Source organism: Ixodes scapularis, unplaced genomic scaffold (assembly GCF_016920785.2).
Source record: "Ixodes scapularis isolate PalLabHiFi unplaced genomic scaffold, ASM1692078v2 PGA_scaffold1__304_contigs__length_218370807, whole genome shotgun sequence".
Lineage (NCBI taxonomy): Eukaryota > Metazoa > Arthropoda > Arachnida > Ixodida > Ixodidae > Ixodes > Ixodes scapularis.
The window spans coordinates 73,070,693-73,142,781 of NW_024609846.1; the positions used below are offsets into that span (position 1 = coordinate 73,070,693).

Consider the following 72,089-nt stretch of genomic DNA (forward strand, 5'->3'; position numbering starts at 1 on the left):
AGATGCTTTGCGATCTCGGCGTATGTACGTAGTAGCGGTAGTATCCGCACGGACCAAGTAAGTTCCGGAGGTCACGTTTTGTTTCTGGTATTTTAAGTCGCTCTATTGCCTTAATCTTGTAAGGATCCGGACCACGCTTTCCGGAGCCGACCAAGTGTCCTAGGTACCTGATCCCTCCTTTGGCCACCGGGCACTTCTTGAGGTACGTGGTGAAGCCCGCGACGCCCAGCACTCTGAACACTACGTCCAGATGCTTCGCGTGATTGTCCCATGTGTCCGAAAAAAACAGTGATGTCATCGAGATACAGGAGTAATCCTGCTACCATGTTAAGATCCCGTTCATGACGCGCTGAAAGGTAGCCGCGGCATTCTTCAAACCCCAAACGGCATTACTCTCCATGCTAATTATCCAAGGTGTGTCAGAAAGGCCGTCCTTCCTTGGCTCTCTTCGGCGACAGGGGTTTGCCAGCAGCCCCTTCTTAAGTAAATTAGCGCAACGAACGAAGCCGTCCCGACGCGGAAGATAAGCTATTGTTGTCGAGCCCTCGGCGAGGTGTCATCCATGGTTCCGAAATTCAGCTGGCGATAATTGACGCACAACCGAATAGTGCCATCCCTTTTTGAAACACATTCCACTTGGTGCGCGTACTCGCTAGCGCTAGGATAAATGAGCCCCGCTTCGAGAACTAAAGAACCTGTCGTCCCACCTCCTAGCGACTCGGGCACCCGATACGGGTACGATCTCCTCGGAACAAGCCCTTAGCGGTGGGAGACTATGTGCTCTTCCACATTTGCCTTTCCCGGTGTCTCGGAGAATAAGCCGTGGTAGCGGTCGGAAATCTCGCGCACTTCCCGGTTTTTACGGGAAGGGGGGGGGGGGGGGGGGGGCAAGGTGTTTAATCGAAGTTTCGGGCAGTTTGCGATAAGCTGCCTCGTCCACCAGCAGAGCACAATCTACCTCTCCGAAATCCATACCATCTTGGTATGGATTTCGAAATCCATACCAATGTAGCCCACGCGAGCGTTAAACGGCCGCATCTTATTTGCATGTTCGGTACTCCTTTTATAGCGCAGCTCTTAGGCGCCTGTTTCCGGCTTGAGCGGCGTCGGCGTTGGCGTCGGCGTAACCGTGAGGTCACGTGACCCCCCTGAGGTACGTGACCCCCTGATGTCACGTGACCCCCCTGAGGTCACGTGACCCTTGACGCCACGTGACCTCCCCCCCCCCCCCGAGGTCACGTGAGCCCCCTGACGTCACACGACCCTTCCCAACGTGAGATCACCGCACCACTTCGTGTGTATCATCCCTGGTCGGTCCGCGCGACAGAGAATCTCACTTGATCCCCTTTTTGGAAGATTTTCTGTCGTGCTCGTCGGTTGTATTGAGTCGCACAGTCGTCCTGCTTTTTGCCCGCAGTGAGCCCCGCGATCTGTGCGGCTTCCCTCAGCTTCGCCCATAACTCGTTAACATAGTGGGCCGGCATGCTCGCGCAAAGTGTTAGGGATATCCACTTCCCGTGTACATGTCTTCTGCAAGATTGACAGCGGTCCGACAGGGGCCCTCCCGTAGAGCATCTGAAAAGGCGACACGCCCGTCATTTCGTAGGGAACTTCTCCGTAAGCCTACACGAGGAAAGGGACGAATCTATCCAGATCCCGCCGTGCCTGTCGATAACATGGAACAACATGCTTTTGAACACGCGGTTCCAGCGCTCGACCGAGCCGTCGCTCACAAGGTGCTCGGGTGTCGAGAACCCGGGGAGCTCCCATCCTCTCGTGAAACAGTTTGGTCAACTGTGCAATGAAGTCTCCGCCTAGGTCGCTACAAATGATCTCCTGTACCACAATGAGCGCGAACATCTCAAGCAACTGTGCGTCACAAGTTTTCCGGACCGTGTACGCCATTAGGCAAACCACCTCGGGACATCGAATGTGGAGACCCGTGACGCACAGGACGTACTTGTGGCCTCATCCGGATGGAGTGTCCAGCGGGCCAATCACGTCCACGTTTACCACCTGGAAGGCATAGCTCGGGTGCGTTAGGGGCGTTATCAGCACCCTATTCGCGAAGCGTTGGTCCGCTCTTACCTGGCAACCGTGGCAGCTCTTACAATGCCCGCACATGTCTGACTCCATGCTGGGCCAATAAAAGCTCATTTTTACCCGAGATATGCTTTTCCTCGTGTCCAGGTGGCCTCCCCAGGGAGACTCATGCACCAACTTCAACACCGATTTTCTCTTCTCTTTCGGTAATAAAAGTTGCCGATAGCAAATGCCGGCTATCTTGTCCGCATAGAACAACAGGTCATTCGCGATACTGATGACGCGTGCGCCTTTCTTGGCCTCAGTCCCCTTCTCTTGAATCACTTCCAAGGCCGCCGAAAGGAAAGAATGGTAAAGCTACGGGACCAAACACCCGGTCTAAACGTGATGTGATTCCCCATCGGGACAGGGCTGCCGATGAGAGTTGTAGTGATATCGACGACCCGAATACTTGTGCGAAACCCTACTGTGACTAATATGTGAGCTCAACTACTCGCTTGTCAACAAAAACTGGCCCAGAAAATCGCTGAAATCAAACTATTTCATCTGGTAGTGAACAATCGAGTCGACGCTCTCGAGTCACGTGTTGCTGCACTTTAAGCGTCACCTACTAGGCCGATAAATCCTGGAGCATGTGATAAAACTATGTCCGCTGAGCTTATATTGCTTACTTTTGTGGTAGACAGACTTGCTTCACTTAGAAAGCGCTCTCGCAAAAATAACCTTTCTTGTATGGTCTTTCCGAAGAAGCTGACGAAGATACTGAGGCGTTATTATCCAACGTATCGCAGTTTTTCTCAGAAAATCTAAAAATGAATTGCCCGCAGACTGAAAGATTTCACAGACTTGTACACATCTTGACAAACGTTTTTGTCCAGTAATTATGAAATTGCAGGATTTTCGTTCTAATATTTAGATCCTGAAAAACGGCTTCAAACTTTAACACTCGGGTATGCGCATATCTGAATTTTTCTCGACTCACGTTGGTTCAGACCGTAAAAAAATGTGCAACGTCTCTGCTTCATCTCAGAAAAATGACTCTAGCATCCGCTTCCGTTGTTACCACGTATTCATCGATAACATACGGTATATTTCGGACGATGCCAGTAACGTCCTAGCATTAGCACACTAACTACGCTACTTCTAAGGTCGCCCCCTCTTCCGCTAGTACTCGTAGATTCCGAGGTAGTTTACGAAACATTTGCGTTTTAAACGTGAATGCGAAAACCTTAAGTAACAAATTTCGAAAACCTTAAGTAACAAATTTCTAAACTTTATTTCACTCATTTCGTCCCACTCGGCCCACGTTCATACTTGAGCTCGTTACTTGATAAAGTTAATGAATTACAATTACAAATTACCAAGCCTCAAATATAATGGATTACCGTTACAAATTACTTTCGCTGAACAGTAACGCATCACTTTACTCGTTACGTTACAAATTACCTTCACATTACTTTTTCCGTGCACTTATCCAGAAAACAATATTGATAATTTTTTCAAAACTTTTCTGTAACACTACATTTCATTTCTCATATGCCCGTATTATGGTAACCCTTGAAAAATAAAATATTGTATTTAAGGAAAAAGTGGAGGTGAACTTATGTCCACCTGTAAGCTGACAAAGCACCGAAGGCTGCAACCACATCCGCCATCCCGCTAGCTCACGGCCTCCGGAAATGATTCCTGGTATTGTGCAGACAAGGTTAGTTCTGCGCATGCTCAGTGGCAGCGTCTACCTCCGCTATGAGATTCGGAGCTAAAGAACCGATCTACGAAAGCTCCCTTGTGACTCGAGTGTTTCGCCTATTATTAACAAGAAAAGAAAAACTTGGTTTTAACGTTACAATGTATAGCCAATGCTGAATGCAGGTGCCCCAGCTCACCTTGATGTGTTTCCATAGATTAGAGTTTGTTGTTCTTGTTGATGACAATATGTGTTGTTTTTTTTGTGTTTTTTTTTGACAAGCAAGGTATGCACTGAAACTCTAGGTTTCCGTTCTCCTTAATGGCCCGTCTTTTGAACATCTCATTAAGGGATGGCCATGGAGATGACGGACACCCCTTGACCGAAAACTCGACCAGTCAGAGAAAAAGTGGCGGTTACGGGTTATCGGTCGTTAACCGGTTCTCAATTTCATACCAATATTCGTGGAGGACAGGGGAGGGGAGGGCATAGAGAGCGAAAGAGGCGGTGGCCAGGCACGTAGCCAGGATTTTGTTTCCGGGGGGGGGGGGGGGGGGGGGGGGGGGGCGGGCCACTTATGACAACATGCTGTATGAGGGGGAGGGGGAACAGGAGGCCCCAGCAAAATAGAATATTTCGGGTGGGGGGGGGGGGGCAGGCCCCATTGGCCCCCCCCCCCCCCCCAGGCTGCGTGCCTGGCGGTGGCCGTAGGTCTCACAAAACAATAGAGGATCACACCACTTTTGCGCGTTTACTCTCTCTCTCTCTCTGTCACCATTGCTTTGATGGCCTAACACGTCCAGACAAGTAAATCAAAAGAAGTATCGTCCATACTTTCGAAGACGACGTTCTTAGTTTCGCTCTGAACGCGTTTCAGCTGGGCCTTAATAGCGTGTTTGAATAAAGTAGCGCACATCAAAGACAAAGAGAATTTGACCCCCTCGCGCGCCGCTACATCATCTGATACGGGAGTTTTGAACCCGCGAACCGAGGGGGTACGGACCCGCGTTTGATGTCTGTGCAGGTGGCGGCAGGCGTTGAAGAGGTTGGAAAGGGTGAGAGGGTGTAAAAGACAAAAAGAAATAAACGCGAAGAGCTTTCTCCTGCCTGAGAGAAGAAAAAGTTAAAGCCATTTACAGCTCCCTGTAACGCCGAATTAGAGCGCAGCTCTTGAGGAGGAGTAGGGAACGGTACTGAGGGGGGGGGGGTCATGTGACCTGGGGGGAGGGGGGGCTCACGTGACCTGGGGGGTTACGTGACCCTCCAAAGAAATTTTCCCGCTAGATTTAGCGGGAAAATTTTTTCGCTAGATTTAACGAGGAAATTTTCCGCTAAATCTAGCGGGAAAAATTTTCCGCTAGATTTAGCGGAGAAACTTTTCCGCTAGATTTAGCGGGGAAAATTTCCCGCTTGATTTAGTGAGGAAATTTTTTCGCTAGATTTATCCGTAAATTTTTCCGCTAGATCTAGCAGGGAAAGTCTTCCGCTAGACCTAGCAGGAAAATTGTTCCGCTAGATTTAGCAGGGAAATTGTTCCGCTAGATTTAGCGGGGAAATTTTGCCGCTAGATTTAGCGGGGAAATTTTTACGCTAAATTTATCGGGGAAATTTGTCCGCTAAATTTAGCGAGGAAATTTTTCTGCTATATTTAGGGATAATGCACCACGCGGTTACGCCGACGGCGACGCCAACGCCGCTCATGCCCGAAACGTGAGCATAAGAGCTGCGCTCTAAAACACGATGGAAGGCCTACTCGGCGTTGTCTTACTCGATATTTGTCTTTCGTGTATTTGTACATGCCTTGCCCTTTTTTCTAGTGGTTCTAGTGACCGGTCATGCAAAAGATCGTCTTTTCTTTTCGGCGATTCTCCTCTTGTAAGAGCGGCTGACTGGTCGTTGGTTGAGGAGGTTAACACCAGCGTTTATCTACAGATATCTACATTAAAAATGAACGACATCATCCGCTCGTGGCCAGGCCTCCATCGTCCATCTCGTGCATTCTTTATCGCAGGATCCCGCTTCCACTTCTTCTTTGTCGGGACGCCCGCTTCGATAGTTCTATATAATAAGTTTCAACACACTTTCCCTACCCCCAACCCCGGCAAAAATACGAAATTGCTCATGTGCAGTTGCAGTATACGTAAAAGTTGAAAGAAATATAATACTGTCCTTCTCTTGACGTCTATGCTTCCCGGAGGGACGCGTCGGTAGCCTGGCGTTTATTATTTTTTTTTGTCGTTTAGGTTGTTGTGTTACACTTCATGTCTGTCATTTGCGAAGTATCAAGGGAAGATGTCTTTTCTTTTGTGATCTATCCATTTCGTCTTCTAATCTTCATTCCATTGAATCTGCAAGTGGATCGTGCAGACTCGTATATCAGAACCACGGGTTCGCGAAGAGGCGCAAAGTGTATGATGCCCTCCTTTCCTAATTTCCTTTATGGCTTGCGGTAGGCGCTGATGTATCTAGATTTTTTTTGTCTTGTGCTTTGTCCCTTGTATAGTCTGCCTTGTTTCTTAAATTGTTTGATTCATTGAGGAGGTCGTTTGACATTCCTGTTCGATATGGTTACATTTAATCAGCTAGTTCCTTTGGCACGGTTTCGTTTCTCCCTCACTTTTAGTGCTTTTCTGATACTATTTTTTTTCAGTTTGCCTCTGTTTTGGATGCGAGGGCCTCTGTGAATGCCCGCTTCATACTCTTTCTAAAAAACAGACGTGAATTCTTCGCCAGTTAGGATGTATTTGTGTTCTCCGCTGAGGTCGCCTGTACGGGGTTATCGTCTAGCAGCGTATCGGTCGCCTTTATCGTTTCAGTTGCTGCGCATCTGTCATTCGTCTGCCGGTCTGATCCATGTTCTGTGGCGAGACGATCGTCGGCGTAGTCTGTGGTCACACCGGTGACACCTCCGAGTTCATAATTGTTGTTACGTGAGGTCACGTAAGGCCGAGTTGGTCTAACGAGGTGGGGTCTGATGGAGCTTGTATCTGAAGTATTACGTTGTTTAGATAAGCGCATTTTTTTTCTCGAATTGTTCCAATATTGCCACCCGCTGATTGACTAGTTTTGCTTTAATCTTCAGCATTGATAGATGCACGCCGATGCGCTCGTCTAGTTCTTTGACGTAATTGTACTCTTCGTTAAGTTCTTCCGAGGGTATGAATGGCTCGATATCGTTGTCCAGGTACTTAAGTCTAGATTTATAGTTTCTTAGCTTCTCGATGATTTCGTTAAATTGTCTGGCTGTCGTTGTTTCTCGCATTGCTTTCTCCAGAAAATTAAAGAGATTCTTTACCTTTGTACGTTAACCAGATCTTAGTTGGATAAGGTGTTTGATGCAGGCATCGCTGAGTGTGATAACACCTTGTTCCGTTGCGTTGTTTGATGCCTCGTTCATGACGCCGGTTGATCGTTTGTACGTTGGCTGTTGGGACCTTTCGTTTAATTCAGTCAGGTTCTCACCGTTTCGTTATAGCTTCACCCAGGCAGGTGGCAGGTGGCAGGAGACGTCGAAGAAGTTGGAAAGGCTGAGAAGGTGTAAAAGACAAAAACAAATAAACGCGAAGAGCTTTCTCCTGCCTGAGAGAAGAAGAAAAACACGATGGAAGGCGACGGTGAGCCTATTCGGCGTTGTCTTACTTGATATTTGCCTTTCGTATATTTGTACATGCCTTGCCCGTTTTTCTAGTGTTTCTAGTGACCGGTCATACAAAAACAAAAATCGTGTTTTCATTCGGCAATTTTCCTCTTGTAAGAACGGCTGACTGGTCGTAGGTTAATGAATTTAACAACAGCATTTATATACACATATTTACACTGGTAATTACCGGCATCGTCCGCTCATGGCCAGGCCTCCATCATCTATTTCGTGCATTCGTTTTCTAGGGATTCCGCTTCCATATCCTCTTTTTTGGGATGCCCACTTCTGTATAATAAGTTTCAACATCTCCCCTTCCTGATGTTTTTTATATTGTTGAACTTTCTCGGCTTTATGCCGCTGAATGGTCTGGTCATAATTCTCCAGTTACTGTATTATGCTCATTATTTAAAAAAAGCAACGAGTAATTACAGTAAACCGTTGCCAATATTTTGTAATAAGATTACATTACAAATTACTTCCGAAATAAAGCAACGTGGAAATTACAAGATTACTTGAAAAAGTATGGATTAATTCTCAAGTCTGCCCACATTTTAGGAGTAACGGAATTATAGCTGCAAGGCAGTGCGTATGATACCGAAATGACACCCCCTGTTTTTGCGTAGTGAGAGCTGATAGAATGCACGGTAGAGGCGATGGCGTTGCCATACTTTTGCATTCTGATATCAATCTTTTTTTTGTCATTCAATGTCCCTCCGAGATTAAGTCTGTATGGTGCAAGCTTTACCTTTAAAATAAGTCAATAGTGATTGGCGTTGTATACCCCTACCCCCCCCCCCCCCCCCCACCCCCCTCTGGCTCCCATATTGACCAAATGCACACCCTATGTAACTTTATGCACTCTCACAATCTATGTTCTTCGGTCCTAATTTCTGTGGGAGATTTCAGTTTACCAGTCATCCAATGCTCTTTGCTATAGCTCTCTGGTCATGATGCTTTAACAAGTAAAGAATTGTCGTACTTTTTTGTTGTTTAGTGGTCGAAAGCAATTATAGGAGGAGGACACCCGAGAGACAGCAGTTTTCGATGTAGTTTTTCTTAACTCACGCATTCCAGAAATTGGATTGAATGTAAGATCTTAGACGGTATTCGGTCCATTAGGCAGCTCTTGTTTCAATCGCTTATTGGGCACCGAATGAAGATTTTGTTTTTTTTACAATCCTTGATTTTTATTACGCGGAAGATGTTTCTCTTATTGATATATTAGGTGACTCTTTTGAAAGCTTTGAACAACTTCGTGCAACCAGCAATGTAAATTGCTTGTTTACGTTTTGTGAAAAGTAGGTTAAAACGTGTGTCCCGCGATGTGTGTCCCATAGAACAAAGATAACGAATTTATCAATGCCTTGCCACACGAGAAATATTGCATCTCTCGCGTGGCGTAGGTAGTATTGGGCGTGCCAAACGTAGACGTGATCTTTTGCTATCCTCCCATCAAAAAGAAAAAGTATTTTCCCGCTTAAATAACTCAAACCCTATCCTTCGAATTTTGGCTAAGACCAATGCTTTTCATTAATCTTTTCTTCCCCTCGCCATTTCCGGATGGAACCAGCTACCATCCTCTATAGCTCTTGTCACGAACATCAACAGCCTTCCTAAATGTTCTTAAAATCAATCTTCTAGTGAACGCCATTTCAGTTGTATTTTAGTTTTTATAATTCCTACGTCGTATTATCCTACAGTATTGCGTTTGTGTATTGTTTCATGGTACCTCAACTGCCCCCTACCTTACGTAATGACCTAACCGTGCATTTAATGCAGAAATAAGTTATGTGAAATGCACTTGGGGGAACTGCAGGATGCAATTGTGTTAGGAAGCGAGGTCTCCTAAGGAACGTTTTCAGCTACGAGCCTGAAAAAACAAGTTTCAGGACGACATAAAATGCGTCAAGAGCGCCTGGTGAGAATTACATGTTTTTTTTTGTTTTTTTTTAGATCACAGCAAACCATTGTGAAAAATAAATGGGAATTTTTACTGGCAGTCCTGAGTCATCGTGGCGCCCCCAGTTTAGTACACAAGTACAGAGTGTTTTTAAGCTTTGCAATTTTTTTAAACAAAATTGAAAAAGCTTCTCAATTTCTGTTTGTGTCGTCTATAAGTGCAGCATTCGCCCAAAATTTTTCCATTTCTCATTTAGATATTAAAAGTTAACATTTGATTATGATTATAATCTAGCTGAGCGTCATTAGATGCTAGTACATAAACCAATATGAGAAATATTAAGAATTCAGGAAGTGCAGCGGTGAACTAAATTTACCACTAGTGCAACGGGTGGAATCGTGGCAGTGCGTAAACTCGAATGATAACAAACAAAAACATAAAAAAACACTAGTTTTTCTACTACCAGTCTTGCCCCCGTTGTACAGAGGATAATTTCAACGCCCCACCGCGCTTCCCACAAGCTCCAAGTATTTCTAAACTTTACTTATTTAGGAGTTTTTAATGACGCTTAGCCATTTTCTGACTGAAGATATATTTTTATATTCACTGATAAAATAGTAAATGAACAATCTTAGGTAATCATCTGATGTACTCGGAAACTCTGCTTCACAAACGCCATTAGCGCAGCTTTAACAGCTTTAGGGCAGTCTGTAAAGTCTGAACACACCATGTACGATAGTAAGGTTAAGTACTCAGAGCTTAACAGTTATCTAGCGTTATCTAGCGTTATCTAAAAAACGATTGTGACCTGTCAATAATTTTCGAAGGAGCGCTTCGAGTGGAACTAACTTACGATGGAGCCTATTCTAGGTAAACGTGGTGGCGCCGGTATAGTCGAGAAACGAACGTGCGATGCACAAGCACTCAAGTTGAACTAAGTGCAAGTTTTCTTGTCATCTACAGTATGCGTGTACGAAATAAATTCCTGATATAAAACACAATAGAAGTAAAAACATGCGTACTGTGCATTATATGTAATTTCTATCCGTGAGTATTTGGATTGAAGTGGATAGCTAGAAGTAAACCTCAACTGAGAATAATAATGAACAATCCTTGCGTAAAACATTCAAAATAATTTATTGAGGAGATATGAGAGAGAGGTTCCGTATACAGCAAAGAAAAGGCCCCGCAACTTCTCTCTGAAGCTAGGCCAGGTACGTTACTGGACGTTCCGATGAGGTTTCTGCAAGCGAAGGAAAAAAAAACAATATTTTAGCCGCTTAGTATGATGCACAGACAACGGGAATAAATAGTGCTCTGGTTTCTCGCCCGCAATACCAGGACGTTGCCTCAGAAAACAAGTCATCGAGCGGTTCCCCACCTCGACAGTAATATGTATATTCTGCTGACAACATTTAGGAGTTAACCCCAATATCATCTAAGCCTTAATTTATATAAAGTGCATTACAAGCAAATATTGAAGCCAGTAAATAAATATTATAACCAATTAAAGCATTACTTACACTTCCTCTTGCGGAGGAGAGCAGTGTAGTCGTTGAAGCCACCGAGGCCGTAACCGTAGTTCAGGCCGTAACTGCCAAGACCATGGCCAAAGCCGTAGTGACCGACGCCGTAGCCGAGGGTGCCGATTCCGTAGCCGTAAGCTGGAGCGTGGGCGACGGTGGTGACAGCTGGGGCAGCGTGGTAGGTCTGGTAGCTGGCGACGGCTGGAGCAGCGTGGTAGGCGGTGGCAACCCTGGTGACGGCTGGGGCAACAGCGTAGGAGGCGACGGCTGGAGCAGCGTGGTAGGTGGTGGCAACCTTGGCGACAGCTGGGGCAGCGTAGGTGGCCACGGCTGGAGCAGCGTAGGTGGCCACGGCTGGAGCAGCGTAGGTGGCAACAGCTGGAGCAGCGTGGTAGGCGGTGGCAACCCTGGTGACAGCTGGGGCAACAGCGTAGGAAGCGACAGCTGGAGCGGCGTGGTAGGTGGTAGCAACCTTGGCAACAGCTGGGGCAGCAGCGTAAGTGGCAACTGGGGCAACAGCGTAAGAGGCAACAGCGGGGGCAGCCTGGTAAGTGGTGGCAACCTTGGTGACGGCTGGGGCGGCAGCGTAAGTGGCAACTGGGGCGACAGCGTAGGAAGCAACAGCTGGAGCAGCCTGGTAGGTGGCGACCTTGGTCACAGCTGGGGCAGCGTGGTAGGTCTGGTAGCTGGCCACGGCAGGAGCGGCGTAAGTGGTGGCAACCTTGGCCACGGCTGGTGCCACAGCGTAGGAGGCGACGGCTGGGGCAGCAACGGAGTAGCCGGTGAGTCCAGAGTAGCCGAAGCCATGGCCAATACCAACAGCGTGACCATAGCCGAGGCCAGAGCCGTAGCCAAGGCCGGAGTAGCCGAGGCCGCCGTAACCAAGGCCGGAGTAGCCGAGGCCGCCGTAGCCAAGTCCGGCGTAGCCTAGGCCGCCGTAGCCAATGCCTCCGTGGGTGAAGCCAGCGAAAGCGCTCGTGGCCAAGGCCAGAAGAAGGCAAGCACGGAACTGCATGAAAAAAAAAGGCTTATCTGCACGCTCTCGATAGTTAATTTTTCGGTAACGCACAAGTTACACGCCAAACCAAAAAGGTATGCTCATCGGCTCTGCTTGATGCTGCATTATTATGTAAAATTTTTTTTTTTCTCATTTATATAAAAAAGTATGGTTATTAAAAAATTTTTATTAGGCGTGTTTATTTGAACTTGATTTTATGTAACACGTAGAAACCACTTTGTGTAATGTTACATTAAATTATGTTTTGGTCTTAATACTCTAAAATTCAAAATATTTACTCCCATGGTAAACCGCCAAGAACGTATTAACGTAGGGTACAGCAAACTATAGTCGGTTGCAAGCTAAGAAAAAACCGGAAATGCCTCTCAGAGGAAAATGTAATCCTACGCCGAGAAACGCCAGCCAATTGTTTTCATGACGTCACGATTCTGTGGACCATTCGCGATCTTTCTGAAAAAAAAAAGCTCAACATGGCTGCTGGCCTTAGCAACGCGATGTTATAGTTTCTCGTGACAATTATTCTGCTTTTTTGCACCGTGTTTTACGTGCCCGAGGTTACGCCACGAAATCTTGATGGTATCGGCTTGCGTCTGCAGCAGTTTTTGCGCGACAAGGTGAGAATCCAGCCACGCTATCGCCAACAAAAATTTCGAAGCGGGCGCGAGGCTTAGCACTGCTGAGAGGTATGTTAGACGGTATGTTAGACAGTATCTTGGACAGAAAATGAATTGTGAAGACGGTACATTGGACATGACTTTCTTTCTTTCTTTACTAAACAGCTATTTCGTTGACAAAAACGTATTCTAACTTATTTAAATGTCCTGAATGAATTAAATAAATATTGTAGTAGTTTAAGACAAGTTTCCTGGAGGAAGAAAAAGCAACGTTGCTAGCGAACTACTTTCTCGACCGGCGGAGGCACTTCAGATGGGCGCAATGCGCTTGTGGGTGGAGCTAAAAGATTGTTCTTAGGTTGAATCCGACTATAGTTACAATTTGACTAATATTTTTTTTCTGACGACTTTAATGAACGAAATTATGAGTAAGGTGCCTGGATTCAAGTCTAGAAAAGAGAACTTACTCCGACCATGGTCCTGATTGAGAGGTGAAGAACAGACTGCTGACTGGAATCGAATTCTGCTCCTTTTTATAGAAAATGTCTTCATATAGAGATGACTATTTGTCCAATGAGAGAGTGCAGAATCTTTTACGCACTGAAGGAAGCATCACCACCCAACGTACGCGTATGGAGGATCAATGAGAATTCACGCTAACCTTGAACGGCCATAGCACGTCTGACCCCGCATGCTTCCTTTGAGACACTCCTCTTCGAAAGTTGTAGAAACTGCCTTGAATTTAATCAATAGCAGCGCAAGAAAAAAACAGGTTTGCGTACTGATTGTATAAGGAATATATAGTAGAAGCTTGGTGGTGCTGTCAAAGATAGCTTGGGGCAAGAAAGCAAATTAAAGTGTTCAGGTTTCGAGGATAGGTATAACATTTTCTTCGACAACAAAATGAGATGAGTCTAAATCTAAGGAACTATTTTTTTCAAATGTGTTAATCCTTCTCAAAATCAAGGTGACAGTGGTCATTTCTTTCATCTAGTTACTGCCTAGGCTAGGCGAGGAGGCAAGTCATAGCCCCGGCTCCTCGTGCCACACCTAAGACCATCATCCATATTCTCACCACTCCGCGTAGCCTCTCGTTATATCAGTGATTTTCATTCTTTCTTAATACTTTGTCGTGTAGGACCTTTAACGTGTAGCCCAGTAATATCAAGAAATGCGAGCACCTCTTAAGTTGTGGGAAAACAAGGATACACCATCAGAAGTTCTCGGAGATTTAGCAAGTATTTCTTAATTGAATTTGCCATACTTAATGCTGACATTATATATAAATTCTACGATGTTCTTCATGCCAAAAGGAAGACTATGCACATGCGAAGCTTTATAGGATAGTATTTTTTTAAAGCAGCAAATCTTTCTTTAACGTTTGATCTTATTTTTGTTTTTTATGTTTGCCTGGATATTGTTAGTAATTAACACATCGGCATGATTATAATGCATACTGTTTGGTTTGTTGGGAATAAAACTTTCAAACATTTATACTTTTATAGTGATGAGCACTATATGTCCCACACGATGAGAGCTCGAGAATATGATGTGTACAAAATAAATATATAGATGAGGTTGGGTTTCGGTTCCAATGCAAATTATGTCGGGCCGAGGAACAAAAAATATTCGATAATTAAATAATAGCCATAATTATTTTAATTTTGCCGCCTTCTTTTCACTACTGAATGAATGAGTGACTCTACAGTTTTTTTAACTGAAAACATTTTTACAGCCTTTTGTTTAGGGTCGATTATATCAGAATCATCAAATGTTAAAAATGAAATCATTCTGAAATCTAATGTATGATATAGAACAAATTTTTCGATTCACATTTTTCATAGGATGCCAGTATGATATAATCAAAACTTTTGTCTTGGAAGAAACAAAAGAATTTCTTTTTATTGAAATACAAATATGGAGACCACTGGAGCCGCCGCTGGTCACATGGTAGACCTGTGCACTGTCGTGCCGCGCCGCCGGAACCGCACGCTAAGTGTGGTGCGCCGCCGGTTCAACGCATTTCTCCTGGTTTCTCAACACTGGCAAATATGCAAAGTAAGACCAAATATGCCGAGCGTATTTGTACTAAAAGGGGTGTTTTGGTCTGGGTGAATTTATTAGTTTTAATGACTGTGCCAACATCTACAAGCATAAATTTATCCTTTAATGGAAGAAGAAATGCTCGTACGATCTCTGGGCTGGTACTTAAATTTGTTGTATATACTTTTCGAAAAATCCTGGAACCGTGTTTATAATAATGTCTTAGGCCAAATAAAGCAGTCTTTTTGTGCGTTTTTATTTATTATATTTGGGGGATCGGTTTCAAATCATTGTTTCATTTGAATTTAAATAATTGTCTAATATAATAGGATAAGGAAACAAACATATTCACTTTTCGTTATAAATGCTTGCGAACAGAAGCACGCCTTGGAGGCCTAACGAAATTCTACTGACTTAACGTTGCATTTTTGTCAATGAAGTCATTCTCTCGAGCAAGGTGGGAACATTTTCTAAGCAGTTTCCATCGGCAATATCGTCCCATGATATGAACATATTTTATACTCTTTTTCTTATAACTGCACACACTATGAAAAAGCAAGTTATTTTATCTTCAAAGCTAGACAGGAACCCAGGAAGGAAATACAACCAAAACTCAGACAACAAGCGCTGTTGGAAGGGTCTGAAATAAAACTGCCATGAAATGGTGTATTCGTATAAACGTGTTTTTCTCCAAGCACGGTTAAACAGACTGTAAACGACTTAATTTTTGTGAAGACCTAGTTTTCGCAATTTTCGTGATTCGGTTATAATTCGCCAGAAGTAGGTCTTGTGAATAATTCCGGTAACATGTAAACACACCGGAATGTATATTGAGATCCCACTGCGTCGCGAAAATGAGAGTCCGCGAAATATTCCAAAACTTCAGCTTTAAAATAAATCACCAAATACTGAGCCCGCGAAAAATATGTCGTTAACAGTAATCTAAATTTTAAGTCATGTGCACTGCGTCATGAATATTTCCTGAATTCCCCGAGCACCCAGGGAGAAGCGGAGTATCTGCAACCGCCTCACAGAATATCAGTCGTCCAGACGGATCGATCTTTCCTACCTCAATTTCGGGAACAATTACGGTCAGCAGCATTGAGCTGTGTGGGGCCTTTATTTTTTATTTATTTTTTTCTGCATATTATTCGATGAACCCCAGAAGGTCGCAAACACGTTCACAAAAAGAAGGGCTTTGCCAACTCTACAATATATGACTTCGCATGCTCGCTCGGATCTTCACCGACAGCCCCTGCCCCTTTTTGTGACGGCCTTAACTCCTCGCAGATTTTTGATGTACTTGGATTTCTCTGGAGATAAATATCTGCCGTGCGAATACGCCACCAAATGCTTTTTGTAGAGGCTTGTTTTTGGTGACATTACTTTTGTTGGGCTTTAGTCAAAAAAAATTATCCGTTCTAGGTAAAAAGGCGTAAACGCACAGCAGTAGAAATACACGGGCACTATTTTTCCCCGTTTGGGGGACATCCTCGTTCCCCGCTCCCGTCATAAAATTTGAGCAATGAAAATAGTGGAGATTTCGAATGTTTTTTTTGTTGCTTTTTTAGGCACGTTGTGTATGATATTTTTACAAAAACGTCAACTCTTAGGGTCCAAGAGACGTAAAACACCCTTAATTGTTTGAAAACAAACAAACTATGTTATTTCCTCGCCTTGTTAGTTACGACAGAGTCATGTGCCCACACGGCGACGCGGCTCCTTCGTCGTCGTGGGAAGTGCCTTTCCAGGCTTGTTCGCACTTCATCTCACTGCGAGAACAAGAAGGAAAGGGGTTTCTTCTCGAGGCTCCCACCTCATCCCGTTCTCGAAGCAAGGTTTGAGAAGAAGCGAATGTTACGTTGCGCCGGGCAAGAAAGTGGCACCGCGGACCAGTTCTAGAGTCCTTGCTTCTGTTCTGACCACTTCGAGGCATATGGGTTCGCCACCGGCTCGTTAAAGTTTTTGGTATTTTTGTGAGTTTTATAAACGTCGCATTGTGCAGGAGCGTGTGTGACGTGCGGTGTTCGGAGCTGAGGGTGTTTGGCAGAAGGAAGAATCGTGTTCTGCGACCCGCGTAAATATACTACGCATCGTAGAAAGCTTAATGTTGCGGAGAACCAAAGTGTGGCAACTGAACGCAAAAGTATGAGGACATGACTCTACCTGAATCAAACATATAAAATCAAGACTAGATATGTCTGGAATCCAATGTACATCTAACCCTAATGACGTCGCAATCTTTTTTAAAGTTTCTTTTTTAATTAATTTTTTACCGAAAACCGGGTAACTTTCAACCTCATAAACGTCCACCACCTTGCCTGCACACTCACCGTCGCCATGTCCTGCGATGCCGCTTATTCGCTTGGTCCAAAATGTACGGCTCTATTTCCCCAAACGACCGCTACATCTGGCAAGCCACCAGCAGAGATTCTAATTCTTGTTCCGGCCTCCCTGCTCGAGCTTCATAACTTGTAACAGGCTTCGTTGTTTCGCGAGCTGGGAGTGTGTATGCACGACCAAAGCACGGCGCAATGAGCGAATTAGGAAACCAGTCTTCCAAATGAGACGCCCCGTACTATGCATGTACTTGTCGTGCCTGTTCCCACGAGGGGCTAGCGCACTCAACAACGTTCTTGCACTAAACTGAGAGTTTTGGGTAAGCACAATTTCGTGCCAGATGCGCTCAACATAGTGAGTTCAGAACCGATTTTTCTTAGTTCAAGACGCTTCAAGAACTTGGGAATACAAACAGGAAGAGCGTGTTTTTATTCATCAAGTTGATTTTCTTACCAAACGCCGTCCTTTCCACAAGTCTGCAAGGATAATATGTTCTTCAATATATGGGCTTTTTTTCTCTCAATGGCATCTAGGTATTTAAAACATTGAATTGTCCTGAAAGAATTTCATCTTCATTTTCGCACGCAATTGTGCGCTTGACATAACGACTTGAACAATCACACGCTGCATCACTTGCGAACTCAAAATACGAACTCACTTCCGAACGAACAATCAGTGCTGGCAAACCATGAATCGTGGCAATGTCAATAACCTGGGAAAAGAATCCTTGGAAATATATCTACTCGCAAAAATGCGAACCCCGCCAAAGTTTCTGAGCACTACAAATAACTTAGGGTAAAAATAACCAGAAAACTGCTTCGGAACCGGCATATATATGTCATAACTAATAAGGCCAGAGGAAAAGTGTATACAATAAACGCACATTAAAATTCGTGAATAGCGAAGCAAAAAAAAAAAGAGTGCTTACCAGTCACCCGTACGTTCTATACTGGGATAGACTCACGCAGTTTGGTTCCCGCACACAGCATGCGAGATTAATAAACTTGAACGCGCGCAAAAACTGGCTGGGAGATCTATATCAAATAACTTCAAATATACTGTGTCTGCGTCAAGTTCACTGCAACAAGCCAACCTCCAGCCGTTAAAAATGACCACATCTTCACGTGGTGAATGATGTTGATTGGGGCAAAGCTGTAGTGGTGCTTGACTGCTTAGACGCTGAGCCGCAGCATGCCGAGCCTTTCGTTCGATTCCATCCATGTCAGAAAGAGAATGTGTGGTATGGAACGTGGTTATATACGCATTTGAGCATACGACCGCAGCGCCCTCTTGTCTATAAACGTTGAGCCAATGCATTAAAAAGTTTAACGCGATAATACACGCATTAGAGTTCGTGTATAGAAGCTATACAGGAACTCTAATACGCATTTGACCACAGCGCCCTCTCCTGTATAAACGTTGAGTGGCTACATGCAACGTTTCATCCATGACATCCCCAGCTCTTGAGTTATTACCACATCTCAGAGCCCCCTACTCGTCCCAAAGTCGTGGCCGAGTGGTTAAGGCGATGGACTAGAAATTCATTGGGATCTCCCCGCACAGTTTCGAATCCTGTCGACTGCGCAAACATTTTTTTTTCATCATTTTTTCGCCCTACATGAGCACGTGAGCCCGTGAGCTCACGAGCACGATCACGAGCACGAGCACGAGCACCAGCAAGATCGATGTGAGCTCGGACGCCGGACCCCGGACGGACGAGGGTGGACCCTAAAGAGCTTCGCCCCTAAAAGGTTGCAACGAAAGTAAACCGATTGAAAAATCCATATTATTTTATCAATTCAATCTTTAATATCAATAGTGCTAGATCTACTGAATTTTAAACAAAAGGTGCAGCTAGACAAAATCATACAAGAACTTTTACACAATATAGAACTATGCTCGACGCATTCAAATACTTTTTTTCTTCCTCAGGCCATTAGCGAATGGAATTCTTTGTCTAACAAAATGGCAGCCCTTCCGTCCCTAGATATTTTTGTTGAGGCAGTCGCATCTGCCACTAAAAGTGCTCGTAAGCACATCACAAAGTGTTAATAAGTAACCACCCCTGAGATGGCTTACAGATGATAGCGTAGGTATTCATTATATAAAAAAGTAATCTGCAGTAGCCCAGTCTAGTAATGCGCAGAACAAAAGTGCTCTATGCAAAACATATACGCCATTTTTTTGTGACGTTGCAAAGAGGAACACTGAAACGTGCAGTCCCATAACCTCTTACAGTTGCTAATTGTACGGTCGATGATGTGAGCAACTGCCACTTATACCAAAATATTGCCACGGGCAGACCATATAAAGTTAGTCCAGGGATCACCAGGCCTTTTTTTGTGAAGGTGAAGGCTTGCTTGCCATCATGCTAAGCCTCTCCTGGAGATTTTATGTTGCAACAGACTGCACAAAACTGCAAGTATAGAGTCTCGATTTGTTGAACCATGCTTGTAACCACATGCATTGAGCACATGAAAGCTCCCTTAGCATGCACCCAATACCATGTGCTTACTTTGAACGAAGAAATATTGCTCGGTTAGTGGCAAATACCGAGCATCGGACCACTAGCGCCCACTTCTCAACTTTGCAGACTTAGGAAGTAATCTGTTACAAATAATGGATTACTTGTAATCCCGTTACTTTTTCGAGTAATTTTGTAATTTCGACGTAATTTTTTTCCGGAAGTAATTTGTAGTATAATTTTGTTGCAAAATATTGGTAACAAAATACTTGAATCACTTGCTACCTTTTAAAAATATAATAATAATACAGTAACTGCAGCAATACGAGCAGAACATACAGCAGCATAAAGAGATCAAGTTCAACAAAATATAAAACAGCAGGAAGGGTAGAATAGCTAAAAAGAAAACACAATTTTTGTATGACCGATCACTAGAGCCAATAAAAATGGGCAGGGCCTGTACAAATATACAAAAGACAAAGATCAAGTAAGACAACGCCGAGTAGGCTCCCCGTCACCTTCCATCGTGTTTTTCTTCTTGTCCCGGGCAGGAGAAAGCTCTTACTGTTTATTTGTTTTTGTATTCTACACCGTTTCACCCTTTCCAACTTCTTCGACGTCTCCCTCCACCTGCACAGATATCAAACGCGGGCCCGTACTTTCTAGATTCGTGAGTACACAACTCGCGTAACAGGCGATGCAGCCTCACGCCAAGGATCGAAATCTCTTTTCTTTGATGTCCATTGCATTATTGAGACACGGCTGAAAAACGCCCGGCGGGAGGCTAACAGCATCGTCTTCGGGGGTACGAACGATTTTTTTTTGTTTGTTTTTTTTGTTTACTTGTCTGGGCATGGTTATTGAATCCACTTCTTAATTACAATCAACTGTCAACATAAAAAGGGGGGGGGGGTTAGGACATCTAAGGAGTACTGACAGAGAGAGAGAGAGAGAGAACGCGTAAAAGTGGTGTGATCTTCTAATGTTTTGCGAGACCGATGGCCACCACTTCTCTCGCTCTCTAGTCCCTTACCTCCCCTGGCCACCAAGAATATTGGTATGAAAGTGAGAACCGATGAAGGATCGATAACTCGTAACTGCCACTTTTTTTTCTGACTGGTCGAGTTTGCAATCATGGAGTGTTGTTCGTCTTCATGGTCATCTCTTAATGACATGTTCAAAATTCAGGGCATTAAAGGAAAAACTAAACCTAGAGTTTCAGTGCAGACTTTGCTTGCCAAAAAAACACGCATTGTCATCAACAAAAACAAAAATCTTTAATCTGCTGAAACACAACATGGTAGGCTGGGACACCTGCATTCTGCATTGACAATATATAATGTAACGTTAGAACCAAGTTTCTCATTCCTTGTGAATAACAGGCGAAACACCCGAGCCAAAGGGAGCCTTCGTAGATCGCTTCTTTAGCTCCGAATCTCGTGGCGAAGGTAGACGCTGCTACTGATCATGCGCACCGCTAGCTTTGTCGGCACAATTCCAGGGTTCAATTCCGGAGGGCGTAAGCTGGCGCGATGGCGGGTGTGGTTGCAGATTTCGCTGTCTTGTCAGCCTACAGGTGAACGGAGTGCACCTACACACTTTCATTTCAATATAATATTTTATTTTTACAAGAACTACCATAATACGGGCGTAGGAGAACTGAAAAGTAGTGTTGCAGAACATTTTTGAAGAATGTCAAAATTGTTTGTATTGTTTTTAGGATAAGCGTACGGAAAGAATAACGTGAAAGCAATTTGTAACTTAACGAGCAAAGTAATCCATTAGTTTTCATCGAAAGTAATTTTTAACGGTAATCCATTACATTTGAGGCTCGCTTATTTGCAATTATAATCGATTACATTTTTCGAGTAACCAGCACAAGTCTGCAATTTTGTAACACTTGGAAATTATGCAAAGAATATATATCGCTATATAGTGTTAACCTAAGGAGCGCCCATCCACCAGTTTCACGTGATTATTTTCATGTTTCAAATGGGTGCATGCCCAAGGTTTTATGTAAGCAAGTAACAAAACGCAGAACATACACTAACACACCATATATAAATACAAGGACATTTCTATATACAGTGGCAGACTGTTTTTAATGCAGAATTTTTGAAGCGTACATATGTTATAAAATTGCAGGCATTCCTTGTGCCTTGAATGCTTGCTGTGCTCGTGGCCCTGTTACAATCTATCGATCGCCCAAATCAGATCATTCTAGCATTGTGAAAAACAAACAAAAAACATTGGAGTAAAAAAGTGCTATTTGCAGGCCCAAGTCTCAGCAGCTGGACTGCCGCATCCAGCGAGGCACAAAACTTAAGGATCCTGAGTGACTGCACTGCCGAGGTTAATCTCTCTGGAGAGGTGGAGGCTTCGCTGGTCACGGAGGAGCCAGTGCCGTTGGTTCCTTTTGACTCTGCCTGCCCCACTGCAGTAGCAAGGTGCCACACAACTGCATAATTCCGGCTCACAGCAGCAAGCCATGCTCTGATGCGACATACTCTCCATCCCGCTCTGCCGACGGGTTCAAGAGGTAAGCTACGCGTACTACAACTAGAACTCGTGAATAACAGTTTACATAACTCTATTTCAGTGAGGAGCAAACTTTGTAAAGTTCACCAGCACCAGCCAAAAAACTTCCTGGTCTTCGCGAGCTGCTTAGAGGACTCTTAAAAATCACCCACGAGGGCTTAAGGCCCTGCCAAAATGACATCACGAGTCACGGTGCGCTCATCACTGCGGTCAGCATCTGCCCTCTTGAGATGGTGAAAACGTTGAGCAGCCAGCCGCTCATCAATGGAAGAAACGCGGAAAGCTTCCTGCTGACCAGCGACCTGCTATACTCTGGAGGCAGTCACAAGCACACTGCGGATGCTGCGCCACATGAATGTCGAGGCCCTGAGGGATCAGATGTACAACGGGTATCAGAAACACATTTCCCTGCAGTGGACAAAGTGAGGAGCAGTCTTAGGGCACGTTATAGCACTTTGATGTACTCAAATCAAGCCTATTCGCAGGAATAATACATTTCCTGTGAATCATTAAAACAAGATTATTTATATATTCAGTGCCGATGAGTTAGAAGGGGCTTATCAATGCAATTTCGCCGCACCGAAAATACAAATATATGTAAGGATGATATCTACCAAAGTGCGATTGACAAACATGTTTGTAAAAACATTTATTTATAAGGGGGTGCTACTTATAGCCCTGAAAATGCTATAATATTTTATTAGAAACGCACTTAATTTTTAATGAAATATCACAATCCTGCTGGACCGGACTTGCAATCCGGCACTACAAGGAAACACTGACCACTGCCAAACAGTCAACAGGACAATCCCCGCTTTACGGTGAACACATCGAGGGCGCATAAGGGACGTGCCACAGCGCGTGAAAAGAAATCAGATCCAACTTATGGTAAGTGTTGTTCCAAATTCAGCCTGAAGGCTGAACGCCTTACTCGGTGAATTTTTGGGTGTTATCATGCAGGTGCTTAAACTCAGAGTACATTAGAAAGCTAATCTAAGAGGTGATGGCCAGCAACAAGCATTGCACATCCCTGGATGATGTAGCAATGACCAACATGCTCATCCTTCCGGTGCCCATGAACACCGCCTTCAGGAGGCCTTCCAGAAAGGAACTCGTGGAGGTTATGATGTCCCGGTTGCCCACTGTACCCCGTGAGGAACCCTCCTCAAAACTATCGTGTCACCCCTGTAATCAATGAAAAGTGTAGAAGGCCTACCACCTGCCAGATGAAGCGACGTTTCAGGCTGAAGCAACAGATTTTGTTTCGCAGGATATGTGCCTCGGCCAAGTGGAGACGGGTGGAAAGGAGAGAACCGCACCCTATCTTGTTAGGAGAGCACGACCTCCGGCAAGGGAACGTCAGTTTTAACTGCATTTATTGTTGAAACGAAATTAAATCCGTTGTGATCCTGAAGTTTTTATTTCAGATCATTGATTAGCCTATCAATGGGTGACACCAAAGCGCGGGTGCTGGGGGCTGCCTTTTGCAGCCACATACGTAATCTTTGGTACCACCAGTTGTAAAAGAGAAATGAAAAAATACAGCGCGCCAGCATTTCATATATAATCTACTATTTGCAAATCATCTACCTCAGTGCGGACCTTCCTTACCCTGATAGTTTTGCTCTACATGGCACTAACTACTGCGTTGTTTCCTCAATAGCACAAAGAAAGTGCTGTCCTGTAGACATCAAAGCACGAGATGTTACGCAGCACTTTACAAGTGATTCCAGTCCAAGTTCACAAGCTTTGAAAGCTTCCAATATTTCGCTAATACACCGCGAAACTGACAAAGAGAAGGGGACGACAGCGTGCGTGGACGTCAGAACGCCAAGTTATGGTTAGAATGATTGGTGAGTAGACCATTGGTGAGTATACCATTGCACGTACCAAACAGGTTTCAATGCGAAAGCCGGTAGCCGGTATTTTGCGTTCGAACGCGTTCGACAATTGCAGTGGAGAGAAAGGCAGCTAAGTCTGGGTCTGCACACTAATCATTCTAAGCAGAGATATGTGTTTCGTTGTCCTCGCGCGCTCTCGTCTCCTCCTTTCTCTCGGTTTCCCGGCGCACAGAAGTACTGATGCCCCAATCACAATAAGCAATACGGCTTGCAAGTTCGTCTATTTTTCGCGCGCTTCGCGTATTTGTTTACCCTTTCTCCGCGACGTCCACATGCTTGTCGCGCCCTTGATTGTGCTCCAGTGACATCGCTTGCCTGCTTCATCATCGCGCATTCATCGTGTTCTTTATGCGGTCCCTTGCTTGGTGTGACTCTCCCTGCGTTATGATGAGGTCTGCTGGAGGGTGTTGTGATCTCCAGACGATTATTAGAGTGTACTCAATAGAGAGCACAATGTTTTTTTCTTCTTTTTTTGAAAAACTGGACTATATATAATTTAAAGCTAAGAACGCCAGAGTAAATAAAAGCGTTGTAAGAGTATCAAAGTTCTGCATTTGTTGTGTCCTCTAACAAGTCGCTGGTTCCTGAATGTCGAGAGTCTGCTTCTAATGCATAACGATGATTGCAGTGATTGTGGATGTATTTTAACAAGTGGTCTAATAATGAGCAGAACGTAAGGGCGCAAGTGAGCTGGTGTATACTAAACATTTTAGTGAGAATTGGAGACTGGCGTAATGACAGACGACGACAAGGAAGGGAAGAAGAACGTCTTAAACACAGCTAAACCTTTATTGAGGAAAGAACGCTTTATATAGGGTTGAAAAAAGAAGGAAAGAAAAGAAACTCTTATTCACATCACCTATTTCCACAAAAGGTACGACAACAACTTATCTACCAAAGATACGACACCGGACCTCTAACAATGGGGTCAAACCAAGAAAAGAACTGACAGCACCAAAGATGACACATAAAAAAAAACACGCTGGGAAACTAAAATATTGCACTGGACCTTTCACTGAGAAAGTCAGCTATAAAACGACACCAAAAAAAAAGTGTTCAATATTATTAGAGATTTAGAAATCGCTTCCATTCCGTATCTAAAAACAAAGGAGGCTTGTTCACTGCACTCCCACGCTTCGTTATTGCGATTGACTCTTTCAACAGGCGCTTGTGGTCGTCTTTTTTTCTGTTACAATTGTGGTTGTAGATTTCCATAAAGGCAAGCAATTCCTACACTCCTGAATATGCTTGGACACCTCGGAATACGGATCCTTGTTTTTTACACAACGTTTATGTTCACCTAGTCTATAATAAATACAACACTTCGTTTGACATAAACCACAATCAAAAGGGATCTTGTAGACTATACCTGAAATACATGTAACACAATCTTCCCTGTGTTTTTTTTTTAACAACCAGTCTGGGCGGAAGCGAACGGAGTTAGCCGTTTCAAACTGCTATCTATGCTAAACGCCATGCGTAAACGAAACTTATCACCGACTGATTTTAAATTGTGTGAAATTTTATGAAAAAACGGTACGACTACAATTTTTTTGTGCTCGGGCATTTTCCTAATTTGTTGGCCTTTCGCAACAATGTACGAAAGCTGCTTGGAAATGAGTTCTTGAGGATACTTTGCAACATTTAGTCGGGAAAGCACAACTTGAATCGACGTCATAATGGAGTGCCAACAAGACTTTTCAACCGCGTTGTTAATCATGTTTCGAACCAATCCTGCCTTGATGCTTTGAATGGCAACTATCAAAGGGAAGTACTGGTTTAGCCTTTTCTTTGCCATACGACCAACATACACCGGGGACCAATCTGAACTGGAGGTCTATATACTGAAGTACGTTATTGGCTGGCTTTTCTATAGAAAACTGCAACTCCGGTGTCTCCCTGTACACTGTATTCTCAATGGAACCAGCAAGGGCTGAGTCACGGAGGCATACAAAATGTCCCCCACGCATCTTCTAATAAGTACTGAGTTCGGGTGATAATGTTTGGTCATCTCATGTAATTCTAGGTCTAAGCTCCGGAGGTATATTTCTGAAAGGGCCGGGGCGACACCCGAACCAATACAAACGCCTTGACGTTGAATGTATTTCCGCTCATCATAGTTTACCACTGTCGACTTTGGTTATAGTTCAACTATCCTTAGAAAATCATTCATCTCTATACCAGACTGGGACTGAAACCGAACTAAATTCTCCTTTAGAAACGAGCGGACCCTAGAAATAAAAATGGCTGGTTGGAGTGAATAATACAAATCCCTGATATCCAGGGAAAAAATCGTGCAACTTTACCATGAAACGGTTGAATATCTGATATCAAATTTATGGAAGAACCTAATGCTTACGGGCTTTGAAATCTAAGCACGAAAGACCATTCTGATGGAACGTGGAGGCAGTTTTTTGCCACGTGCCATCTTCGTTGATAACTGTACTTTCAGAAGAAGGTCAACCTTTTGGTCTTTCAAAAAGAAGTTAGTGGCAAATGTATCTTTAGAGTTACCTTTCAGTTTGGCAGCCAAGGACGTAAAGTCAGTGTCCTTAAAAGTCCATACTAGTTCTTTCTTGTGTCGGCCAAGATCGCCATCAAAAGAACGAAATAACCCGGAGACAGCGAGGTTACATTTCTCCTTAAACTTATTTGAAGGCAGAACAGCAAACAGCCCCGATTTGTCTGTTTCAAGAAGATTCACCTCTTTCCCTTCCGACTCTTTCTTAACCCGGGTTACCATCCTAAAGTTTCTAACATCTGTCCTGTACGAAGCATCTGCTAAGGACGAAATTCTCTTAAAAGCCGTTGACTCAAGAGCACTTTTATCAGCTGGTGGTAACACCGCGTTAGACATGACATTAATTGCAGGACAAATATCCAAACGAGAGTGCTTCACATTCACGCAAAACTTCGGACCGTTGGCTAGACAATTCTCAGTTGACTTGGTGATCTCTATGCCAAAGAGATTTACAAGGGCAGCTTTCATCGTGGCAACCGTTGACATGAACCCAGGTTTCAGTGACTTGCTTGTCCTTATCTTCTGCCTCAGGGACCGGAAAGTTGTATTACAGTCTTTCAAATTTACAGCGTGCCACTGAGTATATAAAGTCGAAGCTTGAAAATGTTCTCCAATGAAAGCGGTCCACAACTGATCCGCGAGTTGACTCACAGTTCGTAGATGATCTCTGTACAGTTTCGGTAGTCGTTGAGGATCTTCCTCTTCCGATGCCATCCAACTTCCAGGGTCTTCGGGTGGCGAAAGCGCTCAGGGTCCACAAAATTTCACCTCAGACAGATGCCGATGTAGGAAAGTTCCGCTTCCATCTGAGACATCCGGTAGCCGATCTTGCAGAGAACCCACAGCGAGTGGGCGTAGATCCTTGGGAAGATGAGTGAATGAAGGAAGGAAGGAGAAAGAAAGCTTGCATCTTGAAGTATTAATGAGCAGAACATAAAGGCGCAAGTGAGCTCGTGTATATTAAACATTTTAGTGAAAAATCCGAGACTGAGGTAATGACAGACGACGACAAGGAAGAGAAGGAGAACGTTTTAAACACCGCTAAACCTTTATTGAGGACAGAATCCTTTACATAGGGTTGAAAAAAGAAGGAAGGAAAGGAAACCCTTCTTCACATCACCTCTTTCCACAAACAAGATTTATGTTGGTCCTTTGTCCCTCTTGTTCCCCTTCTCCAGGGATTATCTTCATCATTCTTGTCCAGCTCGCTTGCACCTTTGCATTTAATTGCATTATAATTACAACCTTACCTTGCAAGCTTCACCCTTGTTGGTGTTAGACTGGTGGCAACTGACAAAACCCGTTTGCTCTAGTGAGGTCTAACCCCTGGTTAGCTCAGTTGGTAGAGCGCTCCACCTGTAATGGAGAGGTCCCGGGTTCGATACCCGCACCAGGCGGATTTTTTGGGTCGCTCACCAGTCACCTAGCTGTGTTTGGAGATTTATGTTTGTCCTTTGTCCCTCTTTTTCCCCTTCTCCGGGGATTATTTTCATCATTCTTGTCCAGTTCGCTTGCACCTTTGCATTTAATTGCATTATAATAACAACTCTCACCACCAAAGACACGACACCGGACCCCTAACAATGGGGTCAAACCAACAAAAGACCTTCGCTGCTCCTTCTCTTCTTTGTCGTCGTCTGTCATTACCTCGGTCTCGAGTTTCTCACTAAAGTGTTTGGTATAATAAGCTATTTTTGCAGTGTAATAGTATTGCACTGGGCACTATCAGTCGTTTCTAATGACGCAGATACTAGCAAGTGATCATCAAATCAGTGCATTGCTGAATTTTCGCAGGGTTCTGGAGGGTGTCAGCCTGGTAAAGTAGACTAGTGCGTCTGCAGTGAGCTGCAGGGGAGATCGGTGGCCGAGTGTGTTAGAGCACCGCAGCCCAGAGCGCGTGGAGCGAAAGCTCACCCAGCAGAACCTAGAGATCCTGGGTTCATTCCACAACCCTGCACGTTTTGATCTGCATGACCATCGCACCAGTGTGAGGTACTGCACCACTACAGCGTGATGGATGTTAAAGACCTCAGACTAGTTATGTTACTGCACTGACTAACTGTTTTATCTGGAGAGTAAACAGCGTTGCCATACATGAAAGGAAGACTGACCTAACGCTGTCGCGACACGACTGCCTTAAGTTTTGTGGGTGTCCTATTGCCTCTGCCCGATCGGACCGTGCTCCGCTCACTCACTGAGAAACCAGACGACACCCGCTGCCATGAGAAGGGGTTTTATAAATACAGTTCTCTGCTCTGCCGCTGGCTTGGCCTCCCCGGTTGTGGCAACCGTCGCTGCTCTGCCGGTCTGCCTCGATGGTGCAGGCCCTGGTATGCCATGAAGGTCTGGGTCCGCGACTCCGCGAGGAAAAGAGCGTCTGTTCTTGAGCTCTGCCGGATTCGACTGCCCCGCCCGTGCTGTCCCATTCCACCTCCTCTTTTTCTAATTTTCTTCTCGTCCCTCGCGCCTCGCCCTATGCCTCTCTACTTCCTCGTCCCCTACAGTTTTATTGAGATGTTGTATATTTGGATATGTTCGAGCCGGTCTTATATCAGATTAGGTCCGCAATAGTTGGTATGAAACGTTTATTTTTTTAAGCTAATGCTTCACAGGAACAGTTCTTAGTGACCCGAGATCTGTGCTCTAAATCAACTATGGTAGTGCTTGGGTGAACTAAAATTAGTGGTTGTTCCGAAATCTACCGTCTGTCATGTAAAAATACATTAGCATCAGATTGACCTCTTAGCTTTCTTCAAAGACATATATTGAAACTATTTCGGCAGATGCATCTAAGACTCTCGGATTCACCAAACCAACCCTACGAGATGTCCCTCCATGTGTTCCGAAAATGTAATGTGAAACTTATATTAGACCTAAGCTAGAGTACCCCGCCGCAATTTAGAACCCTCATCAATCATACATTCTCAACACAATGGACTAGCGCATAACCGAGCTAATCGTTCAATCTGATCATTATTCGATCATTTTACTAGTGTTTTTGCCTAAAAAATAGTCGGACTAACGCCGTGGCACTACCGAAGGGAAATCTCCCAACTCTGCGTCTTTCAAAAAATGTATTTCTACTGCTCAGACTTTAATGGCTCTTTTCTATCCCCCCCCCCCCCCTCCACCTCTTAAGGAACTAATATATTCCCGATTAAATAATTCATGAGCTATCATTCGATTTTTCGGTACACCAATGCTTTTCATTAACCCTTCCTTCCCCGCCCATTTTCGAATGGAACCAGCTACCATCATCTATAGTCCCAATTAACAACATCAACAGCGTTCCTTAATGCATTCGAAATACATCTTTTGTGAATTGTTCTTTTAGTTGTATTTTACTTTAAGTAACTCCTACGTTGTATTATCCTACATTATTGCGTTTATGTTTTTTCATGGTACTTTAACTCACCCCAACATTATGTATCTCCCAGTTCCGAACCGTGCATATAATGCAAAAATGAATCTATGAAATGAAATGGGAGCTGCTGGATGTTATCCTGTTAGGAAAATATGTCTCCTGAGGGATTGTTTGAACTACAAGCTGAAAGAACAAAGGTTTGAGGACGAGGTAATATGCGAAAAGGGCGTCCAGTGCGGATTATATCCTTTTTCAGATCACAAAAATAATCAACCATTGTGAAAACTCAATGGGAATCTTTGTTGGCAGTCCTGAGTCATCATGGCGCCCCCAGTTTAACAGACTAGTACAAGTTGTTTTTGGCTTTTTCAAGTTTCTTATCAACGAATTCGAAAAAGCTTCCCAATTTCTGTCTGCGTCGTCGAAAAGTCCAACATGGCATGACTAAAGCTCTTTGCCTAATGGTGTTGTTATACACGCCGAATATGCCTTATTTGTACACGAGCTTATCGACATTTTTCTGCTTTGTACACGGTGGACTCTACTGTGCAAATCTGATATGTATTCAGAAGGTAAATTTCCTTCTCCATATAGACCTGTACGTGTTGAAGGTTTTGAATCTCGTTATATGTGTAGTGCTGGCCCTATTAATTTTAAGTTGATTTTTCTCTCAGTGTATTGTCACTGATTATTGTTGCCCACCTCTACAAAATGTCCAATCGGAGATGTATTATCAATAAAAAAATCGATAACATTCGCCCACAATTTTTAAATCATCCTTTTAGATATTGAAAATTAACGTTTGATTATAATTATTATCTTTCTGAGCGTCATTAAAGGTCAGTAAATAAACTGATTTGAAAGATTTTCAGGCATTGAGGAAGCGCTGCGGGGAACAAAAGTTACCACTAGAGCAACGGGTGGAAAGGTGGCAGTGCGTAAGTTCGGATGATCAGAAACAAAAATAAAAACATCCGGACGTGCATTTCCACCGCCAGTCTTGCCCTCGTTGGAAGCACTCTCATTTTAGCGCCCCACCGCGCCTCCCAGAAGCTCCAAGTATCTCTAAACTTTACTTATTTAGGAGTTTTCAATGAAGCTTAAGCATTTTTTTATTGAAACAATATTTTTATATTCACTAATTAAATAGTAACTAAACAATTCTTAGGTAAGGATTTGATGTACCTCGGGAACTCTACTGCACAAACCGCATTAATGATGCTTTCACGGCTAAAGAACAGTCTGTAAACCCTGAACACACCACGTACGATCCTAAGGTTAAATACCAAAAGCTTAACAGCTCCGAAAATTTAGAGCATGATACTATACAAAGAAAGTTTTGTTACCTGTGAAGCATTTTGGAAGGAGTGCTTCGAGTGAAACTACCTTACGAGGGAGCTTTTTCTAGGTAAACGTGCTGGCTACACGATCGTCAAAAAAAGAACGTGCCTTGTACAAGCACTCAAGTTGAACTTAGCGCAAGTATCCTTGTCCTCTACAATATGAACAAACAAAATAAATTCCTATTAAAAAAGTTAAAATCAAAATTATGTTGTGGAGTTCATTATATGTAATTTCTCCCCGTCTGTCTTTGGTTCTGAGCGGTTGGCTAGAACCAACCCTAAGGTGAGAATAATATTTATCTAGTCTCACATACAACTTCCAAAATAATTTATTGAGAAGACATAGTACAGAGTTTCCGTATACAGCAAGGGCCACGCAACTATTCTCTCAAGCTTGGCTAAGTAGGTTACTGGACGTTCCGATGTGGTTTCTGCAAGAGAAAAAAAAAACATTATTTAACGGCTTAGATTAATACACAGATGACGAAAAAAATTGTGCTCTGGTTTCTCGCCCGAAATACTAGGACGTTGCCTGAGAATACAAGTCATCGAACGGTTCCCCACCTCGACAGTAACATGTTTATTCTGCTGACAACATATATGAGTTAACCCCAATATTATCTAGGCCTTAATTTATATAAGGTGCATTACAACCAAATATTGAAGCCAGTAAATAAATATTATAACAAATTATAGCATTACTTACACTTCCTCTTGCGGAGGAGAGCAGTGTAGTCGTTGAAGCCACCGAGGCCGTAACCGTAGTTCAGGCCGTAGCTGCCAAGACCATGACCAAAGCCGTAGTGACCGACGCCGTAGCCGAGGGTGCCGATTCCGTAGCCGTAAGCTGGAGCGTGGGCGACGGTGGTGACAGCTGGGGCAGCGTGGTAGGTCTGGTAGCTGGCAACGGCTGGAGCAGCGTGGTAGGTGGTCGCAACCTTTGCGACAGCTGGGGCAGCGTAGGTGGCCACAGCTGGAGCAGCGTAGGTGGCCACGGCTGGAGCAGCGTAGGTGGCAACAGCTGGAGCAGCGTGGTAGGCGGTGGCAACCCTGGTTACAGCTGGGGCGACAGCGTAGGAAGCGACAGCTGGAGCAGCGTGGTAGGTGGTGGCAACCTTGGCAACAGCTGGGGCAGCAGCGTAAGTGGCAACTGGGGCAACAGCGTAAGAGGCAACAGCGGGAGCAGCCTGGTAGGTGGTGGCAACCTTGGTGACGGCTGGGGCAGCAGCGTAGGTGGCAACTGGGGCGACAGCGTAGGAAGCAACAGCTGGAGCAGCCTGGTAGGTGGCGACCTTGGTCACAGCTGGGGCAGCGTGGTAGGTCTGGTAGCTAGCCACAGCTGGCGCGGCATAAGTGGTGGCAACCTTGGCCACGGCTGGTGCCACCGCGTAGGAGGCGACGGCTGGGGCAGCGTGGTAGGAAGTGGACACGGTGCGGCTCACAGCTGGAGCAGCAACAGCGTAGCTAGCGACTGGGGCAGCAACGGAGTAGCCGGTAAGTCCAGAGTAGCCGAAGCCATGGCCAATACCAACAGCGTGACCATAGCCGAGGCCAGACCCGTAGCCGAGGCCGGAGTAGCCGAGGCCGCCGTAACCAAGGCCGGAGTAGCCGAGGCCGCCGTAGCCAAGTCCGGCGTAGCCTAGGCCGCCGTAGCCAATGCCTCCGTGGGTGAAGCCAGCGAAAGCGCTGGAGGCCAAGGCCAGAAGAAGGCAAGCACGGAACTGCATGAAAAAAGAAAAAAGGTTATCTCATCTGCACGCTTTTGAGGTTTCATTTTTCGGTAACCCACAAGTTACACGCCGAACTAAATAGGTATGTCCATCGGCTCTGCTTGATGATGCCTTATTTATGTAGAATATATGTTTCTGATATGATTAGAAAACTAGAGTTGTTATTAAATTTTTATTTTTACTAACACTGTTTACTTAACTGGATTTTATATAACATGTAGAAGTCGGTAAACCACTCAAAAGCTATGAACTTCAGGTACAGCAAACTATTTACAACTTGTAAAATATGCTTTGCTGTCGCATTTAATCAACGAAAGTATGTGCAAGGTGCTTGGAGCAAAAACTAGAAAAGAAAACTTACACCGGCCATGGTCCTGATTGAGAGCTGAGGAACAGACTGCTGGATGGAATCGGATTCTGCTCCTTTTTATAGAAAAATTGCTTCATATAAATGGACCTTCTGTCCAATGAGAGAGTGCAGAATTTTTCACGGAGTGATGAAAGCGGTTGCGCCCAACCTACGCGTATGGAGGATCAATGAGAATTCACGTTAACCTTGAACGGCCAGGGCACGTATGATCCCAGATGCTTCCTTTGATACACCGTTCTTAGAAAGTTGCAGAAACTGTCTTAAATTGAAAAAAAAAACATCATGCAAGAAAATAAAGAGGCTTACGTATTGATTGTAATAAGATTATATAGTATGAGCTTGGTGGAGCTGTCAGAGATTGCTTGGGTCAAGAGATCAAATTAAAATGTTCATGTTTCTAGGGTAGATGTAACATTTTCTTCGACAAGGAATTGAGATTAGTCTAAATCTAAGGAACTATTTTGATTAAAACTGGTAATCCTGCTCAAAATCAGTGATAGTTTTCATTTTAGCCATCTAGTCGCCGCGTAGGCTAGACGTGGCCGCGAGTCATAGCCCCGGCTCCGGGTTTCGCACCTGAGACCATACTCCATATTCGCGACACTCCAGATAGGCTATCGTTGTATCAGTGCTTTGTTATTATGCGTTTCATGTCACTTTGCCCTGTAGGACTGTTTAAAGTATAGCCTTGCGATATTAATGAATACGGGATCACTTAAGTTCTGTGAAAACAAGGATACACTATCAGAAGTTGTCTCTGAAATTTACCGAGTGCTAGAATATTGTATTATTTTATTGTTTATTTTGACAATGAAAAGAAATTCTGCGATGTACGTCTTGCAGAAAGGAATGCTACAGAAATACCACGCTTTTTATGATAGCTTTCATTTCTTTTTTGTTTATTAGCAAAAGCGTTTGTGGCGTTTGATATTGAGTTTTTTTTTTAATATTTGCAGTTTTATTGCAAGTAACGCATCGGCAAGATTACAGGACATTTTTTGTTTATTTTTTATGAAAAGTAAAACAAGCTTTAGGGAAACAATTATACTTTGATTCTGATAAGCACTATGGTTTCCATACGATTTTCAATCCTCAAAAATATGGGAATTCCTTATTATGATGTGTACAAATTGAATATGTTCTTAAGAATGACTGCATGGTCCATTGCAAAATTATATCGGGCCGAGGAATAAAAATTATACTTGTTAAGAAATAAATTAGCAGTCGTACGTACTATATTAACATATTTACAGCCTTTTACATAGGATCAATTATATAAAATTTATTAAACGTTCGAGATGAAATAACCGTAAAATTTAATCTCATATAAAGCCAATGCTCTGGTTAACATTTGTCTGACCGTGCAGGTATAAGAATATGAAAATAGTTTTTCGAAAAAAAAAAAACATTTTTTTATTAAAATACAATTATGAGTGCCATAATCCACACATCCCGTGACAGACCATTATGTTCTAGAGTTTCCATGTCTGTGAAACAAAAGTGGTGTTCTACGAAACCCCAAAAGGACATTGATATGCCACATTATACTTTCTGCACGGATATATATGTATGTACACATGATTCGTAAATAATTACTTTGTATATGCAATGTTAAACTTTGAAGCGTAAGTCAACATATCTGTTCATCGGCACATGAAATGAAAAAAAAATAGACGAGTGTTAGAATGAAATAATTTAATAAATAATTGAGTAGCTTAGAGCAACATAGACTCCTAACTCGACCTTGTTAAGTTAACCTAGTACCACAGTCCAACACATTTTAGGTCCGCCACGAAGGGTTGCTGCGGCTTTGCATGGTCTCATTTTGGGTTAGAAACACTGTCTCTAAGCAAAGTTATATTTTTAAAATACCATCCTGTGTAAGAAAACTTAAGAAATTGAACTGCAAATCATATTGTGTTCTTCTCGGAAAAAGATAAAGAAAGTACTCCCGCAAGTCTGGGAATAGCTGGCCGCGTTCCGCAGAGGCTTAGCAAAGATTCCGAAAGAGACGTCCTTTTGGTATATTCATTTAAGATCTTTCTTTTACTCTAAGCCTTTTCTGGTTTTAAAGCCGCATGGTATTTTTCGGGGAAATAATGTAATTTAGAGCACAAAATATGGCTGGAGAGCGTTCTTTGGGCGCAAGAATGAACCGAAAAACGAATGGGAACAAAACGTTAACTATCTCAGTAGCTAAAGATGTAAAACATGTCACATATTTTTTTTCTTTTTTATTCTCAATTTCACGTACGCCTCAATAATCCTCAAATATTTCACAAATTTGCTTTACGCACTCCATTAAACAATTATTGACAAAATATGACTATCACAATTACATTTTCAAGGGGCCCCTTTTTTCATAGACATTTTTTCTCATACAACGGCAGTGTAAAGCAGGCTTTTGTCTTTCATCTGAATGACCGTTGTCTGCCATGTGCATTTATCTCAACATGATCACTTCTCAGTTTGTTTTATGTGAAAGGAACATGAAACTATAGCTGTACATACCAAGATGATATGTGAAAGCGACGAGACCTAATAAGTGCAACCTTTGCACTGATCATGTCATTTTGTCGACGTTCAAAAATCCCGCATTGCATAACGGACACCTTTCGCGACCCTACTCGTGTTGAAGGATTCTGTCATAATTAAAACCACCCGAGACGAAGGTGAGCAGAAAATTGCAAAAAAAAAAAACGTTTAGACAGATCGTTAAACATTGAACCACTGCCGCATTTAATGAATGCATCTTTTTCAGTAGCTATTCTCTTGGCTCCGAGCGTTTCAAGATAACCAAAATTCGCCCCGATGCATATTTAATGGAGCATACTGCTGATTTTTCGTTTGTTTTCTCACTAGACACGCTCACTGGGACGTTCTTGTTTAAGCAAAACTTTCTACAACATAGACATTAAGAACAAAACGAGCGTGTTGGTAACGGTAATTAGACATGAGGAAGATACATAGAAAGGGGGGACGGACAACGAAGACTTCCAACTAGCAACAACATTTATTGACCCGAAGTTTGCATATATAGGTGAAGGAGGGGAGGGTGAAAGACGCTACACTGGAAAGTGGGACAGCGATGGGAGAGGGTGTAGAGCCAGGGAAATGAGGGACGATCCCGTGGGGTAGACATCTAATCGCTTGGAACCGCGGAAACGAGGGACGTCAGCTCTGTCCTGTCCTCGTTTCCGCGGTTCCAAGCGATTAGATGTCTACCCCACGGGATCGTCCCTCATTTCCCTGGCTCTACACCCTCTCCCATCGCTGTCCCACTTTCCAGTGTAGCGTCTTTCACCCTCCCCTCCTTCACCTATATATGCAAACTTCTGGTCAATAAATGTTGTTGCTAGTTGGAAGTCTTCGTTGTCCGTCCCCCCTTTCTATGTATCTTCCTCATGTCTAAAAACACAGACATCATCGCTAAAGATTGGGAAGCCCTTTAATAGAAACGTAAAATGCGATTAGACCCTCTCAAAACAAACAAACACATTTCCGGTTTGCATTAAATGATGCATAGATCATCGATACTCCTTAAACGACTGGGCTAATCTTCTAAAATCATGACGCAAACAAAGAACTGAAGATGTACTGACTGATAGGTTAACACTTTATGTCTCCGTTTGCAGCGAAATTGCCTCAAGGACCATTCTATAATTCCGTCATTATATAATAAGGTCAATTTATATCAACTCCTACGCGCATGAAATATCGATTAGATCCTTTCCCAGCCTTGCGAACCGTGCATGATCAGGCTGCGTCGCGCGCTAATGCCATTTTCAAAGATTGCAGAGAGGCCGCTGAACAAATTGAATTAATTATCTCAGTGTTCTACACGCATTTCGATTGGGGCCGATGATGCTACCAAAGTCTTTTCTCTTAACAACAAAACACGTTATACTGTTTTTTTTTTGTCTTTTTTACTGCAATAGCAGTTAATGGGGCACTTCGCGGATTTCTTGCCGTCGACCGCGCTCCGCATCGACATTAGCCACTTTCGGCAGTCCGCCAAAATATCTCAAATTCACGCCACGCCGCTGACGTAACGCCGGGCAAGACGTCTGTTAACTGGCATGACACCATGACGTGACATGTCATGTAAAATCACGTTGCACAATGACGTCACGTGACTTAATGTCAGGTGATACCTTGAGCCACGTCATGTCATGACGTCACGTTACACTGTGACGCCTCGTGACACCCCCCCCCCCCCCGCCCCCCATACCGACACGCACAAACATAAACATGAGACTGCTGATAACAGAGTGTTACCCGGTTCAATGCGAAACGCCTATGTCGAGTGTATGTGGGGGACAAGTCGTCTGCTTCTTGTGCAGGCGTGACGGTGACATCAGAACGATGCTGAGCTCTGATTGGCTTTGGTTGAAAGGATAGTGGGTAGATCTCAATGCCAGATGCCTTCAGGTCTACCGACTATTTTATTTTTAATCAGCCAATAAGACCTCGGCGTTTTGACATCACTGAATTCCCTGTGCAAAGAGCAGATGAACTTGCGCTTCACATAGTGCGCGCTCAGACCTTTACCGTTGATTCAGTCCACCTGCGCAGAAATGATACTTTAACGCCTTCGAGGTCACACCTCAGCTGTCGCAGTGTTTCACTTTATGGGTTGCGGAAGTGCGCTAAATGTTTATTTCACTCCGCATTCATATTACAATCATATAATTTAGCTAATATCATTACGCGGAAACGAGTATAATACAACCTGTAAAAATATAAATTACCGATATATCCTAGGATAATTATGCCGTATAATCGTCGCTGGGAACTGCGAAATTCTCATGAACTTGTTCACGTTTTTCCAACCCAGAAGAAAAAACAGAACAGATTTGGTGTTAAATTCTAGCATATTTTTTATTCATCTCTCTTAACAATCTTAATTTGCTGAGACATACATCACATCAATCTATGTAGTGTTACACTATATAGATTATATACACATCGCGACACTGTTAATGCAAACACGACATCGGCGCATTTTCGCATTTCACTTCTAAATAGTATTAGCGAGCACGAAATTTTATCGCCCACATTATAGGACTAAATGAGCTATTTCTGTAGCAATATTAACTTGGATGACATCCCTTCGTTTCAAAAAAGAAAAACTGGAGAAACAGGCGATCACTTGTTCGCGCTAACAGTCTACTGTACTAAGGACCATGCCAGGCGCACGTGCCCCGTAGAAACCAAGATGGCCGCGAGGGGACACGGACGGGATGGGAAGGAAGACGACGAAGGACCAGGGGAACGTGCAGTTAGGTGCTTGGATTGGAAACGGATAGTAAAGGTTCATCCTAACAAGTGGGTGCCCGTCCTGGATTGAAGATGGACAACCTGGAGGTGCCCGATGAATTGATAGCCCGCCTTTTGAGACAAACCGACGGATCCGCGTAGCAGCGAGAGCAAGTTTGTGCTCAAGTGCACCAACTGCTACTGTATGCTGCAATGTCCCCAGCCAACGGACCCGGGGTGATTGCGGCTGAAGTCCACCCACCTGGCGGCCCTCTGCTAAGAATTGCGGCGCAGTTGCCGATGTTTACAGGTTTCAGTGATCGACAGTCGCCCGAAGACTTTATCGAGAGGCTAGAAAACTTTTGCTTGATTGCGGGAGTCACCACTGAACACCGTCTCAGTCAGGTCGTTCCCGCATACACTGGAAGGGAGCGCCAAATTATGGTGGCGTTTTATCGGGGACGTCGGCATTTGGGATTATTTCACGGCTGCGTTTTTGGCCGAGTTGGCCTCAATCGACGCCAAGCGACGTCTAAAAGACGAGTTGAGACACCGCACTCAACACCCCGACGAGAACCTCACGGAATTCATTTACATCATAGCCGAGTTTTGCTAGAAAATCGGTTAAGAAATGCCCGACTGCGAAAACGTCGACCGCGTGCTACACCAAATGCATCCCCAGCTCCAGGATTTGGCAAAAATGACGCAGCACGCCATGCTTTTTTTTATAACACTTTTAAAATTATGACATGTTTTATTTATATTATTTAATCAGCATTACTCGTTCTGGGGATCATAATTTATGCATGAACATTTTGTCAGCAATGCCATCATGTCATTCAACAATCTGGTTACAACTAAACATGTTGATTTATTTCAGCAAAATTCTTTATACAGAAGCTTCATGGAGGGCAAGGATTAATGTACCAATTAACTGGAAAATCTATATCTCTGCTTCTGTTCCATGACCAGGTTTTTTAATTATGTTTTGTTTCACTCGTAGAGTCACTACATTTAAACGAAGTCTCTTTTAATCCACTTGATTGCTACTCTGGCCGCGTACTGTTTTGCCACGTCACTTTTGTATTACTTTGTATTCAATAGGTGTTTCAGCCAAGAATGCGACACCTCCAGGTTAACAGGATCAACGCCTCATTAAAATGGCATTGCAGTACTTCTTATACTGCGTACTTACATATTTATTTATTTTCACTGTACGGCGTTATCGGGGCCGGAAGAGCTACCGGGCTGAACACAGCGTTGATGCTTTTCTGCACAATTTTCTCAGATTTAGAATTCACCAACTGTATTGTTTAACAATTGACTATACTTTCAACAATTATACTTTCTACTGCAATACCAGCTTAACCTGATTACGGGTTTATCTAATTGTGTATAGACCCCTTTCGAAATTCACGGGCCCATCAATAAAAGGTAGGAACCACTGCACAATGGCAGAACAGCTGCATCGAGGAACGTGCAAGTCATTCCATAAGATAGCGAACGGCGGAGCGCGGCCAACACTACGAGCCGACGAGCCAATCAAACAGCGTCGAAAGTGCAACGTCACTGCGCTCATCCCCTTTTTCGTTAGGTGTATTCTCCAGTGTGCCGTGACGTTGAGGTTTTAGACCGCCATTGTGCAGGGATTCCACAGCCGCCAGCTGAGGGCAGTATTTCGAAAGGCGCCTATTACTGTGTACACCCGACGGCAATATGAAGGTGAACGCCGGACCGTCGACCGCTTCGTGCTATCAGCGTGATGACGCGGCTGCCGTGGCGCCTCGCTTTCTAATCGCGATATGAAGTTGAACGCCGGACCGTCCACCGCTCCGTGCTATCAGCGCCATGACGGTAGCCGCGTCATGGTGTTGCTAGCACGGAGCGGTCGACGGCCCGGCGTTCACCTTCATATCGCACATGACTGTACATAAAGATGCGTAGTACGCAGACTATCAATTACGCCATTCTGGCATTGCTTCATAAAAATAGCAGTTGGGGGATTATTTTACTTTTTTTGCGTTCTAACAGCTTAAGGATTAGAAAAAAAAATCAGAAGTAGAATGAAATACAGCAAAGGGTGGTATACGCCAGTTTGTTAATCGTGTTTCACACATGGTTCTTAATCCTGATTTATCAGTAAAAAATGCACACAAACAAATACTTCTAGGAATGGTGTCCAACCCGAATAGTTCTTGTTCCGGTGTTTATTACAGTTCAGAAAAAAAAGAATTAGGCCTGGTTCACTTCCGGAGTAAACATATGGCGGTTCATACCAATTCGAACCGGTTGGTATGTCGCATGGTGAAAGAAAGGAAAAAAAGTAGGAAAGAACGTACATTTTAATCAGACTGTTAAATATTATATAGCCGGAGCTGAAAATTGTTCATAAATTGTGTACCACAAAAACAATAGGCGTAATTTAACTCACTTCTTAGCTGACCAAAAAAATTTGTTAAAGAGAGAATTCGTGGCACACTGACGAGGGTCGCAGAAGTAGCTGTGGTTACTTGTGCCAATGCGCAGAGTTGGAGATGAGCTGTATGCGCGAAATTTAACTACGATATGGTTTGATAAAATAATGACCTTTTTTTTCTTTTTGTTCTAAGAGGTATTTTAAGATTATGTGACCCTGAACATTACAATATCTCTAATTATGAGTGGGGCCAATAAATGCTGGTTGCAAAAAGAGAAAGGTTTGTACGTGCTAGAGCGTGCTGCGTGTGTACAATGTTTTAAAGACAGTTCAAACTTTTATCATTCGAAAGTTTCAAAGGGCTAAAAACGTTACCTCAAAACACGAAAAAATAAAATAATATATAATTCTTACACTGCTTTTTTGCAACTAACATTCCACATGCAAAATTTCCTTATTAAACCAAGAACCGTGAAGATGGTTTTTCCGTTCCGCTTACCGTTTAATTCCGGTTTACTAGTACATAAAGTTTTCGTTGCAATGTTTCTGGCTCCAGTTCGGTTCGATTCTCTGCGCTAAGGTCGACTGAAAAAGTGGCTATAATTCGTTTCACGTCAAGTTCTGACGCAGCCGGCCCTACGAGCTGATGGGACCCATTAAATAGTGTGAAAAGCGCCAGCCACTGCGCCTTTACTCTACGTGATCGCTTTAGCGATATTAAAACTCGTACAGGAACATAACGAAGACTATGCTGGTGCACACCGATGCTGCATGATTGATCCTATCAGCTCGCAGCGTCGGCTGCATTTGGTATGAAGATGAAACAAAGTATACGATCATCTCGGCACGAGCCTCTCTATCAACGCGGAATGTGGTTATATGCTGGCTTTCGAGGAAACCCAGTCATACTCGGCTGTGACAATGAAACGTTACACGTAGGTTAAAGTTATATCAAGCATATTGGCGACAAGATGTTTTGATTTCGTGCTCTTAGGTCCGCTTCAGACGGGGCGATTTCGCCCAGCAACTTGACGTCGCAACACCAGCAACACGGGCCGCCCGCGTTCACATGCAGCAACCAAATTGCTACGACTTGCCATCTTCATCATTCAATTTAATTTTTCGTGCACGTTTTAGACGCACAGCTACGCGCTAGAAACGTGTTTTTATATCTTTGAATGGCGCTGAGAATACTAACTCATCTTTCTGAATGGGTTTATTTCCGAAAACGAACCATTTCAAACCAGAACCAAGTTTTTAGCTGTCACCATCACCACCACAGGGGTGTCAACTGAAAATATCTCGTCCCTGATTGGCTGTTGCCATTTCAAACGTCTCCGAGTTGTTCCCGATTTCAGCAATTCGTGTCGATCTAGGGAACGATATAAGAAACAACCCTCCAGCAACCCCGAAATTGCTGCAAACGTTGCGCCGTCTGAAACAGCCTGATGGTTTCTATCCCTGACATGACGACCAAGATTATTAGTAGCAAACGACAAGTCCGATGGTGTGTAAAAAGTGCGGTCAGCCCTAAGCTGAGACTGCGATAGAAGCTTCGTACTCGTTGAACCAGTCATAGGTTTCTCTTTCCCCACGTCATCACGCTCTTGCCTATACCCACGCGCAGAGAGCCGGGTCAGGTGAGGAAAGATAGGTGGCTGATTGATTTTGTAGACACGTAACTCCAACCGCATTCTCAGCTCAGGGGTGAACAGATTATAGCTGATTGCACCTGACGTCACTCCTGGTTAGACTCGAAATCGAAACCAACATTGACGTCTGCTATCCGTGCTTTGGCGCCATGCTGCAGGCATTCGCCGTCTTATTGCGGCAGCACTAGTGCCGTAGTGTCATAGAACCGTCTTTGTACCACAAAATGTCAGAATATGTTATTTTCCTAGTCAATCGCAAAAAGGTTCCTCACGTGACACGAAGGGTGATCCACAAACCCTATGTTTGGGTACTGAGCTTTTCTGTCGAGATCATAGAGTTCATATAATATTCTTGAGCGAAAGGTCCGATTCATTTGGCCGCTTGGGAATGGCGGGGAATGTAAGCGGACGTCGGCGGTCGCGGTTGGCGGGCCTCATGAACCCATATCGCTGACGACGTTTTAATATGCACAAAGAAGCAGCATAACATCACCTGTAAGGCCTCTACCTTGTTATTTTCTCTCGTATTTTGCCGAAAACACCCGAATCGCTCATTGACAGAATTAAATAAAGTTTACAAGCGCTCGAGCAACTTCAACTTGTCTCGGCAAAATGAACACGCCTAACCCGACGATTATATATCCTGGAGAAGAGAACATGGTGGATAAAGGACAAGCACAAATCTCCAAACACAGCTTAGTGACTGGTGCGCGGCCGAAAAAATCCGCCTGGTCCTCGTATCGATTCGGGGACCTCTCCATTTCTAGGGGAGTGCTCGAGCGACTGTGCTAACCAGGAGTTAGACATCGGTAGAGAAAACGGGTTTTATAAGCTGCCACCACTCTAACACCAACAAGAGTGAACGACCTGCATTTTACGGTGGTGATAATAATGTTATTTATGCAAAGGTGCAAGCGAGCTGGACAATAATGGCGACGACAATTCCTGGAGAAGGGGAACAAGGGGTCAAAGGACAAACACAAATCTCCAAACACAACTATAGGTGACTGGTGCGCGGCCGAAAAAAATCCGCCTGGTCCTCGTATGGAACCAAGGATCGGCTCACGAGTCGCGCCACTGTTGTATGACATATTGTCAGCTGAATGCGACAGAAGAGTATCCGAGGGCGTAGACATGGGAGTGAACCTTAAGGTTTTCCGCCACACGGATGCCTTTTTGTGCTTGTGCCACATCCCCATGTCGGAAATGACGAAATTATCAGTAGAACGATAGATGTTTGTTTTTTTCCTCTAAATAACATGGCCTCACCTTCACCCACCAGACTATGGTGTAGAAACGGCTGTAGGTTTTGGATTTAAACTTGCACTTTGACAAGAACCATATATGCTGCAAGTACCAGCCACGCCCGAAGAAAAGATTTTTGCCTTTTTCGCCTGCCCACTCCAAATTAGTGAAACGAGGGATTGTGTCGTCGTTGATGAGAGCCTCCCTAGACAAGTCGTGTAGGCATAACATGGGCGAAAGCTTTCTTGATCAGGTGCGACGCCATAAAATGGCGGGATATCCACAGCGTTTTTGAAAGTAGTTGCGGAAACCCTGGTTTCAAGATTAAAAAAAAAAAAGAAACGGGGGGCAAGCGACCGACCCAAGAAAAACGACAACACCGGTGGTAATCTCCTACGTCCACGGGCTGTCCCACAGCCTAAAAACAGTCGCCGCAAACTTTGAGGTGCCCGTGGTGTTCTCTGCGCCGTCAAAATTGTCCAGTATGTGCTCAATAGTTAACTATAAAAAATTTTAAAAAAAATGAGTTTTGCGACGAGAAACACGCCGCGTAGAACATTGAATGCGCACACATCAGTTGTCTGCGAAGTACCAATGATTTGCGGCAAATGCTATATACGGCAACGACAGGGCACGCGGGCACGCCCTATCTATTAGAAATTCCCCATTGGGTAATTTAGCTATTCACTGTGATAGGTGTCCGTGTTCGCCTAACCTTGACGAAACTAAAATAGTAGGAAAACTAAAAAAAAAAAAACGGTGAGAAAATTGTTTGAGGCCTACTGCATTCGAGTAAAGGGCGAGGATAGCTGCGTAAATGAACCGTAGTGCAATAAACTAAGAGTTTGCCTTTTTATGTTGGGAGCCTGAATTTGTATGCAAGTCGTAAGTGTGTTTCAATAAACGTTCAGTTGTCAGCGCCTTCCTTCCTTCCTCATTTTAGGCGCATTACAAGTCGATCACGTTTATTCTTGTCAGCTCAGTAGAAGGCAAGAACACATACAACCAGGAACCCACTCAATAAAAGTGCCAGTCACTGGTCTTCAATGAACGTGATTTGTTTTGCGATAATAGGACATGTGCAGAAACATGACGAACACCATGAGGTTTCATTATTTTATGCTGTATGATTGGCACCAATAGGCTTGTAGCTTCCGCCGCGCACGGGGTGAAACAAAGTAGAAAGCAATTCATCCGTAAAGAGATGCTGAACCAAACATTTCAGTGTCTATAATAACTGGCGCACTAACTTTCCACGAGTCAGCAGCCGCCGGTGTGCGAGCACACGCAACGAAATTGAGGTCATAATATTCAACATTCACGCTTAATAAGCTTGAATGGAGGATATGATGACGTCAATTTCGTTGTGTGTGCTCGCGCACACCGGCGGCTGCTGACTCGTGGAAAGAGAGTGCGGAACTTATTGTAGACGCTGAAATGTTTGGTTCAGCACCCCTTAAAGAATTCGAGCTTAGACAACGATAGGTCCAGGACGGCTTCGCTAACGCATTCATCCCCCTTTGTGTTCTCATTACGAAAGTATTAAGTATTTTCCTTGTGCTCATTTTGTTGCATCTTATCCAAATCTGGATCTCTCGAAATGAAGGAAAACAAGTGCAGCTATTGCAATGCATGGCAAGGTATCTTGGTGGCCTTCCTGTCGATCTTGCGGCTCGTTCACGCGTATCTTTTATTCGCTCGCCAGTCTGGCCACGGTAAACTCGCCAATATATCAGCGGAATTTCGTAAACAACCCCCTTGGTGCAATCGGTCAACATATGGCTCCAGGACAGTGGACAGCAGGCGCCTCGGTCGGCTGCAAGTCAGTGTGGCAAAAAGGCAGATTTCGAAAGGCGATGCTACCTAACTGGGCACGAGCGCTGTGTCATAGTTAGACTAGGTTCGAGTTCGGGTACGATTATTGCGGCTGCGGTCCAATTCAGAGTTTCGAAGAGTAGGCATAAGATCTGTCGAAAGATTCGCTCTTGCGCAGTCGGTATTGCGGTGATTCCTGGTACACAGGTAAATTTTTTGCTTTTTGACAGTTTACAAAGCTACAAAGTAACGCCATATATTGAAGCACTGAAAAAAGATCACAGGCACGCCAAACAATAAACCGATTTTTTCGTGTTGTGTGCAACTGAGTTTTTGTGCATGAAAGATGATGGCGGGTCTCATTTTCCCCATATTTTTGAAGACTTACGTGCACTTACAGCACATATACACAGTTCATGTTTCTGGTAACTAAGTATGTGATGAAGATCCAATTTAAATTAAAAAAAACGTTCCGCTCTTTTTTTAATTTGGTGAAGAAAGTAGAGCACGGAGCTACAGCTTCTGTTCTCGGCGGTGGCTTTCCTGGCGAGCGATCTGCTCTTCTTTCGCAAGGGAATCTGAAGCGCTCGACGCAGTGGAAGTTTAGGCGATAGCGGCTTTGCCGCGGTTGCAGAGCCATTCGCGCCGCCGCCGCTGCTCACATCGCCCCTCGTTCCGCTCGCGTTCTTCTTCATCCGGACAGAGTTCCTGAATAGGATCCCTACGGGAGCCAGAGCTGCGCGTCTGTTTTTCACGTGCCACCGCGCCACTATTCGCCGAGATCCGATCATGTGAGGAGCCGGATCAAAGGCGCGCAGGAAAGCAGGCGTTGCACGCGCGCCGGCGTACGTTCCTCTGCTTTTAAGCGCGCCGCGCAAATCGAACATGAGGCGCCGCTTTTCGCCGAATTCAGTCACGCTAGGAGCAGGATCAGCATGGTGTGCAAGAAAGAGGACGCTACGGGGATGAACGCGCAATCCTGGCTCCCGCAGGGAGCGTACAGGAGCTCTAGCTCCGAAGAAGCGTTGCCTCCATCGATGAGTGACGGAGCTCATAGATGGCGGTAGCTGTCCAGAGTTTGGTGTCATCATTTCTTTGCTGGTGGACACAATCCTGGAGAAACTAGCCCTTAACAACTCCGCTGTAAAAAAATGCTTCAATGCTTCACGATATCCGCTGACATTCTGAGTTCTGGTCGGCAGCAAGTCAAGAACCTCCTTATGCTAGCCCTTGTTTTTACATGTCACAGATTGATATTAGACACGGTATAGATTCTAAACCAGTTACCAAAAATATATTCTCTATTTTCGCTGCTTCATAATTGGAGCGGTGTCTGTCCCTCTGAACTGCCGCTCATTTCGACTGTATCTCCAATCTCTGTGGCTTTTGCACACAGACTGGGGCATATCTCTTTCTGTGGGAGGAGGGGGGGAGGAGAGGGGGAGAAAATTGTCGGCCATTTCTACCCCCCCCCCCCCCCCCGCACAGGACGAGTATTGTTTTCGTCTTTGAGTTCGCTTCATTTTACATCCTTTCTAGCGGTACAATAAAGATACAACATCAACTATAGAAAGGCTGACAAAGAACTAAGTAACAAATTTTAGTTAATGGCACGGCTTATTGGCTCAATTACAGAGAGCAGGATAAAAGTGAAAATCATCGACGTAATTTTCATGGGTGTTTTTTTTTAATTGTCTTGAATAAAAAGTCGCATGTTTAACATATTTCACCAAGAAGTAGGCTTGTTCAAAGGCAATTTCAAACGCGCTACAACTAAGCGCAAGAAAAAACAGCCATGAGTAATACGTGTAAAATAAAAATGTATCTGAATACGCTAGCTTGATCAAATTCCACGAAAATATGCCCAGTAGACTTTAGCGCAAAAAATCTATGACCGAGCTTCGTGTTCGCTTTTTTTTTCCTTCTAAATATAGACACACAGAAAGAATGCGCGCCGTACAGCAAATAAAGTAACTGATAAAGTTAGCAGCTAATCGGAAGGTTGCAAACTAAACAATTAACCAATTGGATTTGGATCAATAAACGTGGAGCCACTGAAGTTTAAGCAGCCGTAAAATAGTGAAACATCAAAGTTGTGCTAACAACTCACTGCAATATGCCCACTCATCAGTAGAGGTTATTGAAAGTTGGAATTAATTTACATTGATAAAAGATGGGTAAATTGTCGCGGATCCTTTTTTCGACGATATCCTGCACAGATTCAGAAAAAACACTCCACTGTTATTCAGTGTCACGTAGGCCAATCCCATTATCTTTGACAAACTTTATGTCGATGAGGGGGCGCTTTCTCGGTTACCCGCCGGGAAAATGTATTTTATACTTTAGCTTTCTTTTAATGTAAAAAATATCGTTGTTTTTTTCTTTCAGTAATGTTGTTATTAAGAATATGGCCAACAAGGATGAATTCAGATGGCATCAATAGTCTTGTAAAATCTATATGTTTTTTTGGCATTTGATGCTAATTTAAAAAAAAACTAATTGTATGTATGATGCTGTAATATGCGCATATATTATGCTCACTCCGCGTAACTGCTGATTGTTTTCTTTATTCTTCAATGAAAATATTTAATTTGGTGAATGTCGTAATTTGAGTAGACATACGCAGCAAACGAAATATAAAATGAGAAAGTCAATTTTAATTAACCTCAAGACGCAGCGCATCATGACATATCTTAACAAAAAATAAGGCTTCTTGAATCAAAAAGTAACACCCTCCCCCTTTCTCTAGACAAAGAAATTAAATCAAGGTAAATTATGGCAGTAAATAATTCCGTTTGCGAAAGCTGGTTAACTACACACAAAATTCGAGCGCTCGGTTGACTTCAGTCTGAACAAGCTACCTGCTTTTCTAAGGCACACTTATTTGAAATTTTGTTTTAGCTTTCTCTGGAACACTTCGGTGAAGCATCCAATTCGTTCCTCAGGGGCAATTTTTAATTTCAAATAGTCAATGTTTTTTTTTTTAAACAGCCATTTCTGGTATCATACAACAATCACAATACCTATGACTAAATAACCGGGTTCAACGAAGTTTTCAGGCCCTTATTGAATGTAGGCTTAGCTCTGATGTTAATCTCAAAGCCAATGCCCGAAGAGATTCTGGCAGCACTTGTCTTGAAGCAAACGTATTATTGCTGTGATGACGCACAGTCATCATTTCATGAGAGCCCCCCCCCCCCTCCAGCATGATGCGTTAATATTCCAATATTATGCATTACTAAATTTTAAAAATTGAAGTACAGTTATTATATATGGTAACTTGCTAGTTCTATTTTTTTCTGGCACCTGCACACCTTTGAAGGCTTGTCAGCTAATTGGGAGCACAATAAAAATGTATAGATTGATTGACTAATTGATTGCTTCATCGATTTATGTTAGTGCAATTATAGCTTGGTAATCCGTCATTTTCGCTTTAAAACAATAATTTAATTTTAGTCACCTTCCATCCTCCCAAGTCATGCAAGATAGTATAACTTTTGAATAGATTTTTTTTTTTTTTTTTTTGTTTGTTAGGTGGTACAAAATACAGGTTGAAACACAAATAGTCTAGCAAGTTTCTGGGCACGTGAAACATTCCGGTATCGGTCCAGAACGTTTCCGAGTCCGGTGCATACGCTCACGACGCTCTTCATCAGATAACTTAACACGTAGCATATAAACTTGATAGCAGTTCCTGGAGTAAAGATACTGGTGATGGTCGTGTTTTAAAGTTTGGCGGTTTTTCAGAACCTCCTATAAACAACGGAATCAGTCAATCAGCGTTGATCACGTGACCTTTCCTCCCGCCAATCAGCGTGGAGCTTTGCAGTCGATTTTTTCAGAGTTCACTAAATACGACAATTGAAAGAACGCTTCACATTAATATAAATATTTATAATCAAAATTGCGTATAATATTTCTTCTTATTTTGCTTTAGGTCAATCTAGCTAACAAGATAAAATGAGAAGACCAACTTCAAGGTATAGAAATAATTTATTGTTTCACTAAAATAATTAAAGGAACAAAAAGAAGATGGATGGTCGTCAGGTCTTGCATAACCCTGGTTTGGGAGGATGATGAATGTTGTCTTCGAATTTCTGCAAAGGAAATAGTAAAAAAAATAAAATTAAATCACACATTTCACATCAGTATATCTTTCCGCTTTTCGTTTGTCACATTTGATTAGAAATTCAGTATATGACTGAAAATTCATGAAAAAGGTGAAACTTACACTTCCTCTTGCGAAGAAGAGCGGTGTAGTCGTCGAAGGCGCCAAGGCCATAGCCGTAGTTCAGACCGTAGCTGCCGAGACCATAACCGTAGCCGAAGTCGCCAGTGCCATAGCCGAGAGAGCTGACTCCATAGCCGTAGGCTGGTCCGCTGGCCACAGTGGTGACTGCTGGAGCAGCGTGGTAGCTCTCGTAGCTAGCGACCGCTGGAGCAGCCTCGTAGGTCTGGTAGCTGGTCACAGCTGGAGCAGCGTGCACAGTAGTCACGGATGGAGCAGCCTGGTAGGTAGTGGCTACCTTGGTGACCGCCGGAGCAGCAGAGTAAGTGGCAATTGGGGCAACAGAGTAGGAGGCAACAGCTGGAGCTGCCTGGTAAGTGGTGGCAACCTTGGCGACAGCTGGCGCTTCGTGGTAAGTGGAGATGGCTGGAGCGGCCTGGTAGGTCTCGTAGCTGGCCACAGATGGAGCGGAGTGAACTGTAGTCACAGCTGGGGCAGACTGGTAGGTTGTAGCGACCTTGGTCACAGCTGGAGCAGCGGAGTAAGTGGCGATAGCTGGAGCAGCCTGGTAGGTCTGGTAGCTGGCCACCGATGGAGCGGCCTGGTAGGTGGTGGCGACCTTGGTCACAGCTGGGGCAGCGGAGTAAGTGGCGACAGCTGGAGCGGCCTGGTAGGTTTGGTAGCTAGTCACTGCTGGAGCGGTCTGGTAGGCGGTAGCAACCTTGGTAACAGCTGGTGCAGTGGAGTAAGTAGTAATAGCTGGAGCGGCCTGGTAGGTTTGGTAGCTAGCCACTGCTGGAGCGGAGTGAACGGTAGTCACAGCTGGGGCAGCCTGGTAGGTGGTAGCTACCTTGGTCACAGCTGGGGCAGCGGAGTAAGTGGCGATAGCTGGAGCAGCCTGGTAGGTCTGGTAGCTGGCCACGGCTGGAGCGGAGTGAACAGTAGTCACAGCTGGGGCAGACTGGTAGGTGGTAGCGACCTTGGTCACAGCTGGGGCTGCGGAGTAAGTGGCGACAGCTGGAGCAGCCTGGTAGGTCTGGTAGCTAGCCACCGCTGGAGCGGCCTGGTAGGTGGTAGCGACCTTGGTCAAAGCTGGAGCAGCAGCGTAAGTAGGGACCGGAGCAGCCGCAAAAGTAGCGACGGCTGGGGCTGCGGAGTAGGTAGCAACAGCTGGAGCAGCAGCGTAGCCAGTCAGAGATGGAGCGGCGGCATAGGTGGCCACGGATGGGGCAGCGTGGTAGGACGTAGACACAGTGCGGCTCACGGCTGGAGCAGCAACAGCGTAGCTAGAGACTGGGGCAGCGACGGAGTATCCGGTCAGACCAGAATAGCCAAAGCCGTTGCTCAGGCCGACAGTGTGGCCCAGGCCAAGACCATAACCGTAGCCATAGCCAAAACCTCCGTGGTTGAATCCAGCGAAGGCATTGGTGGCCAAAGCAAGGAGCAGACACGCACGAAACTGGAAGAGTGTGCAACAATGAAGTTATAGCGAACCTGTAAATACAGATATATCTTATAATATCAACTAAATTCTCTAGTTTAGGAAATTGTGTTTTGTCTAATGGATGTTTATGTTCATTGTTTCGAAATACAAATGGCGACTGATATACGTTTAATGCATATTTCGCAAAGAGCACCTAGTAACTTGATATACATGCTGAATATATGGTTATTAAAAGTCGCACCTTGGCATGATATAGGCACATTATTTATAATATATTTTTATTAGGGAGTGAATAATTTATAATTTATATAGGGTGATACATGAACTTAGTGTAATTGGGATGGCGCTGGCAGTGGTAAATATAATATTTTTTTTGGTGGTATTTGACTTCGTTCAGTTCGGAATATAGTAATCTAGTTCAGTTCGGAATATAGTTCGGAATATAGTAGTAGTCAAAGCCACTAATCGATACACTTTCAAAGTGCCGGCACCCCATTCTCCGATCTTCTTGCAGAACCGCCTTTTTGGTACATACTGAAGCGCGGGTGCAATTGGCGATCGGTACTTTACGAAATGGTGAACCCTTGAGCTGCAGACACGTTTTGAGGAAACTTAGACAACGTTGGTTTGCTCTGTCGCGGGCTGTTTTGACATCCCTAAAAAAAAATCCCCTTTTTTGCAACTTCAAATAACATGTTGGATAACTGACTGGACGTTTTGTTATTCTGAAGCGAAGCTGATTTAGTGGCTCTATAGCCATTGTAACTAATTTTAAACGTAATTTAGGTTCACGGTAGAATGCGGGTGAAAGAAATTCTCAGTTGCAATGTTACGTAACTGGCATGTAGTCAGTAGATGGTTGGAGAGAAGTGAACCGATGCTCCTTTTCTTATTTTAGCGTATTTTCCGAAGTTAAGTTTGAGAGACCTAGTTGTTTTAATGATACGATAAAAAATAACGGCATACTCACACCAGCCATGGTGAACTGAGTGCTAGAAGAGAGAGATTGTGACTTGAGAGAGGTTTAGGGCTCCTTTTATAGCAAAACTGGAAAAGTGGAAAGTGGTGTCCATGTCTAATGAGGCTCCTCAGAACAGGTCCAAGTTTACAAGAAAATACGAAAAACAAATAATAAATTTGACTAGCGGCCTTGGTGGCCATTACTACCACGTGCAACACCACGAAAGCGGATGTGCGAGTTACCTTAATGTGAACTGGTTTTGAATGTGACTTCAATCTCTCTCGGAGTCCTACGCTTTGCTAGCATTTCTTTTACTAGACAGAGGGATTACTGAGACAATACGACTGCATGTAGAAGGCTGCGCGACATTCCCATCACGTTCTGAGGGCCCATTTTGCTCCAGGTAGTGCCGCAAGGGCGGCTTCGATACTATCGCAGTGCGCCTTTTGCCAAGAGCAGCAGTTGGCGACCGCGATAAAACAATTGTTGCGACATAGAAGCTTGGGACATCCCTACTACGAATACATGGAGCATACAAGCAGAAACGACGAATAGGCTCAATAATATTTTGCAACGACGCAAACATTATATGCAAGTGCGAATGCGAATGCCCACTCCTGTGACGTCCTCTGCCCGTGTATTTAGGTAAATATAGTTTAACTGTAAGGTGATTTACTTTATAAGGTATTTGATTTGACGCTGCATTAACTTAAAATTTAAGCTAGTTTATCTTTAATACTTAAAAAAAAAACGAGACAGGAGAAAATTAAGAGACAATCACAACGAAGTCTCAAAACACAACTGCAAAATTTATTCAAGGTAACAGCCTCTTATAAAGACGGAACTGGCCGCTGCCTTAATAACAACCGTCAGCCCCACAAACAGTAAAAGTGGGACGACCCAACACCTCAGAAGGGTGACCCAGACCAACAAAAAATGTCTTGGACTATACAGATATATTCTCATCCTACCTTTGAAAACGACAACCGTCAGCCAAATGGTTGTCGTTTTCAAAGCGAGGATAAGTACCTATCTGTATAATGTAAGACTTTTTTGTTAATGAGTCACATTAACAAAAACACTTTTAATATATATATATATATATATATATATATATATATATATATATATATATATATATAACTTCTGAAAAAAAAACACAATGAATCTTTGAAAATGTGGAATTGTAGCTATGGGCTTTCCCGAAGTGTCCTTCTACAAAGAGAACGCACGTGGAAGTTGTGTTGTGGATATTGGTATCGCTTTATTTTTCATAACTGCATTTAGTTATACGCGGAGAGCATAACCCAAATTATTAAAGCTTCTCCGTTGAATATGCCAGATATTCTGATCAAAAAGATCCGCCGACATTGTCATGCTTCTTAAGTTTTGTCAATAGTGCATCCATGCAGTGAGTAACTTCTCATTGGTATGTAGGTAAAATGTTGAAAAGAAATAAAATTATATGCAAAAACTTAATGGTGTAGTTTAAATTTGTCTCAACTTTTGTATTACGGTTTTGCATATACATGTATTGTCACTGTTTGAATTCCTTTTTTTTATTTGTTCCTCCCGGTTATATTTTTTGTATATGTCTTGCCAATTTTAGCGCCTACGATTTTGTATGTAATTTCTTAATTCTCTCAAATAGTCTGCGTTAGGCTCTTGTTGGCTATGCCTGGTCAAATCGCACGTTCCTTATTTTTCTACGTGAGTCTGTTCAGGTCAATAGAGTGTGTGTCATTCTTCATTAATTATGTAAATAACAGGTGAACACACATATTTTTTCCGTGTTGATCTACTTCTGCTGGGACTCCCTCGGTGTTTGCAGTATTTCAAGATAAAAGCTGTATTACTGAAAACCAAGTCCCGAGTAGCGGCGCTGTATATTTCAAAAAAACATTTTCGATTTAAAACATAAGAAACGGTTCTTAGATAAACTTGATAAAATACCATTTCGAGGAAAACTAATTTTTTGGACAGTTGGGGGCTCGTGAAAAACTTGTGTGAAAAACCAGACGTCTGTAGTGAGTGAGCTAGTGTTGGAGGAAATAAAAGCAGCAGACTGGGGGAAGGGGCGGGGGGGTGGGGGGCAAGCGTTTTACCCGTTTTGTGATTAATCTTTATAGGTTTGGGACGCGGAGGTGCTCGCTGATGGCATCGTGTACACATGATCGCCCCTACTGATAGAATTTCCAATTTAAAACAAGACATGCGAACACCCTCCAAGCATCAAACGTAATATATCCATTGTTAGACAAAACAAGTGCTTGGTGCTAAAACAATTTTCATACTGTGCAGTACAGCACTGAAAGGCCTACTTTTTGAGGCCCAGTCCGGCCCGGGCCACCTGACTCTCAGTGTTACCCGACCCAAACTCACCTAGCTCATCGGGCTCGGTCAGGGCCCTGCCCGGCTGGAGGCGCTTCGACTTGGGGCTATGGAACACGTATTAGCCAGGCGAGGCCCTGACGCGTGCTTCATATCTTAAATCCGAAGAAGTGTTGGGAAAGGGTTGGTGTGCTTGATCCGCTCGAAATGCAAATGTCAGCGGCCTTTATATTCAAAATCATATAATCCATGAAATGCAGTACTCACTGAGCAATCATTTACCTTTTTTGAGAAGACATCAAACAGTCGTTTCCGAAGTGGAGAAAATTTATCTTCTAACAATCACTTGTTATATTTCGTATGAAAACTGAATTCGTGAATACGTTAATATACGCCCATTTCCCTGCTAACTTTAGCGGGAAAAACGGAATTAATGTATAGGTTACATGACTTCCATTTTCTTGCTAAATTTAACGGGGAAGTTTAAGTGGTGACTAGGTGACGTGTCGTCAATTTCCCCATCTAAATCGGATGGGGAAACCGAATTGGTGTGTAGGTTCAATTAAGTCAGGTCACATGGCGTCAATTCCACGCGACATTTAGAAGGAAAGTTGAATTGGTGTAAATGTCAGGTAATGCTAGGTCACGTGAAGTCAAATATTACTGTTAAATTTAGCGGGGGATTGCATGGACGGATAGGTGAAAGGGTTCCGTTAGAAGGCATTTCATGCTTCAAGACCTGGCGCATATGAGTTCACTTTTCTTTAATTTAAACAAGAGGTTTAAATTAAAGACAAATGTTCAGCTTAAAAAATATCTTATAGAGCTACTTGCTAAGGCACGTGGGTTTTGTTTCACTCAGTTAGGGTGTAATTAGACTATAGAGATGAATACGTGGTTAGTAGTCTATGTAGTCTTCGCATGCTATCTACGCATGAAAGCCCGGCTCGCGCACGGCTAGGGCCCAAGGACTATGTGTGTGACCCCGTCCGGCCCAGCCAGCAGGCCGGGCAGGGCACGGGCTTTCGGGTTTGCCTGGTTTTATTCAGGGCTCTACTGTGCATATTCAAATAAGCGGTTTCTCAATTTGGCATATGAATTCCAAGCGGAATTCGAGCCTTGGTCGCGTTCGCTACTTTACACTACTTTGCTCGGGATCCTACGCAAAAGAAAAAAAATAAGATCCCGCGACATTTCCTTAAACTGAACGACGACCGAGCACGCCCACACTGGAATTCAGAGACTGTATTTGATACTGCCCCATGATAGCGTTGTGAGTGCAATGGCTATAGTTTGTGTCTGACGTTGCGTGTATTCTCTCCGTTTACAGTACTTTCTGTAGGTGATGCAAATTAGTGCTGCTCTGCGCGAATTGGAAATAAGTACACCGCAGAAAGCAAGGAACAGTGATATTTCACACTGTTTGAATGACAGCAAGGTTCTTCTAAGATATATAGCGATGAACTCTGGCTACAAGAAGATAGCTAGCTGACTCTGTTCCGGGCACGTTTCAGCGGAATGCTGAACTGTGGCCGCTCCGCAGCCAATGTGATTTTGACATCAGCCGATAAACAAATTCAAGACCAAATCACGAGGTAATAAGCCTGAACATAATAAACTACACCCTGGGTTCCTTACGATGTCAGTGGCTCTAATGTACTGTCGGAAATCATGGAATGAGATAAGATATTCTTCCTGTTCTGTGGGACGCGCATACACCACGAACACGTTTCGCAAGTGGTCATGCTCAATATGTGCGTAAACACCTTATACACTACGGGATACGAGTAAAGGTTCAATATGGCGGTTTCACCAGCGGACGACAGAGTTGTCCCCAACCCGAGGGGGACGCAGCCAAGAAACATTGCGACACTCTTCCCACCAAGGGTTAAAGTCGCCCTAAAGAAGAAACGCATTGGCACGTTGGGCCTCTTCAGATTTATGAATTAAGTAAAACACCTGCATGCCCCAGCATTAAGTAGAATATGTTGTAAACACTCGACGGTCCTCCGCAATATTGAGCGGCAAAGTTAGCCATGGTAGCGCAAGAAAGTGGTTTTCCAGAGGGCCCTTTGCTCTCGCTTAGGAGACAGGCTTTTTCCAGCTTTGTGTGGACGTTGCCGTGCCCAGTGCTACCTAAATAACCCAAACATCTCTTCCGACCACTGTGATTGAAATGTACTGCGCTGATTGAAATAATATTGGCTTACGAAATACACGTTTCTGCTGAAAAAACTATTTTTGAAGAAGACCAAGCGGAAGAGAAGTTCCGAGTAAGTCCCTGCATGCAGGCAACCTATGGCCTGTAGCTCGAACTAGTGTGGATATACTTCCAATTTTACCCCGGAGCAAAGAGGCCCACATGGTGCGATTTGGGTGCCTCCTTAGACGGCGTTCAATGCTAGGCAGGAGGGGTAAGGTTGCAGCAACTCCACTGAGCTACGATGCCACGGTTAAATTACCCTCGTGTTCTACCCACGTGAAGGTCGTTAAAAAGCGCGTGTTTTTACTCTAGCCACTCTAGCCATTCTAGTAAAGTTGTTTTTAGACCGTCATAACAAACCAAAAAGTGGGAAAAACGGGCTTGTGTTTCAGCGGTGTACACTGCGGATTACATCGAAACACTATACAGTTGCTTGTCTTCTATTAAGGCTACATTTTTTCGATTCAATTACAATAAAAACATAACGGATAACTAAGCACCGACTGTCCACAATTTTTTTGTCAACATGGGTTGATATCAATTTGAAATTTCTGTTCAGCTGTCTCCTTTTTGAGCCACTCCTCCTTCCGAGGCATTGCGAAAACACCGGAACAGCACTCGCACTGTGTCCCATGAGCACAATAAGGAGAAAAGAACGGCAGATAAATCTCAAGGCTAGGTCACGGATTTATGTTTAACCGTGATCAACCACGTTAAGACGGTTTGGAACTGCTCACCACACGATACACCTTGGTGCCATCTATCATGTTTGCCTATTGGTGCACGTTCTTCTTGTTTTGTTAATGCTGGGCCTCGTTAGCTTTTAAATCGGGCCTTAAACACTTCCGAGAAAGAGACCACCCCGTCGCAGAAGTGTTTCAGAGCAAACTGAATACCGACTACTTACTATATTACTCGTCTGCGTATATTTCATTGCTTTTTTACGTGTTATTTTCTTGCTACGGGCCTAAAATAATTTCGACATTCTTATAATCGACCATTCCTCATTGATAATGTGCGTAGATTTGACCTCGCGAATAAAATCAAACCTACAGTCTATAGTAAAACGTAGTTTGGGAAGGGTTCAAGGGCACACTGTTAGATAGCGTTATTGTTCCAGTATGTTCTCTCGTTGTCAGCCGACACAAGGCGTCGTGACACTGTCGGTCACTAATCAACGCAAATATGTGAACCAGCGTTTAGGTGCCCTTGGGCTAGCGGAATAGACATCGCTTCATTATTTTCTCCGCTGCCATAAAAAATATCTAATAAAACGAGGCTCGTTTTCGTGGTGTTTTGCGGCAGACTACGTCTAAATGAAATAGCGTGTCCAGGTCTTTTTATGGAGGCCATCTTTAGACGAATACATTTAGGCCAACCTGTTTCTCTCACTTGGCCCTCACACGCAGCAGAACGAACCAAACTTGCTTTTTTGTTTCTAGACAAACGCTGTTCTCCTCTTTGCGGCGTTTCAATGGCTCGACGAACAGGCTGAGCTAATAAGGGTCGCCGCTTCTGTTCAGCAATATTCACTTATAACCAAACTCTCCTCTCTCTTGCGATGCACTGTAGACGACCGGACCATATCCAGTAAGCGTATCTCACTTCTTTCTTAGAGCCGTTTCGATTGTGTGCCCTTTTTGTTTCAAACGCGCTTCGGCTGCCAAAAGAAATGTCATCATATTTAAGAAGAGTTTCCTGGCACAGCGTTGGAGCGTCGGGCTCATGCTCTCTGAGACCTGGGTGCAAGTTTTTTTGGCTGGGACGCTCGAATTTTTTTTTTTTTTATTTAGTTTATCTCTTTTTTTACATTGAAACTTATGCATGCGCATAAGTTTCAATATGGCGACAGGTTTTTTATTTTTTTTCACGACGTAAGGTTAAGGAAACATTATTTCTTTCACAAATCACAACAAACCGGGCACACGAGGAAACATCTAGTTGGGCGCGACTTTCTTACGACAGCGCGACTTTTTAGATTACACGGCGCGCTGTCTGATTGGCAAACGATTACTTCTACACACGCTCGCTGCGGAGCACGATATCAATTTTATGTCGGACTTAAGTTGCCCTTTTTTATTTTTGGATTCGTACATAAATCTCCCCAGAGCTCGAATTTTACGAATAATTGCAGCTGCACACTTCAGTTGCCTAAAAAAATCATCTGTTGAATATTTTTAACAACAGGCCACAAACGAGTAATAGAAATATAAGGTAATGCAAATCTTTACAAAGTTGATTAGTCAGTTTTATGCAATAAATTTCCTAATTATTATACAGCCACCGTGACACTTGCTACAGTCGAGAACTTGATCCCGATGAAATAAATTTCTTAACTGCCTTTTTAATTGTTATTAAGCGTTTGTGAAAAATCCTGCTGATATTTTAGTGTCTCCCTTTTGGCCGCTGTATGTATTAAACCGCAAAGTAAATTGATAGAGGTGCTGCATTGCTCCAACAGATTCATAAAAATGAAACACAGTACTGATGAATAGTGCTCTTTCGGGTGCTTTTATTTAAGAACCATGTGAAAGGCAGTCTGATCGGCACTCTTGAGATGTTCCGGTTTCTGAAAGGAGATGAACAATTTTGTTTGAAGGGTGGTTATTTTAAGAGAGACAAAAATATTGACCTAGGCAGTTAATATGCAGCGGCCTACACGAATCAAAACTGAGTACAACTTACTTGTTAAGTCATATAACTAAAGTAATCTAAAAAGAAGAATTATGAGTGGTAGGTATATTCTACCTTGTTGGCAGCCACGTTAACAATACGTATTCACTTTAAGGTTCATATATACCCCCCGTTTTGCTTTCTTTCACATACGTAAAGTTATATCTTTGATATCTTCCTCTCACAGGCTTCCCCGATTCCGACATGCATGCAATTATTTTTTTGTTACCGTTACACCATTTTTTTATCAATAAAAGCATCCCTGTATTTTCTTACTCATTATGACTGTCTTACAGTCTGAAAACTGCGATAGATTAAGAATGGATTGGAGGCCCCTTAATCTATAGAAGCCAAATTGTTTTCGTTACAAATGGCTGCCCATGAAATGGAACAAACCAAACTTCCACCGAACCCGCAATAAATATTTCAACTCTTAGCTTACACTTCTTCTTGCGGAGAAGGGTGGTGTAGTCACCGTAGGTGCCGAGGCCGTAACCGTAGTTCAGGCCGTAGCTTCCAAGACCGTGTCCGTAGCCGTAGTGGCCAACGCCGTATCCGAGGTTGCCGACTCCATAGCCGTAGACGGGAGCGGCGTGAGCGTAGGTAGCCACGGCTGGAGCAGCGTGGTAGGTTTGGTAGCTGGCCACAGCTGGAGCATGAGCCACAGTGGCAACGGCTGGAGCGTGGTAGGTCTGGTAGCTAGCAACAGCTGGAGCAGCGTGGATGGTCGACACCCTGGCCACAGCTGGAGCAGCGGCGTAAGTGGCGACGGGAGCGACGGCGTAGGAAGCCACAGCTGGGGCGGCGTGAACGGTGGCAACCCTAGTCACAGCTGGAGCAGCAGCGTAGGTTGCGACCGGAGCAGCGGCGTAGGTGGCAACCCTAGTCACAGCTGGAGCAGCAGCGTAGGTTGCGACTGGAGCAGCCGCGTAGGTGGCCACAGCTGGAGCAGCGTGGTAAGTGGACACGGTGCGGCTAACAGCTGGAGCAGCAACGGCATAGCTGGCTGGGGCAGCGACACTGTAGCCGGTCAGACCAGAATAGCCAAATCCATGTCCGAGGCCAACAGCATGGCCGTAGCCAAGGCCGGCACCATAGCCAAGGCCGGCACCATATCCAAGGCCGTAGCCATGGCCAGTTCCGTAGCCGACACCGTAGCCGTACCCAGCTCCGTGGCTAAGGCCACCATGGAGGTAACCGGCGAAGGCACTGGTGGCAAGAGCCAGAAGAATGCAAGCACGAAGCTGAAACAGATATTTGCACTTAAGGGTCAGATACACTGTTTATTTATTTTTGGTTAAAGCCCTCAAGTACCGGGGTTTACGTAGATTGACGTCGATGTGTAATGGCTCAAACTTTGCTTAATCCCTCCAGACAAAAATTATTGCTCTGATTGCTGTTATATACTTGTATACAATTATTTTTAGGCAACTACTGACAATCGGTAACAGGTGATCGTTTACGAGTGTATGGTGTATCAAAGTTTCTGCTTCAGAATTGCTTGCTTTGTGAATATTGGTATATTTTAATACGTATATTCCTGTCACCCGTGAGCCATAACTTCTCAACCATAACCAGCCGCAGAGTCACTAGAAGACGCATTGCAGCAGTGCATTACCGAGTGTTTCGAAGAGCGCAATATCTTATGGTGTTTTTGTCACAAATGTACTGAATCCGTTGGTGGCAAAACTGAAACGTTCAGGAACTAAGAACACCTCCGATACATCTCAACATTATTAGAGCCCAACTCTCGATGCTGAATGATTTTCTACCTTATCGCCAGAAAACAAACTGCGAATGAGCACACTTTTGTGTGCATCACTAACCGCTATATTCAGCACAGTGTTGTATGAGAATACGAACCCAATTTCTGAATTATTTACACAGAAACCCATCGTTACTATGCTTGAGACAAGGAAATAGCTTGAAAATGTCTTAACAAAAAGGTATGAAGAAGATTAAAACACGCACCAAACAGTGATACTAAACTTGACATCCTCCGCGTTTTTAAAGACCGTATTGCATAAATGGAAGGCACAATTTTTTATAACAATAAAAGAAAAATACCTATTTTTCTTCTAATTTCTAAATGTCATTATAACTACACTCAATTTGCATCAGTATAAGTTAAAAATCAGACTTCTGCTACTATTTCAGGCAACGTGTAGGGTTTAGTAACAGGTTACAAAAGCCATTCCAAACTCTAAAACGTATTTGAAAGTCGTAACTTACTCCAGCCATGGTTCAAGTAACAAGAAGGGTACCACTATTCTGCCAGATCGAGTACCAGCGCTTATATACCCCTAGCAAGCATTCAATATTCAAAAACCAATATAAAACCAGAATGATCAAAGCTCTTTGAAAAATAATATGAACTCGTGATTGTGCATAGTAATACCTATATATCGTAGCTTTCGAGGTTCACTCGTTGACTGGACATTTGACTCCAGTTAATTATTCAAAGGAAAGCGGAACCCGGGCTTTGTCATTCTTCAATAAACTGGTTCTAACCGATTATCTGAGCGAGTAAGAAGATTGATGCTTCTTGGCACTTCCAAGGATACCGCTGTCTGGATTTTTCCTTGAAAATGCAAGCCACGTATCAATTGTACCCGGTCGGGGTAGAGGCTGGTCGGATGCTCCGTTTTGAAAACGAGGAATCAATTTTTGGCGTCTGGTCATAAACTGATCAACACTACTCTCGCGGAGCGAAATGATTATTCCGAATCCCTTCACTTAGCGCGTGGCAATCCTTACGAAAAAAATTATATCTGGCCAAACCTGAAGGTTTCAGATATGGCACATAACCAAAAATTGGCCACATATAACCTGATATGGTATATCTGCCAGATATAGCCTCATAATGCCAGATATAGTCTGATATCCCATGGCCAGGTATGGAAATTCTAGATCTGGCCAGGCATATCACGCCTGAAATCAGCACTTTATATATTTTCATTGTCTACATTTCTCTCAAGTGCCCCGGCCCGCACCCGAGGAATCATGGGAACGGTGATCCTCCAGCTCCCTAGCGATCGGCAATTTCGGCCAATTCCAGGGTTACACAATTTCGAGTGTAATGCGTACTCATCCTAAACAAGCTTCCCATAGAGCTCAAGGACCTGTCATATCACTTTTAATATTTCTCGTCAATGGCAGCGTTTATGATACTGTGCGTGCGATCCACCTTTCAACCTAACCTCAGCCGCAGAAATCTCTTACAATATTATCATTCTCGTGATTGTCGTTTTAGCGTTTTAGAATTACTTAAAAACCGAGAAATCACAATAACCAAAACCGGGATTTCGCTCGGATTCAGTTGAGCTGTTTTTAGCATTTTTAGCGTTTCTAACATAATATCAGCGTCTTTGAAGCTGCACGAGAATGATAGTAATGTAAGAGATATGTCTGCAGCTCATCAAGGTTGAAAGTTGGACAAAATACACAGTACTGACATTGGCGAGAAATTTTAAAAGTGATGTGACAGGTACTTCAATTCTATATAACACTTGTTCAGGGTGACTCCGAATAACACTTAAAACTTTGTAACCATAGAATTGGTCGAAATTTCCGATCACTAGGCAGCTGAAGGAACACCGTACCCGTGATTCCTCGAGTACGGGCCGAAGCGCTTGGAGGATTTAGCAAATTGCCTATTCGGGCGTAATGTTAACACTTCGAAATAATTAAGCTACATTAAAATTCTCGTGAAAATTAGCACAAATAATCCCAAAATTAAGCTTGTCAAAGCTGAAGTTTCGGATTATTTGTGCTAATATTTAGCTCGCGAACAATGAGTCATTCACAGTTTGCTAACAAATCACTTTTTACTTTTTTTTTTTTTTACTCATTTATATATTGAAAACCGGCCGCCAGATAAAGCTGTATATGTGCCAGAAACGAAGTATATACCTCAAATAAGGTTGTATATGTGCCAGATAAGTCTGTATAGACGCCAGAGAAGGCTGTATGTACGCCAGATAAGGCTGCATATACGCCAGATAAGGCTGTTTATACGCTAGATAAGGCTGTATATAGGCCGTATATAATCATAAAATGTTTGATATGGCCCGATATGCCCCAGTTATAAGATTTCCATGCGGGAAGCTATTTCAGTTAGCAAAGCGGCAAAAACGCGCGCCCTTCACGATCCGCTTTCACAAGCTTTTCATCGATAACAAGCGTCGCATCTACCCCGGCCGCTCGAACTGAAACGTAGAAGTGCAGTGGCATCTCTCCGCTGATCATTATCTCTCCACCGCTCTTCAGCAGCGCGCGTCCCCGGAATTGCCCGGAGCGCACAGGACTTCTAACGGCAACTCGGCCAGCAGTGTAAACTGATCAATCTCGGCTCGCCTATGTGCAGCGGCGCAACGTGGCGGGCAGTACCTTGTTTTTGATCCTCCACAAACCGATGAATGGGAGCGTAGAAGATCATGGCGCATAGCTAAGTGAAGTGGTTCCCCTTGTGGGTGGGATAAGTATTTATCCATCTAAAAGCAAAATCACTATACTATTAAATCTATAGAACAGAAATATTTCCAACAAACTTTTTTCAGCACTCTTCGGCCATCCATCGTCTGGTAAACGAAGCAAGAGGAAGGTAAGACTGCGCCTGCACTGTTTCGCGGTTCCTGCTATCTGCTGATAAACATGGCGTCGGTGGAGATCGTTGACGTGGTCGGCGTGGTGGAAGCTCATCGTTCCGCGTAAACCGGTATCCTTGACTGAGTTCTCGTCGCGTGTCGCGATTATCACCCAGTACGTTATAGAAAGGAAGATCCATTTATTTGTGGTGCGATGTTGTAGCCTCCTACTTAAAGAACCCCTAAAAAAAACGTTTTTGTTTTTTAACAGTTTGGTTTGGACATGCGTGTCAGGCCATTAATTTTACGCGAACACAATTTTTTTAGAGGAGCAGTTTTGAAGGCTCGAGAGGAATTTAGTCGGTAGCCATCTGCTTTTCCTTTGTTTTCCCCCTCGGCATTTCTGACGCGTAGAGGTGAGGTGGATCGGCTTCGCCTTCACGTTGAGGTGTAAAGAGCGAGTGACCATCTCTGAGCGAATGACCATTCCGTGACGTTGCGAGCAGAATTTCAAATAAAACTCTCGCCATTGATATTGTTCTTGAAAGTGTTTTTTGCGTAATATTCATTTCTTTACACGCTTGTCCCATCCAGACTATTTAAGAATGATTTTTTTTTCTAAAGGCAGCAGAAACGCTTGTGCCGCCGTGTTTGTTTAGTCTGACCATAGTGGCGCTTTCTTAGCATTTGTGCCCTCGACTATCGCCCAAATTTCTTATTTTGCGCATTCTATCGGTGTGCTCAAGTTCAAGATATTACTGGAGCGTACTGTATTTAAAGAGATGTATGAAGGATACGAATTTCGACGCGTTTTCATCATCCGAGAAAAGTTATTAGTGTAAGCATTCCTGAGCGCTCGCAACGTATGTGATCACGTAACCATATTTTTACGTCGCTGTATTTTTGCTGAAATTACATAGCCTTTTGCGATCGTAGAAAAGGCTTGGGGCTAGATTTCTACTATCTGTAAAGTCGTGTGCTTAAGTCCTTTTCGTCCAGGACGGCATACTGCATATTTCTCTTTTCCTTTTTCATCCACTCTGCCCTGCGAGCCTATGCTGACAAAATAAAAGTTAATGACGCTTGAGCCAATTAAAAACTCTGTGTATTTCCTGTTACGCCTGTGAGTGGCAGCGCGTCCCCTTCTTTTTAGAGATACAGTGGAAACGGCGTACGGCGGCGGAGAAGCTGCCGTCGTGCTGACGACCTGCTGCGCTTCTTGCAGCGGTTTCAAAAGTGTGTACGCGCGGCGCAGAGTGGTCGTTCCGGTCTCTCCGGTCACAACGGACGCAGTCATAGCTAACGCGCTCGTTCCAAGTTTCCGAATTACAGTTTGTGCAGTCCAGAGCTTTAAAAGAGATGGCTGCAGTTTTATCGCTTACCACTTGAGGAACCACATCGAAGCACTTGGTGCAGGCTAATCGGCTTGAGAGACCCCATTTCTGATGTCATCCATGCATGCTCAAAACATTCCCGTTCATTGAAGCCGCCACTCCTTATCATCCGATTCCGACGAAAATTCGAGTCTTCGTCGGAAGGCTACCTGCATTCTCCAACAGGCGTACCTGCGTATGGGGCCAGTCCCATGCTGTGGTCGTAGCCCAACATATCTAACTGAATTACGCTCATGTGCGACGTGTCTATTGCCGTCGCGGTGAAGAGAGTCGCCGTTTCAAAAGATATGTCGGTGGCATCGGCGCTGTCAGTGCAGAGAAATCTCTGTAGTAAAACCTACCGCACACCGCAAGCTGGCCGCTAACGCTGCCATTCGCCTACTGCCAAGAGAACTTCGGGTTCCGGTGGCAGAGCACGTCATGACCGTCAAAATTACGACGCGGCTTGTTTTGCGGTAAGTTGAAGAGGAAGGAAAACTCGATTGTTCAACATTCTTTCGAGTAGAAGTTAATAAACCGAAACGAAAACGGATGCCTGTCCGGCGATCAGTGAACATTGAAGGTTTAATGTAAAATTTATTTGGCAAAAGCAAAAGCGTCATTCCGTGGTCCCCTTAACCCTATTACAAGAAGGGGTCCTATTTTATGACTTATTTTAAGCTTATTACGGCTTACATATAGCATTTAAATGGACACATTTCGAGTGCATATAGGCGAATGAATGTTAACCATTTCTTTAATGATATAACTGGGCAAGAGGTAATGCCTGTTCTCGGAGTAGTGATCAACTACCTTGAACCAGGGGCTTACCTCAAAATGCGACTACGAGTAGCCATAGTAAGTTCTATGTCGCTGGTTACCGTGATAATAATTCGTCACTAGCATTCGTAACCCGCCGTAAGCCGAGCAATGTAGTCAAACGTCGTTAAACGTAACTGTTAAGATGTGCATTCCCCCTGAAGGAACATTTACGGCTGGCTATCTCATTACTGAGTAGTCTATGGTACCACAAAAGTACGAGGTCCACTGCCACATTTTAAACCCGGGGCAAACGACAATGCACTACATGAGTCCTAATATTGCACATCTGTATGCGTCATCATTTTTGAATGCGTAGCAGGCAAGCTCTTAGGGATTTCGTGTCCGCGGATGTAGCCTTAATGTCGTCATGATGCCATATGATACTGACATAATCCCTAATGCGCTCGATCTTATCAGACGTCACGTGACACGAGGCCGTCCCCCGACACCTTGAAGCAGCGTGACACCTTAGTGCCACGTGACACCAACGTCATGGTGTTACGTGACTTGACGTCTTGTCAGACAGTCGCGTGATGTAGGGTGACATCATGACGTGACATAGTGATGTCACGCCACGTGAGACCATGACGACATTTGGCACCATCACGTCATGTAGCACCATCGCGTGGCGCCACACCGTATGTATCTGCTTTATATATTCACAAAATACTCCCGACGTGTCCTTCGGTGGTCTCCTTGCTATGCGCGCAAAAAAAGGGAGCGCCAACGCCTTTGGGAAATGCAAAAAACGCACACGAATATTTTTAAGCCACCCGCCTTTAAAAATGTCGGCCGTCACAATAAAACGTATGCGTGCTCGCTTTAGTCTAGCCGGCGACTCGTCTGAAAGCGGAATAGTGGACCCAACATGTGCAAAGGCCTCCGAGAATAGAGGGTATAATAAGCGGCTGGCAGCCCTTATCCCAAGGGACGACCGCCCGCTGCCGGGCATCGTTTGTCGGTGGGGCAGGGTTTGCCTACGGAGCTTTTATGTATACTGGAACAGCCACCACACCGGCGGCTATGAGATAAAAGCTGCGCACAAAAATATGTTGTTTTTATCTTTCGCGTAACATAGGTGATTATCGCTTGCAGTGTATTGTTGCTTGAGATCGTGTATGACCTAAAACGGGAGTAAAGAAAAATTAACCCTAAAGCAGCTAGGCCCCGTCCATGTAGACCTCGTCACTCTTTAGGTAATGGGAGAGGAGCTCTGGACACACAAAGTTACTTTCTCCAAGAGAAGGCTACGGCGGGGAATAGGGGAAACTTTGTCTTTGAAGTGGCTCACACCGAAAGATCCCTTAGGTCATAAGCCTGTCATTGGCATTAATGGCAAGGCCGGACGCTTCTCTAGTAACTTAGAAGGCAAACTAGACGATGTCGGGCGAGAAGCAGAGGTGATAGTGTATCATACAGAAACGAAAAAAATTTGCTGTTCAACTGAACAATAAAAAAAAAGCTTTTTCTTTAGACTAAAAGAAAAAAACACCAAGAAGTTTCTGCACAGAGAACAGTAGCTGATCAAGACGACACACCAACCGAAGCTCGACGTGCAGCTCGCCGCGGCTTGGAGACTGCTGTCGCTTACGTTGAGCAGGGAGAACAGCGAAAACGGGCAGTTGAAGTAGTGGACGTTTTGCACTTTTTGGACGCAAAGGTAGGTTAGAAAATATTAGTAAAAAGGCACATGATTTCCTTATTGAGATAAATAAAGTATGTTGACGCTGCTTTGGCCTTTATTCGCTGTTACGAACGACTCACACTTTGGACTATTTTTCTGAGAAACGGTAGCATCCATGTATACATGATTTTAATATTTGCTACAGCTGTTTGGTATCTACAAAGCAAAGCAGCAAACAGCCGTAGCATATCTTACCTGACTGGTTGGAACTGCTCTTACGACTAGGGCCAGTCGTACGTTTCGCGGTCCCGCGGTGCGAACTTTGCATCACATGATGGTCACGCACCTGATCACAAGAGTTGTCAGCATGCTCGAACCGATTGTATTGGTTTCGCCGTAGACATCCGAAGCAAAGATTTGGGATAACATATCTACAAAACTACACAAGGCAGTCAGAACAAGGGTTTCCCCATGAATTCAAAATAGGGGGGGGGGGGGGGGGGGGTGATCGAGAATGGCGGAGTCGTTGTACGTTGTTTCTGGGGTTTCCCCAGAAATTGAAATTATGGGGGGGGAGGGAGGAAGTGCACCCCCGTAGGGGGGTGTAGGGAAATCACTGATCGAGAACAAAACAAAGAAAAAGAACGCCTCGTAATTCAAGGACACTTCTTTTGATAAAAACTGACGTAAACCTAAAATCAAGAAAGTGTACAAGAGTTTCCATTTAAATGCGTCAGCATATATTGCCCTGGTGGATTCAGCCGTCTTTCGTTTGAACTGGTGGACTAATTTCGTGAAGCCGTGGCGTTGTTCCCGCCGTGCCTTTTCCCTCGGTTCGTTCGCTGGTTACGTCCACTTTCCCTCTTACGTAAGAGGGGAAAACTCTTCTCGCTTGCTTCCAATGATGAGTCGCTGTTGAGGCGCACTCCTCTTACGATGACACCGGGGCGTAGTCACATGTTTTCGTTTGCCCAGTATGCGCAACGTACACGACCATGTATAACCGAAAAGCAGAGACTACACCGTTTGCACGAAGTCCCCGACACCCGGGAGGAAAGATTGACTTTTAAAACGAAGAGTACGACGGCCATAGACGGCGATCGAAACAAGCTGTGACGGCTGTATCCGAAACCCCCGAGGCCCGGAACTACAAACTGGCTTTCCGAAGACAGCAGTATGCGGACCGTTGCGGGGTTACATTTTACATCCTTCAATATGTCCAAATCACTGCGCTAAAAGCTTGCGAATTTCATCGTGTATCAACGTAACGACCGCAGCTATTTCGGCGAATGTCAGAGAAAACACGCCTCATTGCAGTCACTTTCGCCAGGAGATCCGGTGCTTCTTCCAAGGCATCTAACACTCCCACAGCGCTCGAGCAATTTTCCACCCGGGTACTGCATTAGCGGATAACACAGACTCTGCCTCATGGAGGACGGGACCGTGTCAGCGCCTCCGACCTACATACGCTCAGTGCCTGGCAAAACGACCTCCGGGGCCGACAAGCTAATTCTTTTTCACCTCTCATCCTGACCGCGCGACGGCACTGTGCTAACAGGGTTTGCCTAGCCTAGATTTTAGTGTTTCCATTTGCTGTATCGGTATCACAGGGGAGAACATGGTGTAAGAAAGGAGGTTAGGTGCAGTCACTTATCCGACACTTCACAGCGAGCACGGGCGCGCCACCAGATTGTGTTCGCCTCTATTAGCGGCGAGATGTTTTGGTGGCGCCCTACGATGGTGCTCTTTCGTGACGTCATTACCCCACGAACAACAAGTTCGATAGCGTTTCTAATGAGCACGGTGGAAGCCTCAAATCATTCTGCTCTGAAACCAACGCTACCAACACCGCCAAATTGAAGTTCTTCCATTCCTTTTATTTCTGTCAAGGAGAAATACTTTGCTGTCGTCATAGTCAGCATTCGGCCAATCGTGGAAAGACGATTGAAGCGACGCTTTTGATCGCGCACGTCGCCAATATTCTCGCTCCTACCATAGCCTCCGAGATCCCGAAACACTCGAACGCTTCTCCGGCCGTCCCACTCGTGCGGAGAGGGCGTATTCGGAAAAAGAGAAGGAGGCGGCGGTCTCTCCGCGGGGAGGCGCTCTCAACGCAGTCATCGACAGCATGGTGCGAGGCAGAAGAGTCCAAGAAAAAGTCTTGTTACATCGAGTTCCTGCAACTTCTACTTACAGATTTTTGCGTATTGTGGTTAACAGCTGCTCTGAGGAAGTAAATAGACAAGTTATGATGCTTATTTTAATTTGATATATTCATCTGGACATGTGGCGGCTAGCGCTACAACGTCGCTTTTTGATATATTCGACTGCAATCCGCAGCGCGTATAAAAATTTAAAAAATAGCTCCGTACATAAAAAATTTGGATTTCCCTATATAAAAATATTCCTGCTACACTTTCTTTTTTTTTTATCTCCGCACGTTGTTTGACGTCGCTTTTTCAGGCTGAGCGCGATGCGTGATGCTTGCTTGTGCACTTCATGCTGTCCTTCTTTTAATATTTCTAATATTTATTACGCAATTTTTACGGGTCCTATTCCGGTTCGGGCTTCTACTAGAAGTACCTTTAGGCCGGGGTCATACTGCTTATGCATTATAGAAAAGACAGTCTGCAGATATCAGTCACCACGATATTCGTGGTTCAAATGCCGTGTGCAGGTGTCTCCTCAAACTCGTTGCCATGCGGCATTCGAAGCTCAGCTGTCGTGGTGACTCGTGTTCGTATGTGTTTGATGATTGTCTATTGTGTGGTGCATCAACAGTGTGACCCCGGCTTTAGGGGAAAATTATGGCAGTGAGATACAACCACCTCACAATGATTTCGCTATTTTTTTTTATAAATTTAGTGATAATTGTAGGGCGTTATCTAGTAAACGTCTGGTTTTGGCACATGCAACAAACACCACCGCCTCTCGTTATGCACTTTGTGATGCAACTTAATCGATATGCAAACAGGCAATGGGATCTCAAAAAAAAAAACTCTGGTTTATTGACAAATTCCAACCTTGTTCCACCCTAGTTTATTCGGTATTTCAACCTGGTATATTTAGGTTCAAAGCCTTGAATGTTTAGATTAGACGCGGAGTACATTGCGATGCAGTGTCTTTAAGCAGTTTCTTTCGATACGCTACCCTGTCTGTCATAGTCATGCCTATAGTTCTGCAACCGCCTCTTCACCTTTGTCCGTGAAGGCATCCCACGTTCGTCGATCGAGTTAATTGTCCCTCGACGGACTGTGGTTCCAATCTGCCAGCATCCTAAAGCAACAGCTTTAGGACTGATAGGATAGGTTCACTGCATATTTACACCAAACAGCATGTTGAGTCCTGTAGAGGGCGTGTAGGCGCAGTGAGCTACGGGGCGCCCTTTAGGGTGTATGTAAAAAGGGTGTGCATGAATAAACGGGGCTTTTTCCGTCCGAGCACTCGAAGCGTCAGCTGTGTCACTCTTTCCTCCGCGGCCCTCGGCTCTGGCCGTCACCTCGGCCGCCTCGGCTCGAACCCGCCCACTACATGGTGTCAGGAGTGGGGTGCCCTGTTCGCGCGGTTCGACATGGCTGCTAAGGACGCTCCGGTTCCTGCCCTTGCTGCTGCCAGTCTCCGCAGTCCGGCCCCGTTCTCCTTCGACGATGCCGGCGAGTGACTTCCGTGGTTGCAGCAATTCGAAGACTACGCCTTCGCCACCGGCATGCACGTGGCGCCGGACGAGACACGAGTCAGGACCCTCCTCTAGTGCATGTGTCCACGGGCACGCATCGTCCTCAGTTCGCTGATGTCCGACGAAGAGGCCTACCAGTCCTACGCAGAGGTCACCCGCCGGCTCACAAGCTACTTCGTGCACCCCATAAACGAGGTGTACGAGAGCTCCCGGTTCCACAAGCGGACGCAACAGCCAGGCGAGACCGTCGACAGCTTCTTCACGGCCTCTCGGAACATGGTGCGCAAGTGTAACTATCCGTCACCAGCCGTTGAAGACCGTCTTGTTCGCGACCGTTTCGCCGTGGGTTTGGCGGACTCTCGTCTCTCGGACAAGCTGTGCCGCACACCGAGCCTCTCCCTGGACGACGCACTGGTGCAAGCCCGTCAGCACGAAGACGCCGAGCGAAAGAAGCAACGCCTGTCCCTCACAGCTGGTCAACCGACAGCGCACGTGGACGCGGCGACTTCGCGTAAACCCGTGCAGCGCGCACACGGACGGGACCTGAGACGGGACCAACGGGACTCTGGCAACTCTGCGTCACGTGACAGGCTCGAAAGTTCTCGAACCAGCAATGTTCGAGAAGCTTCTAGAAGCAGCCAAAGTGAGCAGTGCCTCTTCTGCGGTCATGAGTATCACCGACGGTCGGACTGCCCAGCTGCGAAAGCGGTCTGTAACCACTGCAAGAAGCGAGGTCTCT

At 44.4% G+C, this 72,089-nt stretch overlaps 2 protein-coding genes and 1 long non-coding RNA gene across 3 annotated transcripts; all 3 read right to left on the reverse strand.

The window, feature by feature from the left end:
- Positions 1 to 31,253: 31,253 nt before the first annotated feature.
- Positions 31,254 to 32,163, reverse strand: LOC115314139. The gene is made up of 2 exons (XR_006077725.1): positions 31,649 to 32,163; positions 31,254 to 31,373 (listed from the first exon to the last, which is right to left on the reverse strand). It is a non-coding gene; the product is annotated as an uncharacterized LOC115314139 (long non-coding RNA).
- A 17,240-nt stretch (positions 32,164 to 49,403) lies between these two features.
- On the reverse strand, positions 49,404 to 52,436 carry LOC121836079 (paternally-expressed gene 3 protein-like). Its single transcript, XM_042290773.1, has 3 exons — positions 52,072 to 52,436; positions 49,661 to 51,116; positions 49,404 to 49,526 (listed from the first exon to the last, which is right to left on the reverse strand). Coding segments are annotated over exons 1-3 (1,467 nt in total). The 5' UTR covers positions 52,081 to 52,436; the 3' UTR covers positions 49,404 to 49,524.
- A 6,648-nt stretch (positions 52,437 to 59,084) lies between these two features.
- LOC115314287 (cuticle protein 16.5-like) lies at positions 59,085 to 61,545 on the reverse strand. The gene is made up of 3 exons (XM_029973346.2): positions 61,502 to 61,545; positions 59,712 to 60,513; positions 59,085 to 59,165 (listed from the first exon to the last, which is right to left on the reverse strand). Coding segments are annotated over exons 1-3 (813 nt in total). The 5' UTR covers positions 61,511 to 61,545; the 3' UTR covers positions 59,085 to 59,163.
- Positions 61,546 to 72,089: the final 10,544 nt, after the last annotated feature.